A 72,089-nucleotide genomic window follows, 5' to 3' on the forward strand; every position below is an offset into this window, starting at 1 on the left:
GCACTAGACCAATTAGATTTTTCTATCATAAAATAATGTATTCGGAAATGTGGAATAAATCAGATGTTAAAGGTGGCTAAAAGTTCTAGAAGAATGAGATTTGTCACTGTGTTTTACAATTAATTTGGTGGAGTCAATCTTAGTTATCTATTGTAGCATAATAACTTACCCCCAAACTCAGCTTTAAACAACAATAAATAATACTTGTTCTTACAATTCCAGGCATGGCTTAGCTGGGTCCTTTCGTGAGGCTGCAACCAAGGTGTTGGTTGATGCCACAGAGATCTCAAGGTTTGTCTGGGGCAGGATCCAATTAGCTCACTGATTGTTGGCAGGATTCTGTCCTTCACAGGCTATTGGACTGAGGGTCTCAGTTCCTTGCTGGCTCTTGGCTGGAGACCTCTCTCAATAACTTGCAGTTGGCCCTCTCCATCAGAACAAGCATGTGAGAAGGGGCAGGGACAGAGGTGAGCAAGATGAAAGTCAAGTCTCCATAAGTTAATCTCTGAAATGGCATCTCTGTCAGTCATTAAGCATCTGCCTTCAGCTCAGGTCATGATTCCAGGGTCCTGGGATCAAGGCCCACATCAGGCTCCCTGCTCAGGGGGAGGACTGCTTCTCCCTTTCCCACTCCCCCTGTTTGTATTCCCTCTCTCTGTCAAATAAATAAATAAAATCTTAAAAAGAAAAAAAAGGGCTTCATCACAAGGAAGTGACAATGTGGTTGTGGGAGAAGCGTAGGGCAAGAAGCGTAGGGCGGGACACCAGGATGGACAGGTTGGACTCTTGGTTGTGGGCTGAGCTGCAATCCACAGCCTGAACTTTTTCTTATTCAGGGTAGCCTCAGCTCTCCTGAAGGCCTTTCAATGGATCTTATCTACCCAGATTATATGGGATAATCTCTTTCACTTAAAGTCAACTGATTATAGATTTTAATCACATTTAATACTCCCACTGCAACAGCTATATTTGCACCTGATTCTATAACTGGGGACTAGAGCTAACCCAACTTCACATAGCAAAAAAATTCCATTATGACAGCTTTTCACTTTTGCCACATTGTGTTCACTAGAAAGCAAATCACTGGGTCTAGACCATAGTTAAAGGAAGGGTATTACACAGGGGAAGCTGAGGTCACTGGGAGCCATTTTACAAGGCTAACTACTAGAGTCGTTTTTTAATTTTCTCAGAAATAACTTTTTGCAAGGGCAAATGCCTTTAAAAAATGTTCCCTACTATAGAGACATTTATATTTTTTGAATTAATTATAGTTAAATGAATGAGGTCTTATTCAGTGGTTAATTACACAGGTTTGGTGAGCAAACATAGTTTGTAACTTCAAGTGAACAAATCCAATTTTGTACAACAAATATTCTAACAAATGTGGTTTTTCCTAAAAAATATTTATAGCCTCAAGGTTACAAGTCAGTGTTCCTCAGAACTACTACAGCAAACCTCTGAATATTATAAGTCCTTTGGTTTTCTCCATTAAAAAATATAGATCAAAACTTCTAAAATAACAAAATACATAAAGCCAGTATGGATTTAGCTTAAATTTAATGAGAAGTAATATATAAATATTGACCAATCTTCTTCCTTGTTTTTTAAACAAAAGATAATGGCTATTGCAATACTTTGCATTTTCAAAATCTCTGGTGTCAACCAGTTCTTCACTTAAAGCACTTTATACCAAAGATCATTAAAAGCAATGGCGAGTGGATTCTACTATAATGTTAACCAAGGTGGAACTAAAGAATTTGGTGCTTATAATGCTCTATTTCTCCAGTCCAGGGGAGAGAAAGGCCAGTGGCCATTCTGGACCATGAAGGGCCAAAATTATTGGTAAACTGAAGCCATGAATGAACAGAAGCTTTGAGATGGAATAAAAACTAACAGAGAAGAGGCAAGCAAACACACCAAGGAGGAGACCAAAGGAGAGAAGGAAGATAACGGTAAGGGACCAGAGGGAAGATCCTTGACCTACCTCTGCTAAGGCTGCCTTTGGTTCGCTTCCTGTCTTCACCAGCTCTATCCTGGACTCCTCTCAGATACTCATTACATCCCCTCATCCCACTGACATTACTTGCCTAGAGGGAGTCTCTGTTCTTGTCTTCAGGAAGATGGATGCTTCCCATTCATAAAATGGTACTTTTTTAGTTTGGTTCTAACTCAAGTTACCTAAAATCAATGGTTTAAAAACACAGGTAAAATATACATATCATAAATTTTATCATCTTAACCCCTTTTGAAGTGTATAGTTCAGTGGCATTAAGCTCACTGACACTGCTGTGCAATCGTCACCACCATCTATCTCCAGAATGTTCTCATCTTAGTCCAACTAAGACGCTATACCTATTGTAGCAACAACTCCTCTGGCCTCTAACAACCACCAATGAGCTTTTCATTTCTATAAATCTGACTGCTCTAGGTACCTTGCAGAGGTGGAATCCCATCCTTTTGTGACTGGCCTATTTCACTTGGCAAAATATCTTCAAGGTTGTAGCCTCTGTCACAGTTTCCTTCCTTTTTTAACTGAGCAAGTTTCTATGGATGTATAAAACACATTTTGTGGAGCCATTCGTCGCAGAATGGACACTTGCATTGTTTCCAGCTTTGGCTATTAAGAATAATAGTGCCAGGGGTGCCTGGGTGGCTCAGCGGGTTAAAGCCCCTGCCTTCGGCTCAGGTCATGATCTCAGGGTCCTGGGATGGAGCCCCCCATCAGGCTCTCTGCTCGGCAGGGAACCTGCTTCCTCATCTCTCTCTGCTTGCCTCTGCCTGCTTGTGATCTCTGTCTGTCAAATAAATAAATAAAATCTTTTAAAAAAAAAAAAAAGAATAATGGTGCTATGAACATGGGTGTATGAGTATCTTTTCTCTGCTTTCACCTCTTTTGCTTATAAACTCAGAAGTAGAAATGATGGAACATACAGTAATTTTAGGTTCAATTTTTGGAGGAACTGACATACTGTTTTCCCTAGTGGTTGTATCATTTTGTATTTTCTTTTTGTTGTTGTTGTTTTTGTTTCGTTTAGTAGGCTCCATGCCCAGTGTGTGGCTTAAACTCATGACCCTGAGATTAAGAGTTGTATGTTCTATGGACTGAGCCAGCTAGGTGCCCCAAGGTTATAACATTTTATTTTTTTAAAGATTTTATTTATTTATTTGACAGAGAGAGAGAGAGAGATCACAAGTAGGCAGAGAGGCAGGCGGAAACAGGCTCCCTGCTGAGCAGAGAGCCCAATGCGGGGCTGGATCCCAGGACCCTGAGATCATGACCTGAGCCAAAGGCAGAGGCTTTCACCCACTGAGCCACTCAGGTGCCCCATGGTTGTAACATTTTAGATTCCCACTCGAGCACCCATTTTCCTGTATGCTCACCAATATTTATTATTTTTTTTCTTTTTAAAAAAAATATAGGAGCCATATTAATGACTTTGAAGTTGCCAAAGGAAGTTGTGGAACTAAACTGGAACTGGAAATAGAAATGACAGCATTGTAAAGGAACCGTTTCTGACTGCCTTGGCATCTGCTTTTTTCAGCAACCTTGCTTAGTTTTTCTTATCATACTGACTTGGTTTTCTCTAACCTCTCATCACTTTGACCTGCATGTGGCCTGTCATGGCTGCTCTAGTCCACTCTACATGCTGTGACTTCATGAACATCTTTTCTGCTTTGATACCCACTGACACCCACTTAGGATTCTCATTTCCCTATGCTGAATGACAGAGAACTGATTATTCTTACTCATCATTTTGATCATGGACTTGCCCAATAATGGACTAACTTAGAATTAGGTGACCAGCTCTGGCCTGGTCAGCCATGACCAGAAAGGTAGAGTCACTCTGAGAAATGACTAACGAAGCATTAGAGACAGAAGGTGGGGCAGATCCCCTAGAAGGAAGGGTGTGTGTACATGCATGTAACAGCCAAGATTTCCTGTTATCAGTCCATTTATCAATCAGTATACAATCAGTGCATATTTATTGTGTAAGAGGTATTGGGCTAGGCACTATTAGCTGACAGTTAACTTTTATTAGATATTTATAATGCTCTGAGCACTGATCTAAGAGAGTTCTATACTGTGGGACACCACAAAATGATAATGGCCTTCTCAAGAATTTCGCAACTAGTTAGATGATACATCTACCCCCACAAAACTTGAAGTTGCAATATAGAACACAAACATAAGTAGTAAAGATGCTCTAAGTAATTTCCTAACCAACCTCCTAAAGAGTGAGCCACACAGTAAGTGCTACGTATTCTGAGGCATTGCTATAGTGTGAAATTATTTAAGAAGTCTTTATGGAGGACTTGATCAATATCTATTGCATGCTTAATCACAATCAGGCACTGTCCTAGGAGCTAAACACACAAATGAGAACAAGAACTTCCTCTGACAGAGTCTATAATCTAGAGACAGACAAAAAAGGACAGCTGGAGGAATCGAGGTGGCACATGATGAGCTGTATTTAAAAAAAAAAAAAAAATCTGGCCTTTGTTATCATCAGCACAAGAAGTCTAGGAGACACAGTGTTTGGAAATTAAAGCCACCCTTGCAGGTTACTCTGGCTTTGGAAAAACATGCCCTCTTCAAGCCTCACAGAAGCACCTGTTGTCCCCTCAGGCCTGCCACTGCCCATCTCTGGGTGGGACAGAGAAGGGGTCCGCTGCTCTTGGGCGACCTCCTATAGTACTTGCCAGAAGTAGCAACACTGCTACTTTCGAGAGGCCGCCAATGGGGGTGGAAGCTCTTGGCTCTGTCTCAAGAGACAATGCCAGTCAAAGGGGAGAGAAAGAGGCCGGAATAGAGCTTCCAGATGGACAAAGGGGGCCAAGTCCACTGTGCTGACATCTTTTATGGAACAAACCTCGCATTCTGATTTTCTTAATATTCTGTAATCTAAAGCAACCCTGCAGAGGAGAGATTATAATAGACACTTACTACACAGATATTATGTTTTCTGTTTGTTTTTAATTTATTTTTTTTCCTTTTTTAAACCATGAACTGTTGGTTTACTATAACACTTAGTGTTAAAAAATGAATGGTTGCTTGCTCTATACTCTAATGCTGAACAAGCATTCTCATTTCTAATAACCCAAGTTTTAATGACCCCAGAGGGCTTAGTAAACAAAAAGCCCGTCCGCTAATGCCACATAATAATAGTATCAACAAGTCCTCTGCTAGGAAGGTCCCGATGTTGTCTTTACATTCGATCACCTTCTTGCTCCTGATCCAGACTTTCTGAGCATGGAGAACATACATTTCTGGCCTGTTAAAATGAGGGTTTCTTACTTCAGAAGCAAAATGGGTCTTTTTTTGGTACAAAGTTACCACTTTTTTCCTGGCAGGCTCCAGGCTGCCTGGAGGTAGTTGCCTGGTACTCCCATGAGAGCAGCTTTAGAAGAAAGGAATCTGAACTTGATCCCATATAAGCTGGGGGACCAGGAAGGGGAACGGGGCAGATGCACTTATTTATTTCAGCGCCTTTACATAGTGATGAGGTCCTTACCTCTACCTTTCCCTCAAGCCCTAGAAATCCTTACAAGGGGGTGGTAGGATCAGATCATACATTTAAATTATTTTCAAAGATGTCAAGCAATTCCAACTTCTTTAATATAGCAACCTTCCGAAGGAGTGATAAATTTATAAACCGAAGAGAGGCTTCTCCCTTAAAAATTTTAGCTGTGAAATTAAAAAAAAATTTTTTTAGCTGTCAAGGACGGATTATGTATTTAAGCTTTGGAGCTGTGTAAAGCTTTGTTAGGCAAATCAGTGACCAAACCATCTCTCCTAGCTCAAAATCTACAGTTCCTATTTATACATGATGAATTTGCTAGGACTCTAAGAACTGATTTCTTAACACGATCATCATCAGTCCTTTGCATATCATCTAAGGAGCCGAGGACTCGGTCGAGCTGATGGCAGACTTTTCACTTCAACAAGCCTCACTACTATAATGGAAATCCAAAGGCCTGGAAACAATGTACATAGCTTCCCTGACTAATTTTATTATGCAGACACACACTTAATGGCTCCTGTTACAATCACATCCAGGCTGGGAAACAGTACTGGATTGTGACGATCTCACTAAATCGACAAGGATTATCAGTCATTAAAAAGGAACCAAATTAGCATCAAGCAGTAATATTTTATACTTATCAAATCTTCTGCTAGTCAAGGTCCATTACTGAGCGACACCATAAAGGCAGGAACCATCAGCTCATTCTCCAGAACATTTAAATCTCTATTGTATTTGTGTAGGATATAATTTCTGGTAGCAATAAAGCCTAATAAAGGTTATACCCCAATGAATAAAGTGTTAATAAATTGACCCATGACATTTAAATGGATAATTATATTTGAGATAAAGGAAGAATCTCTTGTTTCAGTGAAGAAGGGTTTCGACTTGTGCCCAACCCAAATTACCCATCAGCTACAGGATGATTCGACATGGCTTTACAGTGATATAAAATATTAATTTTGCTGGTATCATTGTATTAATTATTCCTCAGGCCCTCCCAACAACTCCTGTCTACCAGAATCATCAAGACTAAATTTAAAAGGTTTCCACATGATAAGCAATTGTATGGAAATTAGTGATTACCTATATTTCCAAGCACAAGTTAGAAATGCTAAGGTTTGTCTTCCCCTCAGCCCCCCTGCCACAGCCTGTCGGCCTGTCACAAGATGTTATCTTCACTTGGCAGAGAAGTGCACAACAGAATCAGGAAGCGATTAGGAGACTGAAGGAGTTGTTACTGAACGTGATGTATTAGATCCAACTGGAAGAGTTCAACATATGTTACCTACAGATGCCTCTCAGTTCTCATTAGGACTGTGCCACAGACAACTAACAAAACCTTATCTGAGAAAAACAAAAGAAAGCGGAAATGCTGCAGGGGTTGTGAGCATGGCTGCCCTGAGGTGTCCTGGGTGAAGCTTCTCCTCTGTACTTCCTGAACTGCATGACGCTCAGGAAAAAAAGAGTTCAGTGTAACACAACTAACGCTGACTTGTTTCATTCATCAATTAATATTTAATTTGTGCATTCATTCAACAAACATTTATGCGTTCATATTACGTAGCTATGAGACTCTCTTTTTGAGAAAATACTGGCTATCTGTTCTCACATAAATTGAATGCAGAAAATATTATTAATTCAGTGAAGAAATCCCAGAGAACCCAGCCCCCAAGACTCTTTCAAAGCAGAGACTGGGTTTTATCCTTTACATGCCAGGTGCTTAGCAATAACTCTCCAGTGGGTAAATGAAAATAATCGTTTTTTTGAGGAAATTTCCTTCCACCAATATGGTGGACTAGAAACCCCAAATATATCTCCCTGGATAATTATAAAAAAACTCCTTTAGAAATGCATTGTTGAGCTGGAAGTAAAGTAGGAATCCTCAGATGACAAAAATATAGTGAGGGTGGGAGTCTGTAGAGCAATGAAGTCAGCTTTCATTCTGGAGAGCTTCTGATGAATCTGGTAACTCTGAGCTTCCATTTTAACTATGGTATAGACAAAGGGAGACAGAAGATAAAACTTATAGCCCACCCAAGGTCAACAGTCTAATAGGTGATCCCTGCATAAATCTGGGATCCTGAAGAGTTGTAGCATGAAAGAAACAGTGAACTAAAAATAAATACCTGTAGATGGGGATTAAAAGAACTGCCTTTCCTGATCTTGGCAATGGGAAGAAGGGAAACAAAACTTTTTATAACCACAGATAAGCCCACATACGGGTTTGAAACACAAATCACACTTTTGGAATATTCTGGAAAAGGTCAGGTCAAACGTTTATTTTAACTTGGTATAAGGAACTGGATAAAGCAAATGTTCAACCCTCTACAGAAGAACATACTTGGAACCAAGGCTTTCAAAATACCCATAAAATTGGAGTTCATAGTAAAATAATGATATCATTAGCATCATCAATAAAGAAACAAGATATCACAGATAACAGCTAACAGAAATAACAATCAGGAGAATATTAGAATTTCAGATGCAAAATAAAAATAATTATGTTTTAATATATTTAATATGGATAAAGAGCATGGAATCTTAAAAATGATAAAGGAGATTTGAAAAAGAACCAAATGGAATATCTAGAAGTAAAACACCAAGTAACTGGAATAAAAACTCAGTGGACAGAAAAGATATAGCTCAAGAGAGAACTAAGAAAGTGACAGAGCTGAAGAAATTATTCACAATGCCACATGGAGCAAAACGGTCAAGAAGAGCTGTTAACAGTACAGAGAAGGTAAGTTTTATTGAATACAGAGTGAAAATGTTTTATTTAAATGTCACAAGGGTTACAAAAAGAGGTGAAAGAAAATGTAAGAGAGATTCAGAAAATAACGGGTGAGAAATTACCAGAACTGTCAAAAGACACTAATTTCAATTCCAAGACCTCAAAGCACCTCAAGCAGGATAAATAAGGAGAAAGACACCTGTGGACAACAAAATAAAACCTCAAAACACTGAGGAAAGGAGATGATACTAAAACCAGCCACAGAAAAAAGTTCATCTCCAAAGGAATGTCACTTGGACGGATAGCTAATTTTTCTACAGCCACAACACAATCCAAAAGACAAGGAAATGACCTACTGTTCTGAGAGGAAAAAGATAATTGTTAAAATATTTTATACCCAATAACATTATCCTCCAGGAGCAGAGCAGAGATACCTTCAGATAAGCAAAACCAGAGTTTTCCATCAAAATATCAGCAAGAAAGGAAATTCTAAGTGATATTCTTTAGGCAGGGGAAAAATGATCACAAATGGAAGTCTGATGCTCAAGGAAAAAAAATGACAGAATTTGATAAATATATAGATAAAACTAAGTGAAACTTTATAAGATAGTAATTGTCTAATTTGTGGGACTGATAAAAACAAGAAGAAAACAGAAGAAAAATAAGAAAACAGCACATAAGTTACGATGAGAATGATCAAATTAAAGTGTTTCTAAGCTCCTTTTATTGTTTTGAGAAGCATAAAATATTAACTTTGTACTTAAGAACATTAATTACTTATATGTTTAAGGAAGTCAGTAAAAGTATAATAACAGAGTATAAAACTTCCAACTTTGGAGAGAGGGAAAAGAGAATGAGGGAAAAATAAATATGATCAAACCTAAAAGAAAATCCAGAAAGGAGAAAAAAGATAAACACAATAGGAAGGACAAATGAAAAACACAAAATGAGGGAGCAATAAATGAACCCAAACATCTCACTAATTTCAATATATTTAAAAGACTAAACTATCCAGCTAAGTGACAAACATTTTAGAGGTGGATTAAAAATATGACAATTATAAATAACTACAATTTTTAATAACTATACTCCTAATAATATGGCTTAAAAACACAGGAAGCAAAAACTGACAGAGCTTCAAAGGGAAACTGAAAAAAAAAAATCAACCTGGGGGCGCCTGGGTGGCTCAGTGGGTTAAAGCCTCTGCCTTTGGCTCAGGTCATGATCCCAGGGTCTTGGGTTCAGGCCCCACATCAGGCTGTCTGCTCTGTAGTGAGCCTGCTTCCTCTTCTCTCTCTCTCTCTGCCTGTCTCTCTGCCTACTTGTGATATCTGCCTGTCAAATAAATAAATAAAGTCTTTAAAAAAATGTACCTTTCTCAATTATTTGTAAGATAATCCATAAGAGTACAGTAGATCTAAACATAATTAAGAAACGTCATCTTTGGGGCACCTCGGTGGCTCAGTGGGTTAAAGGGTCCTGGGATAGAGCCCTCCATCCGGCTCTCTGCTTAGCAGGGAGCCTGCTTCCTCCTCTCTCTCTCTCTCTCTGCCTACTTGTGATCTCTGCCTGCCAAATAAGTAAATAAAATCTTAAAAAAAAAAAAAAAAGAAAGAAACATCATCTTCAAATACTACATCTGAAACTAATGGTAGTTAATGATAGAAAATAATGATATAATGATATGCTGGCTAGTTGAATTTAAATTAAAATTTTAAAAACAAACAAACAAACAGCAACAACAACAACAACAACAAAAACAAACAAACCTGCCCCTACATGAAAGAAGATGTTAGCTGGAAGATGGTTTCTATACACTGTTCTTTCTTAGAGTTTCCTATGCTTTCACACATACATTTGAGAATGCTTCTAACTTCAGTAAAGATGTTAGTTAAAAAACAAAAAGAAACTTCATCTAGTGGATAAATATGAAACATTGCACTCAACTGGAAAGCTCACATTCTTTTGCATTAGTTTCCTATTGCTGCCATAACAAAGTAACACAAATTTAGCAGCTTACACCAAACACAATATATCGTCTCACAGTTTTATAGGTCAGAAGTCCACATGGGTCTTACCAGGCTGAAACCAAGATGGCAGGACTGCTAATCTTATGAAGGCTCTGGAGAAGAATGTGATCCCTGGCTCATGCATGTTGCTGACTGCATTTAGTTCCATGCAGTTGCAGGAATGAGGTCCCCATTTTCTTGCTGGCTGTTGGGCTAGAGTTGTTCTCAGTTTCTAAAGGCCACTCACTCCACATTTTTTGGCTCGTGGGACCCTTCATCCTCAAAACCAGCAATGGTGGGGTTTCTCTTCATACCTCATCTTGCCTGCATTATCTTCCATCAACATCTCCAACAGGAGAAATCTGTCCTACAAATAAGAAAAGGATAACTCAACAGAAAATTAAGAAGTAGGGGCGCCTGGGTGGCTCAGTGGGTTAAGCCGCTGCCTTTGGCTCAGGTCATGATCTCGGGGTCCTGGGATCGAGTCCCACATTGGGCTCTCTGCTCAGCAGGGAGCCTGCTTCCCTTCCTTTCTCCCTGCCTGCCTCTCTGCCTGCCTCTCTGCCTACCTGTGATCTCTCTCTGTCAAATAAATAAATAAAATCTTTAAAAAAAAAAAAGAAGTAGTTTTGGACAGTACTTTATGAAAAGAGGATACAAGAATGGCAAGTGAAACAATATGAACAGATGCCTAATCTTATGAATAATTAGAAATATAAATGAAAACCACAATGAAATCCCACTTCATACCACAGGATTAGCAAACATGAAAACTGCTGAGATACTGGGAAGGATGTGAAACAACGGAAACTCTTACATTTCTTTTGGTGGGAGGCATAACCACTTCAGGAGATAATTTTGAATTTCAATGAGTTACACATACGCATACTTTATGGTGCAGCCATCTACTCCTAGGAATGGACATCAAGCAGTAATTCTCAGAGGAGAAGTTGGTGGAACATGTGTCTCAAAATCAATGGGGAGGGGTGCCTGGGTGGCTCAGTGGGTTAGAGCCTTTAGCAAACTTAGTTATTAACGCTTCTGAGAGTGCTTCTGACAACTCCTTAAAATGTTCTTAGTAGGTGGGGCGTAGGTGTTCTTCTTAGATGGGGCGCCTGGGTGGCTCAGTGGGTTAAGCCTCTACCTTTGGCTCAGGTTATGATCTCAGAGTCCTGGGATCGAGCCCCGCATTGAGCTCTCTCCTCCTCAGGGAGCCTGCTTCCCCCTCTCTCTCTGCCTGCCTCTCTGCCTAATTGTGATCTCTCTAATAAAAATATATTTGAAAAAATCTTTTAAAAAATGTTCTTAGTATTGATGATGGACGAGTTTGCCTCTAGGTTAGAAATTCTGAAAAAGGAGAGCTAGCAGAGGAGTGGGGAGAACAACTCTAATATTCTGACAAACGGCATTTGGGAAAACACCTCTAGACTTTTCGAACAATTGTTATTGACCTGTCAACATTTCAGATAATTGAGGAGAAGTCCTAGAGAGCGTGAGCCATCTGAGATTGTGTGTGCCCAGTCTTATGCTAGATCATGCTGATTGTGAGCATGTCTATTGCCAAGCAATAAATATGACCTTCTCAAAGACCAACTTTCCCATTGTGCAACCTGCCATAGTCCTTGGATAAATATTTTTCCATAGCTACTTCTGACTGCACTGAACTGATCATTTATTTAATGTCATTGCTGTCATGATAAATAATGGAGTGTCTCCAAACTTCTAACTTTCTCAGTAAGAAATTAATATTGTGGTCGATTCAGTTCTCTCATTTCTATACCCATATTTTTAGAAGTCCCAGTATAAACCAAGAGCTGATTTTGAAAAATAAAAACAATGAAGGGCAGTATTATTCTGACCAGACCCTTCCTTCCTGAAATGGCATTTTCCTTTTCCTTCCTCTTCTGCACCAAAGGATGCAGAGCCCATGCCTCATCCTTATGAAACGTAACAAGATCTACATAGAAGTGTTTCCTAAAAGCAGCCTTGAGATGTGATCTCAAGAGTGTGCCAGGATGGCTATGATAACAAAGTTTCCTCTCATTTCTTGGCCTTTGTATTGCATTTTCAGGTTAGAAAAAAAAAAAAAAAAAAGAACTCACTTTCTTCCTATGGACAGAGGAAGTCCAACAGAACTAAGTATCTTTGCTAATTTACAATACAGTTGTAGTTGTAATCTCTTGACATATTTGATATAGACCAAATACGAAGCGTGCATTCACCAGCTACCAAGAATAGTCACCATAAGGAGCTCTAGATGGGTGGGTTTAGAAAAGGAAGGCCTGTTTTTGTTTTGCTAACTTACAACCACCTCTTCACAAGATCTGTCAACTTCTTAGACCAGGAGATAGTCAAGCCTTTACACATAGCACAGGATAGGAGAGGCTTGTGTTCATGATCTGTCTTCATTACTGACAAGATGTGTGGCTTTGGACAGATCACTTAACCGCTTCTGCATTAGTCAGGGTAGATTGTCCTAATAAAAAGCCCTCCCATCTCAGTGGCTTAACATTACAAACAAGGATTTGTCACTTATGTCACAGTTCCAAGTAGGTTGGATGGATTTCCTCCAAAAGATGACTTGGGTACCCAGGCTCTTCCCACTATAGTTCTACCATCCTCACAGGTGGTCTCAAGGTCACTGTAGAAGGGGAAGGAAAGAATGCACGCAGAAGTCTCACCCTCTCTTAATTGTCCTAGCCCGTAAGTGACACATTACTTCCCTCACATTCATTTGATGAGAACTAGTCATGTGGCCCTACCTCTTTCTGAGAGCCTGGGAAATGTAGTTTGGTTCTTTGCCCAAGAAGAGGAAATGGGGCTGGTGACCATCTTGCTAATTGCTGCCGCAATTTCATTATTTTGGGCCTCATTTGCTTTATCTCTAAAGTGGGAATAATTGTTTCTGCCAAGCCTAACTCAGAGAATAATGAGGAACATGAGAGTGTGCCATAAAAATAAAGCACGATCTAAATAAGAAATAATGAATATGCAGGAAAGCACTATAATTTCTAACACTGAGTTGGGTCTGGATTCCAGGTTTCAAAATGACTCTCTATGGAGTCTAAGGAGGTCTATTTATTCCATGCTGGCAGAGTCCTAGAGTTGATCTATAGGCAGGATTTTGACAGATACCCCCTCCATTTTGTTTATGATGAAAAGGATAAAGTCCCAGAGGAAGTATTAACAGCAAAAATTTCACACATGAGGAACTTTTGGAGATACTTCACACCATTAAAAGTGTGAAGGAAAAAATACTAGAAGCTGACCCAAACTCAGAAAGAAGTTTAACAATTCACCAAGGCATAGAAAAGATGCCTGCTCCACATCACAAGTTACATGACGAAAAGAAGGCAAGCACTGTTTGAACTACTTTTGATCAGTTTTTTATAAGTAAACAGTTTAATTTTCAATGTTTCTAATATTTTAAATTACAATACACTAAGTACTTTACTGTTTTTAAATTCTCCTTATACATTTGCAATGAACGATAAGACAGACTTTCATGTTTTGACAAAAATTTGTAAAGGTCACAGAAATAACTGTAGTTTTTTCTCACAGTTATTAAGAATAACTTGCTCAATCATTTTTACACTTCTGTCCTACCATGAAAACTAAGGACTGCCTGTGTAATATGTTGATTTCATGGGCTTTGCTTAAAGAATTATGCCTAAGGAGAAAAGCATTTTTAATATGACTAGTCTTCATTAGAGTTTCTATTCTTTAAAAGACAGTTTTGCCAGTTACAAGATGATTAACACTAAGTAAGCTTATTAAGATCTAAAAAGGACGGTTAACTGTAGCAAAATAGTTCCTTTATTGAAGGGTTGTCAGCAAGTCTAATTTATTAGCTTGTCATGTTCTGTGAGTGTGAACATAAATCTTGTATTAGTGATCAAGATGAAAAAGACTTGGAATACTTGCCATAGCAAAATTCTCCGCGTACTTTCCAAAGGTAAACACATATATCACCTTAGCCTTCTGGGTGGGAAAGTGTGATTACCTACATCCGAAAATATGAAACTCTATTATGGATGTCATGTGAGTGAAAACTGCAAACCAGAACCGTAATTTATAATAACATTGTGATGCCAACAATGGGCTAAAAATTCAAAATGCTAACAGAACCAACCACATAAAACACCACTTTAAACCCTGAAAGTAGTATAAATGAGACCAGCCATAATTTCCTTCGGAAAAAAAGAGCTAGGAGGTGTTTATTCACAGAAGTCAGGGTGGTTAGGTCTCTGGAATGGGTTTTAGGTCTTAATGAATCACTGACTCACGTCCAATTCAAACCAGACGGAGAAAAGTAGGAATTCACTGGCTCAAATCCGGGGGGGTCTAACCTCAGGCATGGCTCAGTTCAGGTTCACAGACACAGCCAGCAAACACACATCTCGCAGTGTCTTGGCTCTGCTTCCTTTTCAGTGCTTCTCTCTCAAGAGGGCAAGATGGCCACTGAAAGTCCCAGGTCTACATTTTCTGGCTCAGCCACCCCAGCCAAAAGAGAACTCTTCTATTCCTAATAGAACACCAAAGTCACAAGACTTCTCTCATCAGACTAACTGGACTCATGCCTTTCCTTGAATTAGTTACAGTGGCCAGAATGAGAACATAGGTCTATGCTGGGGCTGGAGAGGAGCCCACAATGTTGCAAACCGCACAGGCTAACAGTGGGAAGGGGTCCCAGAAAGAAGGATAAATGAAAACAGAGCAGGCAAAAAGAGCAGATGATCACAATGGAATGGCATGGAACCTGGAAGTCTGAAGGACTGAAATTCAAATTCCAGACCAAATTCTACCTCCGATAAGGTATCTAGGCTACAGGACTCTGAAAGGGAATGACCCTGTTTCTCCTTCTCCTCCTTCCGTGGCTAGGAAGCTAGTTCCATGATGAACAGTTCTGGTTGTCTGAGTTCTTAGACTGCTGCCCAAATACACCTTGCTGCAGTTTTTCCCTTGGGCCCAATTTCTGCCTCCAGAACATGAGAGAAACAGCTCCGTGGTTCCCGACCCCGTGAACGCAGCTAAGAGCATCTTTCCTACCAGTCTTTGAAGGCTTCCTCCCCAGCCTGAATACACATTACACCAGCAGAGGGGGATGGACTGTGAAGCTCTCAAAGTTCAGGCATCAGGGCCTCTCACCAGTACAAGCCCCAGGAGAGTTGAGAGTTACAGAATGTCCTAGAGGGAAGGAGAAGCCAGGGTTCCAACATGAAGCATTCATACTGAAACATTTCTGGTAGACTTTCTGGAGCTCTCAGAAAAAAGTGACCTGCATATTTCCTCCCTGACAAAGGGGAGACCAGTGATACAAAAGGCATCTCAGCTTTGGACCATAGATACACTTTTCAGAGCTAATCAGTAGAGTACTGGCAGCTGAGTTGGGGCCTGGAAAGGACAACTCGACTCAGCATATAGAGACCCGGGTTTGAGACTTTGAACTGTTTCCTCTTTGAATCTCAGTTTGCTCATCTGTAAAACGGGGATAATACTTTGTCTCCTCAAAGTTGTAGAGAGGATCGAGTAAAATAAAATAAACGAAAGTACTTGGAAGGTGATGAAATCTCCATAAATACAGGAGACCTTAGTTCTTGTCCTTAATTCTGCACCTAAATTGCTCTACAGCTTTAGGCACACCCCTTCATCCTCACCCTTGATTTCTTCATCTTAAAACTGAGAGGATTGGACTAGCTGCTCTCTAGTGGGCTCTCAGCCTTCATGTTATGTACACACAGCTGGGGCTCTCAGCTCTGGCGAGAGGAAAGAGGAGGGCTGGATTGACTTCTTTCCTGACCAGACTTAGACAGATCATTTAACACTTTTGCCCATTTGCAAGAAGTAGCCAATCTAGGCAATCGAATTTCATTAGAGAGAGGGCAGAGAAAAATGCATTTTGGATATTCAGGAGCCCTGTGCTTGGTTGCCACGGAGCTTCACTTGGGAGTTAGAGAAGTTCAGAAACCAAACGAGGCACTCAAAAAAGGGAGGGGGCGGTGTTGTTTTTAGGCACTTGCTGACTCATGGACTGTGCTAGACACTTTCAGTGTATTACCTCATTTAGGCCTCACCAATTTTTCAAATTAACAATTCACCCATACTCCAGATAAAAGCTCCCTGAGTTTCAGATGTGTTCTCTAACTGGCGACAGGATTTAAAGAAACTCAGGGCTGTTTGGCTCCCAGAGGGTTCCTTAAAAGACTCCACTCCTAGGGGGCCAAACCAAAGTCAGATGGCTCCAAAAAGAACAGCACATGCAAGGAGGCAACAGCTATGGTGCAAACCTTGGCTGGTCCAAAGCCCAGGGAGAAAAGACCCCAAATGGGAAGCACCAGGGGCCTCCCGGAGACACTGAGGACCGATCTTGGGTAGTCTCAACTTCAGAGGGAACACATGCCAGGGAGGCCCGGCTCCCCCAGCTCTGGCTTGCAGACTTGATGTTGCAGCAGGTTCAAGGGGTAGATCTGCTCAGACTGTGGCTTCTCCAGGTTGCAGCCTTCCCAGGCCACAGGGCTGAGTGACCGAGTCCCCAGAGGGAATTTCTACAGTGCTCAATTCCCTTTGCCTGTACTTATATCCTAATGATAGGACATTAAGATGCAAATTAAACAGAAACTTAGTAAGCAAATCATGTCACTTTCTAATGGATACATCAGTAAAGCCCAAGAGGCCCCACTCTGCTGCCAAACCCCAGGAAGGATTTCAAAGGCCCACGTGCAGGCCCCAGGCGCAGTATGTATTAGAAATTCTTTTTTTTTTTAGAAATTCTATCTCACCCAAGTATTTATGGCCAGAGGTTCTCCTCCCCAAGATAGCTGCTAAATTCCCCTCAGCCTCCCTCTTCCCATGCAGACTGGACTGTGCAAATGTGGGGTTCCTCAGGGGTGTGGGTGCTTTCTGTCAGTGTGGTTTATAAGGTTACAGAGAGGAACTCGATCTCCTCTGAGTAAAATACTTCCACCGCCAAAACATGACTCAATTTCTGCTTGACATTTTCTTGCTGCCTCTGTCTCCTCCCTCTTCTCTTTTCCTTTTTGCTATTTTTCCTTCCAAGAACTGTGAATCAAGCAATTGATGGTTTGCACCTTGTTGATATAAAAAGCTAGCCTATTAAAATCATTGGCTTTTACAAGCAAATTTATGTTAGCCACCATATCTTAGAAGGACAAACTTAATTATACATTTCAGGATTTCTGGCCCTTAACTAAGAACTGGTATAGAATATCATAGAAACTTAATAAATGTTTTATTGTAAAATATTATAATCCTCTCAATTTCACCATCAAATTCTTACTCACATGATTGTGCTCTTGGAAAGCTGGAAGCCCTGAGCTTTGGTCCTAATTCAGTTCCCTATTAGCTGTGTGATCCTGGACAGATCATTTCCCTTCTTCTTCTACAGAATGACCAGGGTGGTGGTCTCTGCAATCTTCCAGATTAAGTTCTATAAGACAGGGTTCCAATTTGTCATGCTCACTTTTGCTAAGATCTAGATCTGCAGGATCTAGCACTTTTCTAGAATGTAGTGGGCTCTCTGTGAATATCCATTGAAGGAAAAAATTTAAGGATGCTGTAATTCTAGGTTTTGAACTAATGGAACTGTTAAACTGTTAAACTGTTAAACTACACTTTAAACTTCTATTTGCTGTTACAAAAAAAAGTGTTCCCACTTACTTCAAGTTTTTCTAATTTCTTCTATCCAGGACTCAGATGCTCTTCTACACAACTCTGGAAGCTTCTGAGTCATTTCCCAAACAAAACTCCTCCTCCAAGCTGACTTACTGGCTGGCTGGTGTGTTTCTCACCAAACCAGACGATTGCCACACAGGCAGTAAGGCTTTATAGGGCAACAAAGAAATGGTGCCCATATGGAGAATTCAAGTCAATTTATCTCAAAATAAGTATTTATTGGATGCCTATTGAGACACCAAATGTGTAATGTTTGGGGAGGAAGCAAGTATCAATGGAGCCATTTCTTGGAGCTCTTGAGAGTCAACGAGCTAGAATTTTCTATCTGGATCACACATCTCCTGGGTCCTATTCTTGGATCCTTTTTGCAGTGTCTGCCCTTTCCTAGAAGTCCTTCTCACATTTACATGTTATACAGTCACACACACACCATTAGTTTTATCTCCTGATAATCACATTGCCTTGGGCTGTTTTTCTACTTGTCTTACCCAAATCAGGGGTTTTAAAAATCAGGATCCAGAAACAGGTTTCCACAAGGGGGCAGTGAGTACTGAGGATTATGAGCAAAGTTTTATGTGTATGAGCATTTTTCTGAAAGAGGGTTCATAGCATTCAACGATTTCCAAAGGGATCTCTAACTCCGACACAGGAAGAGTACTCCCTGTCCACTGACTGCTACAAGCCCTATGAAGAATCGCTTTGATTCCAAGAAGACATGGTTATTGAAGAAGATAGGCCCATGAATCTCCACTGACTTCTCCACCAGAGCAATCAAGGTGAAGGTACAAAAATTCAAATTCATCAAGTGAGCTGAAAAGCCAAGAAAACAGGCAAATGCCAATTTCTTACAGTCATTTAAACACTGTTGGAGGGAGGGAAGGACTCTTTATTGGGAATAAAATCGGAATGCCCAGAACTCCTTCTTACAAGTTTTTATGATACATTTGGGTGAAGTACCATGGATTAAAAACCTGGGCCAGCCCCATAGATAGCTGAAGCTGAAGTAGATACTGGATCCAAAATGTTGGATCCAATCTTGGGCAAGTGAAGTGGAGACAAGTACATCTGTGATTGGAGAATGAAGGCTGATGAGATCTGTGTAGGGTGGCTGTATGTACTTGATGTACAAGCACAGGCATGCAGAGACTCTGGACTCCAGGGCTCCTTATCTCATGCTGGGGTGCCCCGCCAGAGTTTCCACAGTCAACAGAATCACACAAGTAGTGGTGCATGTTCCTCTTCTCTTTTTAAATTATGTATCAGGGAAATAAATTCATGGTGAGGAAGATTTTTTGAGGAAAAGTTGCAGACACTGATTACAACCCCCTCCGACCCCCGCCAGTAGGCAGTCGAATTTTCTCTTAAAGGTTAGGAGAGCTCTCCGGAAAGAAATTGGACTCCAAGGTGGGGGTAGAGTTAGTTAGTAGAAAATACGAGCATTGTTCATGGTCAGCTGGCAGGCCCAGGCCCTTCACTCAGGGTCTTTTGCCCACACTGGTTGTAAAAACTGGTAAGGAGATTGCGGTGCTATTGCTTCCTTCTCTGAAAAGCCCTAGTCCTTCTGTCTGCTTCTCTCCTTCACCCCTCACTTGCCTCCTAGGGAGGATGACTAATTTGGCTAGTCCAGTTTTAACCAATTTCTAGTATGCATACTTTCTTCAGGACAGTGGTGCTGCACTTCTCCTCTGGCTGCTCTGTTCTGGCTATTCCAGCTGGTGGAGTTGGGGTTCCCCAGGGGGCACGGTTTGCATAATTTTGAGAAGCCAAAAGTAATTCAGAAGAACCTTAAGAATTTGAAGGTCAACAGACGCTAACTCTGTGATATTGAAAAGCGATTTTATGATTAGATGTATATCAATTTGCAAAAGATTCTGGTTGGATGTATATCTTTGATGGTTCCACCTCATCTCACCCCTCCCCACCACACACACACACACACACACACACACACACAAACCGTGCCATTACATGAATGGCACATATTCGTCACAGTGAAGAGATCTGTCTAGGGAAAACACAGTAAACACAAAATTTCTATTAACCAAAATATTTAGGAAGTAAGGAATTCTATTTTTCTGAAATTTCCAGTAAAATTCTGGTTACAAATTTTCATTCCCTATGTCTTGACACTATAAATAGATTTTAAATAATTTGGTCTAAGAAAAATAATCCAAGGCACACAGAAACAGCAGCACTGTGTATCACTGGGAAGACACATCTATGTAGTAAATAACTTAAATACCTATCAAGCCCCTTGGATGAACCTGGAGCCAGTGGGGTACAGAAAGCAGCTTATGCCACTTCTCGAAAGTTCAGCAAGGCTGAGCAATCTGCCATAGTCACAGGCAGCCAGTTTGCTAATGCGTCTTCACATTGGGTTTCTCTTCCCCCATACTTGAACCACTCTGCCTGTAATTCCTGCTCCCTGGGATTGCACTCACTAATGAAGTATGGTACAAGGGCCCACCTTGGGTCTGCTTTCTGGAAAACCTGGCCCACAAAGAAAGAATTTATAGATTCTCAATGACCTTTGGGTAGGGGTGTGTGTGTGTGTGTGTGTGTGTGTGTGTGTGATAATTTTGCAGGAGAAAGTGGGGCGAACTGTTCTTTCATCCCAAATTATATATAACACCTTTCCTCTTCCCACCCTTCTTCAGTTAGGGGCCATTCAGGAAGGTCAAACAACACCAAGAGCTGGGACAGAAACATTTAATATAAAGATGTCTGAACTGATAAGGGTGATTGATCACTAACAGGGGTAAAAGAAAACTTTAAGGAGTTCAGAAGTAACACCTCCAGAGAGCAGTGAGAGGAAAGAACTAAGAACTTGGCCTCTGTAAGGGTAAGAATCAGTCTGCTTGTGGCAAAGACCCTTGTCAGAGGTGGGAGCTGGAAATGGTTTACAGGAGCAGCCTACTGCTACTGGATGGTGGAGAAACTGGCCAGAGGCTGCAGAGGGGAGCTAGTCCACACTACTGGTCTCTGGGTAGTGGGAGAACTTGCTGGAGGGTGTAGGCTAGTGGAGCTGGTCCATACAGGATGCTGGGATGAACACTACCAGGCCCCTCCACACGGACCTACTGGTGCCAGCACCAGGATTAGCAAGGGCAATTCCTCCCTCCTGTTTGCATTAAAGTGGCAAGCCAGTGCCTTCTATTAACAGAGCCTATGACCCAGACAGCTGGCAAAGGAGAACTGTCTGCAGGTCCAGCTCCAATATCACCAGACAGGGAGAAGAAAGGTAAATTCAAAGCTCAGAGGTAGTAAGTTGGTAACTGGCACTCCCACTTTCTTTGTGTGGGAGACATTCATTTTATCATAATAAGTCTAAAAACGGGAAATAAAAATATATGCTAGATATATAAAATATTACCAATAATTACCCTTTGACCACACAATTAAAATTGATATCTCAGACTTGCCTGCATTATCTGAATATTCTATAAGTAATCATACATCGCCCTCGCCCCGCAAGGACGACAAGACGCCCTGGTTCGGATGCATCTTCTCTCTCTTTATTTCCGCAAGTCTACACACTTATATACGCTTACATGACCAATCAGCGAGCAGGGTACAGGAGCGAGGGAATCAGGCTGTGCACCTAAATGAACAACTTCGCTAGCAACCAATGCTGTTTACTTCCTCTTTGGGCGTTCCACTTAGTCTCATGAGGCAATCCTAACCTGGCAACTAGCCAGGCGCCATCTTTTAATGGCGGAGGCCGCCCTGGCCAGGGGCCTGCCTCCGACAATCATATATCTATTTTTATCTGGAGAAACAATTATCTTAAAATATTCTCATTCATTACAGTTTTACTGATTCTATTAGTAAACATGAAACTTGTGATTAAGCAAATATGCCCATAGGGTTGAAAGAGGCTTAGGGACATTCATGGATCTCTAAAGGATGGAGTTTTTGAGGACAAGTCGAGCAGTCTTCAGGTTTATGAGCCCAGAATCCCTGGCCCTCCAATAATCTGGAATAGGATTCACCCTCTGCTGCTTATGCTAATATCCCACACTATAACTGGAATGTGCAAAGGGCACGAGGCAGCAGCTCCTGGGCCAGAACCAGCATTTACTATGTTGATGCCCTCGTAAACTCTTTGCTGTCTTAGACGCTGGAAGCTGCTTACCTAGAGCTTTACCACCTGCTTGCTGGTCTTTGCTTTGACTAAAAGTCCTTAGATTTTGCATTCCTCCTCCCTTTCCAGGTAGCTTTCCTGGTCTCTCACCAACCTCCCCAGGCTTTGAATTTAAGCTAGCAGAAAGAGCAAACTCTGGAGGTTTCCTCTGGCCTGGCCCTCCCCACTTCCTTCCTAGTGTCTGTGTCCCTGCCAGTCCTCCCCTCAAATGGATCTTCCTTCTACCCCTTTCTACCAGCTTCCCTGCTAGTCCTTTAAGAGTCAGTTTCAGGTGTCACCTTTCCAGGAAGCCCCCTCCCGCAAAGGATCCTGCAAATGTACTGTTGCAGAGTGCCTTCTGTGTTATTCTGAAATTGTCAGTTTAGGGGTTTCTCTCCCCAGGTCTGTCCTCAGGGCTCCTTCTTGGCACCCTTGGTATTTAACACAATGGTTGGGACAGAGTGGGCACTCAATGCCTCTTGGTGGAACTAAAATGTCTTGATGTCCTGAGTCGCTAGTCCTTCCCCGGCACGCATGCCCTGGCATGAAGCGCCTCTGACTGAAGGAGAACCCTGGGCCAGAGGAGCCAGGGGAGGAAGTCTCGTGTTCTGGTTACTACCAGTTCCTTCCTCTCCTCTTTGAGCTGTTCTCAGTAAGGGACGGGCAGATCTGCAGAAAGAGACACACTGACTCCTAAAAACACAGATTTCCATTTGATATATACAAGAGGAATAGAAAGAAATGTCATTCCTTCCAAGAAGTGTAGGTGCTCTGTAGGGGTTCAATCCACCAAGGTTGAGAACCCGGGAGAGGGAGCAAGTGCTGTCTTCCGAGCCTGGTTGAAAGTTCCATTTCTCGCACTTTCACAAACCCTGCCCACACATGCAAATAGTTACCCATCTATCATTTTCACCTAAGATATATAAACAGGTGAAGCTGATATGAGCTTGGATGCCTTGGGCTGTCATTATCATAACCTCAATTTCCCACACTAGAGACACCATCACTCACACAATGGAGCATGCTTCCTGTACTCACAGGCCTCTTCCCAAGTTACAGACCCCTTTCCACATATGTCAGCTCATGCGACTGTCACCCAAAGCAAGCAAGATTCAAGAGGGTAGATCAGGTTGTGAGGAGCAGCTCATGCGACTGTCACCCATATGGGCAAGCAAGATTCAAGAGGGTAGATCAGGTTGTGAGGAGCAAGGGCCGAGGGCTGGTGGATGGCCTCGTGACATCACAGGTAAGCGATGTCATCATATACCCACATTGCAGAGGCAGCATTCGGTGGGATGAGCTAGTGGGATTGTTGTAGCCTCTGTAAACCACCCCTCGTGTTCATCTCTTGGGGGGATCCCTTTAATAGAGTCATGGGCTGCTCCTAACACTGCTGACTCATGACACCCAATAAATACTCGATGAAGAAATGAATGAGCGAATGAAGATTGCTCTCCCTTTAAATACCTCTTCATAAAACTAGTTCTTTTTTTTTTTAAGATTTTATTTATTTATTTGACAGACAGAGATCACAAGTAGGCAGAGAGGCAGGCAGAGAGAGAGAGAGAGGAGGAAGCAGGCTCCCTGCTGAGCAGAGAGTCTGATGTGGGGCTCAATCCCAGGACCCTGGGACCATGACCTGAGCCGAAGGCAGAGGCCCCAACCCACTGAGCCACCCAGGTGCCCCTGACTTGCCAGTTTTAAAGCTGAGCTATGAAATAAGAATAATTTTTGCCTAACTCAAGAGGAGTAATCATCCTTGAGAATCCTAGAAACATTCTGTTCTCAGTCCTGTGCAGTTTCCTCAACAGGCTATACACTTGGCCAACACATTTGGCGCTGCCAGGAGAAACAGTGGGAGCAAAGAGGCTTTTTTTTCAGAGAGCTTCAATTAGTTTGAAAGAAGATAGCTGAACAATGACTTCACTGGGAGTCCTGCTGTCGGAATACTGAACAAATTTCACAGTCATTGTTTCAATACTGGCCATGAAATTCTTGGTCATATTCTACTGGGAAACTATCACCCTCCTGGATCCCCACCCCATGAGGAATAAATATATTTTTCTCTCCTATTCATTGTACCAGAAGCTGTTTTTGAGAGAGCCAAGTTTACTGGTTAGATGGCCTGACTCAAAATGGTAGCACCAGGATTCACTTTGGTCTACCTGTGACACTATGGGCAAGTTCTTCACTGTCCCCAAGGTACATTTTCCTCACCCATAAGCCCACTTCAATATCTTTCACAATTTAAAAAAAGGATGAAGGAAGGAGGACACCATTTAGGGTTGTTCTGAAGACTAAATGAGATCTACATGAAAAGCTCAGAGCACAGTCCCCAGCACACAGAAAACAGTCAATCAATTATAGCTGTTTATTATTATTATTTTTTAAAGATTTTATATTTATTTGACACACAGAGAGAGAAATCACAAGTAGGCAGAGAGGCAAGCAGAGAGAAGAGGGGAAGTAGGCTCTCTTCTGAGCAAAGAGCCCAATGCTGATATCATGATCCCAGGACTCTGAGATCATGACCTGAGCCAAAGGCAGAGGCTTAACCCACTGAGCCACCCAGGTGCCCATAGCTGTTTATTATTAATACCTTCATTATCATCCAACCTCTTCCTTCTACTGGAGGACCTCGTGGCTTGGATAAGAGAGTTTGAAATTGCAAACTCAAAATAGATTTGCTTTTCAGGTAAAGTTCTATCATTACAAATGGAATTATACCTGTAGGATGTATTCCAAAGGATGAACTCTCTAACTATACTGAGTATATAGTACATGTATATATATTTATATATAGTGTGTATATGTGTATTGTGTATATAGTGTGTGTACATATATGTATGTATGTATATATGTGTATATATTTATATATACATACATACGGAGTCACATTCTACAGTTATGGTCCATGTTTCCTGGATTTCCATAAGATGTACAGTTTCAAATATCCCATGACAAGGAGCTCCAACTATTGGTACAGAAAACATGGTTTGTCTCTGTCCATGATCCTGTCTCTATGATCAGTCTTCTCAAAGACAGTGTAGTTCTGGAGGATCGGGAATTGAGGAGATTGACTTGCAATCCTTGACATTCTCAAACTTGGAAATCGGAGACAAGTGGGACAGTTAGGAGTAGTTACAGTTTTGAGGAGGAAGGTGTGGAATCTCTAGAGTGATGCTACAGGTTTCCACAGTATCTGTAGTTGATTATGCAAGATTTCCCTCTCTCCCTCCCTCCCCCCTTGCTTCCCTCCCTCCAGAATGAATGTAAACACAGAAATTCTAAATCCACACCAAGGAGGCACAGCTAGGCAGCCAGAAACATATGGGCAACCACCAGACTACTCAAGTCCTGCAATTTGGGGCAACTGAACTCACCTAGACAAGCCTGACTGCAGGTGATGAGAGACTGGAAACACTCTTACTTGGGGATGTGAAATGTAGAAGGTAAATTCCCTGAGTGCTTGCCTTTTGTTTTGGAGCCACTTGCATCTAACACATGCTGCCCTCTATTAAAATTGCTCTGTTTTTTTTTTTTTTTAAAGATTTATTTATTTGACAGAGAGAAATCACAAGTAGACAGAGAGGGAGCCAGAGAGAGAGAGAGAGAGGGAAGCAGGCTCCCTGCCGAGCAGAGAGCCCGATGCAGGATTCGATCCCAGGACCCTGAGATCATGACCTGAGCCGAAGGCAGCGGCTTAATCCACTGAGCCACCCAGGCGCCCCAAAATTGCTCTGTTTTGAAACTGAAAAGGTCACAAGACAACATGACCACATTGATCAGTGAATAACAAAAAAAAAAAAAAAAAATTGAGGGAAAACTGGCAGATATGGAATGTGCAACTTCATGTCGGGTAACGAGGCAGCAAAACTATCTCATTGCTAGGCTTCATAGTTTTCATCGTAAAGCAAGGAATTCCAAATTGTTCCACCTCAGGGCAACATTCTACACAAAAGACAATGTAGGACTTGGTTCCCAATTTAACTTTAATTCGTATGCTTACTTATTACCAGGATCTTTTCTTTCCTAGCACAAGAAAAATAACTTCCAAATGCAAGATCAGTTGTTAGCAGGAAGGGGGGTCTGGGCTGTTGGAGTCCTGGGTCCTGACCTCAGCTCTGCCACTTCCTCCTGGACTGAGGGCAAGTCACCTGCCTTGTCGTACCCACCCTGAATCTGTCTCTTCAACTGAGTAAAGGTTTGACAAGCCAAGGAGCCTCATAAATGTACGAGGGGACATGTGAAAATCCCCGTGGAAGTGCACTGTCAATGAAAAAACACGCTGGTCACCATAGGTGGTCTTATCCTCAAGCTGGTAAAGGATTAAATTCTGAGTTTTCAGCTATGGGCATGAATCTGTCAAAAGTACAGTGGTGGGGGCACCTGGGTGGCTCAGTGGGTTAAAGCTTCTGCCTTCGGCTCAGGTCATGAACCCGGGGTCCTGGGACTGAGTCCCGCATCGGGCTCTCTGCTTAGCAGGGAGCCTGCTTCCTCCTCTCTCTCTCTCTGCCTGCCTTTCTGCCTACTTGTGATCTCTGTCTGTCAAATAAATAAATAAAACCTTAAAAAAAAAAAAAGTACAGTGGTGGTTGCAGTGGGAGGTGGGAAGGAAGGAGAGGTTTTTTCCTATGGGGGTAATGTTAAGAGCAAATACGGCACGATTCCAAAACACTTCTGTATGTATTTCAGCCCATAGTCCAGATTAAGTTGGATCATACGTTGAGAGGAAAAGAGGACTTGCATAATGGTTAAATCACTCTTCTCTCCAATCAATGCTTTGGTGCTCACTGAGTGGGTATGCTGACTGCACCCTTATTCCATCAGAAGTGAACAGACAGCACTCTCCATGCATAGTAAGTCTAGTTCAGTGCCAACAGCTGGCTTCGCAGATGTCAACAACAGCTGCATTTTGTCATTCCAAGATGCAACTCTCAATTAATCTCCCTCTCTCCTTGTTTTTGGAAACTTTGACATCTATGTATAAAATGATTTTATCTTCCTGGTTAAACTCATTACACCCAGATGTATCCAGTCACCTTTACAAAATGAGGTTCAATTTGCTCAGGAATCAGAAATAAAAATTACCTCTTATATCAAAGTATTAGTGAGAGAAATCTCAGTGAAGATCCAGTTTGCCAATCACTTCTAGCAAAGGATCTAAACACGTCAGCCAACTAAATCACCTGGCACCCACAGAGATATTTCAGCAGGAAATCTGTAAATAAGATGGATATTCAATATTTCACAGAGCAATTTTTATGACAGGTCTGTATAGCAGGGCCATCACTCCACAAATGTTGAAAAAAAGGAAAAGAAAAGCAGCTTAGTTGGAAATGAAAACAGAGGGAAGGAGAGGTCTGTGAGAGCTGAACTATGGTTCTAAGAATGGAGACTATTATTCAGGCCTGGCCAATTGGCCCTGTCCCTCTCTAGATGCTTCTGCCATCCATCACATGCCCTGGTACTTATAGGCACTGTTCAAAATGAAATCCAAACACCAAACAGACGGGAGCAGATACGGTTTCAGACAGACATGTTCCTGGGCAGAATTTGCTAGAGCCAGTGGCCAAGGGGAAAGTCTTGAGTGTGCAGGTGCTGAACCTCACTGTGTGCATTTGTTAAGTGAATGTTCATAAGCTATAGGGTTGTGTCTGTTTTTGCTGGCATGCTCATGGCTAGCAGAAACTATCTAATGAAGTAGGGAATGGGGACAAGAATGAACTAAGGATATTCAGTTATCCTCGAATTCAAGGGGTTTACCACCAACGTAAGACAGGCTTGCCTAAATCTATGAAGAAAGAACTTGATTTATTTCTGCCCATACCTTCTATTCCCTTAACCCAACAGAGAAAGACAGGAAAGAGGCACATGCAAAAAGTACTACTAGAGGGACACCGGGGTGGCTCAGTTGGTTGGACTGCCTTCGGCTCAGGTCATGATCCTGGAGTCCCGGGATCGAGTCCCGCATCGGACTCCCAGCTCCATGGGGAGTCTGCTTCTCTCTCTGACCTTCTCCTCGCTCATGCTCTCTCTCACTGTCTCTCTCTCAAGTAAATAAATAAAATCTTAAAAAAAAAAGTACTACTAGAAATAATCATACTAGGGCCTCTCCACTATGGAAAAAAAGGGGGTGACTTATATAGGATCACCTGTAAACTTATGTTGCCAAGTCTTAACCATCTCCAGGGGAAGATACCTACAGTGACTTTTCCTTGTTCAGGACCAAACTATTTATCTGAGTTATCTGTTAAAAGGATCATGACCTCTGTTCGAAGACATGACATGTTCCCTTGTAGAGGATGATAGGGAAGTATTTAAACCAAAACAATGCATGTGTTGGTTTTAGCAATAGACCTTCTTGAACCTAATTTTTAAGCAGAAGATTAATGCTGTTCTCACCAGAATGCCTCAGATTGTTTTTTTCCCCTCAGATTCTTTTTTATACTGAGTGTGTATGTGTGTGTGTGTGTGTGTGTGTGTGTGTCTGTGTGATAGAGAGAGAGAGACAGACAGACAGACAGAGCCTTTTCCTGGGTGTTAGGTTTTCAATCCCAATAGCCTGCACCTTTAGCTATTGTCTAGGGAGATGGCCCTCAGCCCACTATGCATCCATCTGAAGGCAGCACTGTCTAGTTACTTGGGCCCTTCCAGGCAGCACTTTACCACAACTGATAGAGGCTTAAAAATTTCACTTCCCTCACCTCAGATTGGGACAACTTACATTCTAGACTTCTCCAGAAGAATCAGGCAGAGCTATCCTGTGTGGGGTTCTGCCTGAGATTACACCCTTCTTTGGCTTCCTTTGTTTGTCTGAAAGAGGAGAGAGTTCCTGTAAGTTGGCAGAAGAGATGTGGTCCACCCTGAGCATGGAGTAGGGGAGAAGAAAGAGCTAGACAGGGGAAGAGGGACTCAGGCTCAATGGGCCCTCAGTCAAATTATGACCTCCTCATCCTTCTAGAGTCCTTGCGCTCCTGGGGCAGTAGACCCGCTCTATGTTCAAATGTAAATCAAAATCATATTTTAAAATCATTTCTGTGGCATTCTCCCACAAGAAGAAATAGTAGCAAATGAGGTCTGAGATAAAATATGTGTCATGAAGAGAACTCTTAGCAAGTGTCTTTCTTAGTCCACAATCTAGAAGCAAGTGCTGGATATCAATTTTGCCGGGCCTGCATGACTTTGTTAGCCCACCAGGAATGCCTTCTGCTTGCACCATGGAACTCACGTTTCCCATGCTCCTCCTTCCTGACCTTGGTTCTGACCTGCTCTCAAGACATATTCCTTATACCTGACAGCCCTGCCTCCAGCTCTTCAGCTCCTAACTTGACTCCTCTTTCCCTGGTTTTATTCTCTCTTTCCTCTTTGGACCTGATACATAGCACAGTAACTCCTCCCAAAGATGATTCTAGGTCTCCTCAGCTCTGTAACTAAAGGTCCTTGGAGAAACGCCACTCTTGGTTTGGATACTGGAACTTTCCTAGCTTGGAATGGACCCCATTGGGATTATCTACCTCTTCAAGGGGGATTCAGCTTGATTAGTGGAAAAAAACTACTTTCTCCCTGCTTTTCAGAGACCCTCATTTGACATTTTATATAGTTTACTTTTTGTTTTTTTCTGTTCCTCCTACTGAAATATAACTCTCGTGAAGGTAGGATTTTTTTTTTTTTTGTCTGCTTTGTTCTCTACTGTACAATGTATGAATTTTGGGGAAGTGCAAACATTCAGTGCCCAGCAGGAGGGCATTGCTTTTCTGTCACTTCAGGCTCATGTGGGCCAAATATGCAACTGTGGTTAAACAAAAGTTCCCCGGTAGAGAGAAGCGGGTTTTCAGTAAGCACCTCCCAGTGTGCCAAGGTAACAAAGGTATAAAGTTAATGTTAGTGTCAGCGTCTGCTACAGTCTTTGACCCAGTAACTCTACTGCAGGGTATATATTCATTCAACAGAAATGCATATATTGGTGCCCCCAGTGGCAGGTACATGAATATCCCTAGCAGCAGGTCTTGCAATAACTCCCAGCTGGGATCAACCTAATGGCCATCAGGGAGTCAATGGATAAACACACTGTGGGGAATGGGTGCTAGTTCAGGGTGCCACTACCTCTCACGTGGAACCCTGTTGTGGCTTCCTAACCTGTCTTCCTGCTTCATTTCTGGTCCCTATTTTTCTTCCCCACCTTAAAAACTTCTCCAGTAGGGATCCATTTCACAAAGAATACAGTGCAAACTCTCATGTACCCTGCCTAACTTTGTGCTCCCTTCTCTGTCTGTCCTTCTCCTTATTCACTACACTCAGCCACAGTGGCCTTGTTCTGCCCCTTAACATAATCATGCAAGTTCTCACTCGGTGTCTTAGAGCTTGTAGGCCCTGCCACTTGGATACTCCCCAGACCTGCTCAACATGGCTACTTCCTTCCCATCTTTTTTTATTGAGGTATAACATAAGTATTAGAAAAGCTAATGGGTGCCCTGGGTGGCTCAGTTGGTTAAGCGACTGCCTTTGGCTGAGGTCATGATCCCAGAGTCCTGGGATCGAGTACCGCATCAGGCTCCCTGTTCCGTGGGGAGTCTGCTTCTCCCTCTGACCTTCTCCCTTCTCATGCTCTCTCTCACTGTCTTTCTCTCAAATAAATAAATAAAATCTTTAAAAAAAAAGAAAAAGAAAAAAGAAAAGCTAACAAATCCTAAACAGTGAAAAGGCACAGAAGACTTTAATAGGTCTTTGGGTTTTTGAAAGATAGTCCCTGCAGCTAAGAGAAAAGGGGAGTAGGATGAGGAAGCCAAGATGAAGGCAGACTAGTATTGAGGTATTTATCAGGTGTGAGATGAGAAATAAATAAGACCTGAACAAAGGTATTGGCAATGGGTGGGAGAGGAGAGAACAGAGAGACTCAAGAGTCCACTTGGTATCTTGGGCTACTTGTGGTGCCTTCTGGAGACTCTAACCACCTTCTTGTGATCAGTGTGTAGATTTAACCTGATCTAGAAGTAGGAGCCTCTCCAACTATAACTTGGATTGTAGCTTAGTGTTTTTCACTAATTCGACCTATAACTGCTTTCTCTTGGGAAGTCTAAGTTCGTGGCCATGTTGTTTAACGTCCCTTATTCACTTAAAGACCTTATTATTTTGACTCACATGTTACTAATCATTCCTTCCTCGTCTTGGATCCCAATATTGCTCCTGCTTTTTCCCAGCCAGTATATGAATAAAATATTGAGCTGCTGATTAATGACCCTATATGCTCCACTTTGAGATGTCTGAAAGAATTACCCCAATGCCCAGACAGCTCTATAATGTCACATTTAAATTAGAGGCTGAATCTTTAAAAGGCTGTTCTCTGTTGTAAAGGCTATATTATAAGGATGATAATCAGACCTAATTTCATTTTAGGAGAAAGAATAGAAACATTATCTCTTAATGTCAAGAGAAGAACACCATTTCAAATAGGCAAAAATGTAAGTTAATGCTTTGACTTCAGTTACACTTAGTCTTAGATTGAAAGTACCTTCTCGGGAAGGTCTAAGAACGAATGGGGATTCTTGTCTTTATTTTTGTCTTTAATTGCTTTGGTCTTAGAACTCTGACATGAACTCTGACATGATGCCATTTCCCTTTCTCTGGCTTATTTAATGGGTATTATACTGGCATTGTACGTCCTCCCATAGTGGGCACAGGTAGTTGGTATCAACTCTCTGTTACAGAAAAACTCACCACCTATCAGGGGGATAAAGCAGTCAGCAGAATCTTTGACCTGATTGTAACTGAGATTCCATATGGAAATACAACAGAGAGGAAGGGCCCACAAAGAGCACTCAGTCATCTCCATCCTGAATGATAACCAAAGCCACAATCATAATTAACGGCAGCAGGACTAACCGTATTGGTCACAGGGATAACACAGCTGATGTGATTAAGCATTTACTATGTGCCAGGCACTGCTGAGTACTCTATACACTACAACTCATTTCATCTTCTCAACTCTACAAGGCACGTATACCATTATTATCCAAGGTCACTCTGCTGGGAAGAGGCAGAGTGAAGATCCAAATGAAGGTCTGATGCCAAAGAACATGCTTTTCACCACTGTATTGTACTGTAAGGATCTGTGCTATTACGTAGCTTGGTATTCACAGACTTAACCCATGATGGCGTTCTTCGTGTGAATTAAATTTTGGACAGTTTCACATAAATTAAAAGGAAACACTACATGGGCTGAAACACATAACCTTAAATGAAATGTCTCAATCTAGTGGCTACACAGCCAATGGTCATACAGATCTCACAGTTTCCAGGACAGCTCATATTTGTTACATTATTTCCTTCTATCCCATAACTATCATTCCACTTCTTAGACCACATGTCTCAACTGCTGAATTAGAAACTATGGTTGCGTTAACCACACTGATCTTCTTAAACCGTTGAAAGGGGACATCTGTCTTTACCTCAAGAATCTTTTAAGACCTAAATGCTACAAAGCTCAAGTGACACTGACTATGCTCCAGCTCAGAGGCTCATCACTTTACATTTTCATGTTACTATATATTAACTCATCTCAAAGCAGTTTTTAGTGTTATTGCAAAATCCCAAAGTTCTATCCAGAAAATGAGAAATTGTCTCAAGTGCAATGAACACTTTCCTGAAAATGACAAAACTATTCTAAAGTTCATCTTGGAGGAAAAAAATGTAAAAAAAAGAATTAAGAGGAAAAGAAGGCCCTGTATTTTAAAATGTACTTAAAAGCTTTCATAGTAAAAATAGTATGGTACTGGTGCAAAAACTGACAGATAAATATGAACTGATATATATAGCAATATGTCTATATCTATATTGAACTACACATATGATGAAGGAATAGTCACTTACTAGTTAAAAAATTGATGAATTATCCCTCCTTTGGTATGAGGAAAGTCGGCTTTTGGGAAAAACATTAAGTTAGTTCCTCACCTCAAACTACAGCTAAAAATATATCCTATGTGGTTTGAAAACTAAGTGTAATTATTGAAAACTTAGCCTTATTTAAATTTTTTTAAATTTTTTATTTTTTAGAAACATATATTTTTATCCCCAGGGGTACAGGTCTATGAATCACCAGGTTTACACACTTCACAGCACTCACCAAAGCACATACCCTCCCCAATGTCCATAATCCTACCCCCTTCTCCCAAACCCCCTCCCCCCAGCAACCCTCAGTTTGTTTTGTGAGATTAAGAGTCACTTATGGGGGCGCCTGGGTGGCTCAGTGGGTTAAGCTGCTGCCTTCGGCTCAGGTCATGATCCCAGGGTCCTGGGATGGAGTCACGCATCAGGCTCTCTGCTCAGCAGGGAGCCTGCTTCCTCCTCTCTCTCTGCCTGCCTCTCTGCCTACTTGTGATCTCTCTCTGTCAAATAAATAAATAAATAAATCTTTAAAAAAAAAAAAAAAAGAGTCACTTATGGTTTGTCTCCCTCCCAATCCCATCTTGTTTCATTGATTCTTCTCCTACCCACTTAAGCCCACATGTTGCATCACCACTTCCTCATATCAGGGAGATCATATGATAGTTGTCTTTAAGAAAATATAAATATTTCACTTTTCTAAGATCGGGAAAGACCCCCAAAAATGTATGAAATCACCACGGAAAAGGTAAATACGTTAGACCACTTAAAAATTAAAAATAGACATTTAACAGAGTAAAAAAAAAAAAAAACACCACCAATAGCACCCTAGAAAAGTTGTATGCAACATGTATAGTAGACAGAGGATTAAAATGATTATATCATTTTAGCTTTCAAATACATATCACAATAAAGGTAAAATACATGAGAACTAATAAACTTCTAAACATCCACAAAACTCTTCAGTCTTATTTGAAATAAGGAGAGTTACTTATATAAAGAATTTAATGTCAGTGTGAATTGAGTGAAATAGGTATTCTCAAACAACAGCAAGAATGTGTATTATTGTTAACACCTCTTGGCACAGTAATTTGGCAAGTATATTAAAGGAATTTAAAAGTTCACAATCATCATGAAAATAATTTCAAATCTAGCAGTTCTGGTGAAAATCTTATATATAGACCTATTTATCAACAGATTATTTCTATTGTTCATGACTAAAAAGAACCAAGGCTTGGAGAAAGGCATGGTTCCAGAGCAAAGGCAGCAAAAATTATAAGGAAACCTGGAACACACTGAGCCAAAAAGCAAGGAAACCCAAAGGCTAATGGAGAGATTCCAGAAGACATGGAAGTCAGTGTGGATGGGTGGCCTTTATACAAACTTGAACATCAGAAAGTTATTATAGTTGACTGCAAAACACTAAAATAATCCATGAGTCTACGGCAATACTAAAAAAATTGTAGAATAGAAGAGAGAAAAACAAACACATTTATCTCACTCATTCAGTTAAGGCTTAGAACATGAGAAGTAAGCATTTACCCTGCCTTTGGAGAGAGAAAACTTCTTTCCAGAAGACTAGCAGCTATCAAATGTAGGTGAAATAGAGGAATTAGAAAAATCATCTTTTGAAGCTCCCAATAAAACAACTGGTTTGGGCAAGAATCACCAAGGAAGCAAAAAACTATTAGGTGAAAAATTATTGGGAAATAGGATAGTCATGGTACTGAAGTACCACCCCATAGACTATGTACTGATTGCAAAGGGAAAAACATACCTCTAAGTAAAGAAATCTAGAGGTCACCACCTTAATCAAATAATCAAACTTCACTTCAGTTTTTCTGATTCAGTCACTAGGAAGCATCTTTGCCAAAACTATTTACCTAAATTGGATTAAGACTTCAGACCTAACTTCCAGTTTACTAGAAATCCAGGTGCTGGAAGAACAAATTGAATGACATGACCCAGAAACAATCAGACAAATTCAGAAAGCAGAATGTTCTATAAAACAACTGGTCTGGGATCTTCAAAAAGTCATTAATAAAACTAAAAAAAGGTTGGTGCCCTATTCTAGACAAAAAGAGATGAGAGAATCATAACCAAATGAAATGTAGAATCCTTCATGGAATTCTGGCAGGAAAAAGGACACTTCAGTGACAATTGGGAAAATTTGAATATAGACGAGATATTACATGGTATTAGGGAACAGCTGCTAATTTTCTTAGGTGTGATAAATGTATTGTGATTATGTAGGAGAATGCCTTTCCTTTTAGTAGAGGCATGCTTAAGTCTTCAAGAATAAAATCCTATGATGTTGCAATTTACTTTTAAGTGGTCCCACAAAACAATGAAAACAACTCAATACACATATCTCTATATTATGCAGGCAGAAACACACAGAGAAAATATGGCTCAGTGTTTAAAAACCATTTAAAATATGGGTATACTTTGTACTATTTTACTTTTATATATGCTTGAAATTTTTCATAATAAAATGTTAGAAAAAAATATTTTTAAAAACTGGCATTATATACAAATTAACTAAAAATTATATGATAATTAAATTGGAGTACCTCCATGGAATTGATATTATGCACTTATTAAACACCTTTTCCTTATTTTTTAATTTAAATAAGCTCCATGTGGGTATGGAGACCAATCTGGGGCTTGAACTCACAACCCTGAGAGCAAGACCTGAGCTAAGATCAAGAAACAGAAGTTCTGCCGACTGAGCCACCCAGGTGCCTCAATTAACCACCTTTTTAAGGAATTTCTAAACACACAGGCAAACAGTAACAATGTAGTAGTACGGAAGATAAGATGCAAGACTTTGTATTTGGTTTATATAGCTTGATCTCACTTTTTATAGACATTCAACACATTTGTTGAGCAACTATAATGTGCCATGAATTCTTTCAGCTGTGTAAGAAAATACACTTGAATGTTAATAGGGTTGTTCCTGGCCATTAGGATTATAGGAAATCCTTATTATCTTCTAATACTCTAAAATTTTCAAATTGCAAGCAATTATTTTTTATAATTAAAATAACAAGCAAGCATCTTGCTGAACAGTTGTCCTCAGGGATTGGAGGTCAATAAAAGCTGACCACTGGCTGTACACCTGGCATGTGATGGCCCCTCCTGGCACTCTCCAGGGTCCAGTCTGCTCAGCCACACTGATAACCTCTCCAGGTATTATTTTTATTCCCATTTTACACACACAGAAACTGAGCACTGAGAGATTTGGTAATTCGCTTAGGCAAGGATTCTTCAGCGGGAAAGGCACTGTCCTCAAGAAACATTTGGCAATGTTGTGAGACATTTTTTGGGTGCACCCTGGGGAGAGGGGAAATGTCAGGGATTGTTAAACAATGTTGTTGTTTTTATTGAAAGTTGTGCGGTGTTGTTGCCCTGCACAGCACCCACGGCAAAAAACGATCAGTCCCAAATGTCAAGAGTCTTGAGGCTGAGAAATCCTGAGCTAATATCAAATAGCTGGTAAGTTAGAGCCCATCTCTGAGTCCACACTCTTCATCATTCTGGACTGCTTTTAAGACACGCTGCTATCCCAGTGTTGTGTTGTTCAATGTTGCAGTATTTATTCACTGAGGGTAATTATTCATAACCATGATGACTGCTGTCATATATGATGCTTTGCAATTCACCCCCCAAATTTAAGCAAAATATGAAAACAATAATCTTTTCCTAAAAGTTCAAAAGGTACATGTGATGTGGTGAAAGGGCATTCCACTGGTATGATTCTTTAAAAATTGCAATTTTGCGGGCGCCTGGGTGGTTCAGTGGGTTAAGCCGCTGCTTTCGGCTCGGGTCATGATCTCAGGGTCCTGGGATCGGGTCCCGATCCGGCTCTCTGCTCAGCAGGGGGCCTGCTTCCTTCTCTCTGCCTGCCTCTCTGCCTACTTGTAATCTCTCTCTGTCAAATAAATAAATAAATACAATCTTAAAAAAAAAATTGCAATTTTGCAGTTTGCATCAAAATCTTGATATTTATAACCTTTGATCCAGAAATTCCACTTTGAGAATTCATTCCAAGAATATAAATCAAAATATGACAAAATCCTCATGTGCAAATATATTTTTTAGAGAAGAAACAAGAAAGGAGGTTACCCAAATGTCTAATAATAGAAGAGCTTAATAACCTGGGCCCTTGTCCTTGATAGAATCTCTGTGAGGCTGTGGAAAATCATATGGAGGATAATGTTAGGTGAACAAAAGAAACATGATATAAAATTGTGTGTGTTCCCACAAGCATGTTAAACAGTAGCATCGTTTAAAAGATGAACACGAAACACTTCACCAGAGTTGCCAGATTAGGATAGTAGGGTAAGTAGTGATTTCTTTGTCTTTTTTCCCCCTGTCTTTTATTTTCAAAACTGTTCGAAATGTATCCATGCATTTTAATGGAGTAAAAACAATCAAAATATTTTTACATGTACCTAAATCCTGGGAAAATGACTTTTTTTTTTTTTTTTTAATGGAGGCCCTTTATAAAACCTGAAATATGTGTAAACAAGCTTATGGCCTAGATCTGAGCACTTTAAAAGCAAAAACAAATCTGAGAACAGAGCCAACGGTCCTCCCAACACATTCTCTATGTCGATATTAGATGAGAAAATCTCCTCTCTGGCAATCTTAATGTCTCCTTCTCCCTCTATAATGACTTGATGCATAAAAATTAATCTTTTCTCTACGCTTTGATCCCCGAGCTCCTTAGCAAAGATTCCATCTTGCTCTATAACACATGATGAAGCATTTTCCCTGTTATAATGTGACAATAGCCCTACTGAGCACAACAATTTGAGTTTGAATGTGCCACAGCCAAAGAGGAAATCTTAAGAGGCAATTCCACCTAGAACTATTTGGCAAATGCATAAAAAAGACACATTAACACTGTCTGGAAAATAGTGCCCTCAACAAAAGAACACACAATGGAGCTGGGAGTGGGGGGAGGGGAAGGGAGAGAGAAAAGGAAAAGCAGAGGTGAGATGGGTTCTACCCTCAAGTGCTGGTCATGTAGATCAGTCAGTTTCAGGAGGAAAGAACTGCGTTTGAAAACGTTCAATAAAAAAGATTGTTTGTCAAGGCTCGAAAAAAAATTCTTTAATTAGTTTACTCAAATATTAAGTCTGACATCTAGAATCTCAATATTAGCAAAAATGTGATAATTATAGCTGGAAGGGTTTTTTTATTGAATGTAAATTCATGAATCACACTTTTAGCATATCTCACTCCCTTTTGTTCTTTTTCATACAGTGTTCACACTTAACTGGAAGCCTCTGGGCTCCACTCCCAAATCTGATCTCAAATTCACTGTCTCTATACTTCCTTTTGAAGTAGTTGTAGTTCAGCAGCAACTATGACAAGGGACAGGTCTAGTCCATCCCACAGAAGATACAACCTTGAGATACCCTCCTGACCTGGGGGCACCTGAACCTTGTGAATGCCCTAGCTGCTCCAGAAGGGGCTTTCTGTGCTGAATGGCACCCCTCATCACGCCTCTTCTCCACATGGAGGATTTCATGGTTTCCAGGAACTGTTTTGACCCATTTGGCTGTCCTTTCAGTGAGCGAGCTTGCCAACTCAATCTAGCAATTGGCTCTAAGGGGAAGAACAGAAATAGGGAACATGTGTTTGGTGTTAAAGTGGGTCAGGTCTGTGCAAATAGGCATTTATTCATTTTACACTCAAAGTATATTCATTTTATAGTAGTGGATACTGGGACTGGAACAAGTCAAATGATATATCCAACATCATGCAATTAGTGAATGGCACAACCAGAATCTGAAGGCTGTTCTGTCTCCCATCAGAGCTTATGCTTGGCCCTCTTTGGATCTGCTGGTGTAGGAAGAGGGGTGAGAGTGCATGGCCCCATAGAACACTGTGGATACCCACCACAGAAACAAAGTCATATGCACATGCTCAAGTGTGGGCTAACCATGTAATACCTTCTCCCAAATATTAGTAGATCACTGTTTGCTCTTATAACAAATATTAAAAATTGGTCCTGCTTGGGGGTTGATGTTTTGGGGATAAGGAGGTCGAAGCCAGTGGCCAACTTTCTCAGATTGCAATCTCAGATGCCTATAAGGCCAAGCTTTTTTCAAGACATCAGTAAGAAGTGAGGACCAGGGCATCTAGGAAGGAATATGTCAGTTCTCAGACAAAGCTACACGACCAGCACCTCATTCTACCATAAGAAATTAAAGGCCTAGTGTATAGAGCTCTGAATTTTTCAAAAGATGCCAGAAATAAGGATTTTTATTGTGAGTAATCCTGATTTGTCTTAAAGTTGGCAACTATTAAAAAATATATATTTTTTTCATTTGTGTGAGCCAAATGAAAGCCTTTGCTTCACAACTTCTGGTTTAGATAATGTACTTATACTAGAGGTGATAAGGTATGAGGAGCTCGGGACAGCCCTCCTGCCAGTACCAGACTCAGCTTCATTGCTCCCATTGCAAAGTCAGTGAGGAAACTCCTTGTTGGTTTTAGACAATGTTTGTCATTCCAACATTATTATTTGGAGAAAAGGAAACAAATTAAATAAGAAAAGATATATACAAATATTATGTTTTATATATATATAAGATGTTATATATAAAAAGATATTTTATATATATAAAATGTTATATATATAAAAGATCACAAATTAAAATATGTATCAATTTCAAAACCAGTGATCAAGGAAGTGGGCGAGAGGTGAGAGGGATATTACAGTTTAGCAAGACAGAAAAACTAGTGGAGAAAAAAAGGGCACCGATCAGCAGGAAGCAAATGCTTAACAGGAGTTGCATTTCAACTACCAACAAGACACTCATCACAGGATTTCCTAGCAAATGAGATTTCTCAGAGGGGGCGTCCTCTCCCCTACCTTTTTTTCCTTTCCACCTCATTACCGCCTGGTTTCTCAGGATCCCGATTCAGACATAGGCCAATTTTAGCTGCATTTTATTGCAGAAATCCTCCTCTTGCAAATGAGAAAATTGAAAACAAAATATAATCTGGTGCTCCTAACCGCACTGAAGGTTGACTTCAGACAACCTTACCATCTAGCAAGATGAACACTCTCATGAAAAAATATGCTCAGATGGAAGCATCAGAATTCCTTTTTTTTTTTTTTTTTTTTTTTTTTTTTGCTTACATAGACAGATACGGGCATGTCTCAGTGCTATGTTGAGAAGTGGAGGGGATGAACTGTAATGGGATCACAGCTGAGAACATTTGAGAAAATCCTATGTTACTAGTCCGTTGTTAATATTTTTAAATATCTCTTCATCTGGGCACTACATATAACAAAGTAATTCTGCCAGTAAAATAGCTCAAGTGTATACATTCCTAAGTCAAAATAAAACCACCTCTGCTGCCATCTGTGAAAGAGAAGCTGCGTCCTCTCCCTATTTCACCAGGAAGAGGGGGAAGAGAGGAAGAGCTCTGTGATCTGGGAAATTTGTTATCAAGTCCAGGCCTTCACCTCAGGCCCCTGACTCTGAGGTCTGGGATTTCTCTAGTCACCTTGGGCAAGGCCATGCTACTTACACTGCTATGGACGGTATGTCCCAGAGAAATCGGACATAAAATTTCAATCCCCACCCCACTCTTACTAGCTGTGTGAACCTTGGGCAAGTTTCTTAATATATCTGAGCCTCATTTTCCTTGTCTCTAAAAGGAAGGGTGAAGATTTTTAAAAAACCACAATAGCTAATTTATTCAATGTACTAAGTCAGAAAGCTCAATACCAAATGCATTATTACATATCTTTTCTTGATTATTATCATGAATAACAATTGACCATAATATCTCCTTCACAGAATCATCATAATTAAGTGATAGAAAATAGGTTAAAGCTCTTTGCCAACCAAAAAGATATACACAGATGTTAATTATAACATATTGTTAATAACAAGATGGAGTCACTTTTGCTAGGCCCAGCCCCATGTCACTAGACTGAGACTTCATCATGGTTTTAGCTCTCTGACGAATGAAATCTTAGTCAGTTGAGAATCTCCTGATCACACTAGTGGGGTAAATCTGCCCAATAGACCCCTGCATTCCCTAAAGGAAAATAATTTTGCAACAACCAACCTGCTTTTTGCTTAGTATAACTCCTTTCCTCTCATTCCCGTTTCTCTCTAAAACTCTTCTATGCTGTATAGTTCCCATGGGGCTCCATTCTACCTGTTAGATTAGATGCTGCCTAATTTGACTCAATTTTTGCTCAAATAAACTTAAAATTTTTAATCTGAGTTAGTTTATTTTTCAACAGTTCTAGTATCAGAAGAGGGAACCAAAGGAAACCCTCAGGGTTCCCAAGGCACAGCAAGCAACCAGACATAAGCACCTGCTGAGTCACTTGAGCCCACTGCTTTCCTGCTGTCTCTGGAGGTCATGGGCAAGTCCCTCTAGGATCCTAGCTCCACAGCTTTTGCAGTATGAACTTTCAGGCTTTATCTGAGCATTTGTTTCCACACTGGGTCCAGAAATTGGCTGGAGTAGGACTAGATCCAGAGTTAAGACTGGTTCTGCCTTAGAAACCAAACAGGTCTAGGGTCAGAATGGGTCTGACTTATGCTGGAGGCCAGTGTGAGGCCTCAGGTGAATAAAATGTTGTTTTAAGGCTGAACAAGGTTAACCTTAACCAAAGATAATCTTGAAAAACAGAGGCCACTGTGGAGAATTTTTAACCAAAATAAGCTTATCCATTTATTAGGTGTCCTGGAGAAGAAGGGGTCTCAGCCAAGCACTTGCCATAAAGGGTAGAGGAAGAATTACTTTCCCTTCTCTACAGTTTCTGGTGACCAGGATGAGACCCACCAGGACACCCCACCTCATCCAGAGTCTACAGATAGGATCCTAGGAAAACTAGCAAGAGCTGGCAAAGGGTAAGAATTCTTATCAAAGTCAGCTCTCCCAGATCTCTCTAGCACCTGTTCGAAAGAGAAAGGTAAAATTTCATGTTGTCTCTTCATTTCCAAGTTCAGATTCACAGGCCAAAAAAAAAAAAAAAAAAGAAAAAGAAAAAAAATCTGTAAGAATTAGATCTTTGAATACTCAACATCACTGATCATCAGGGAAATGCAAATTAAAACTACAATGAGATATCACCTTACACCTGTCAGAATGGCTAAAATTAACAATACAAGACCCAACAGGTGTTGATGGGGTTGTAGAGAAAAGGGAACTCCCCTGCACCGTTGGTGGGAATGCAAACTGGTGCAGCCACTCTGGAAAACAGGATGGAGATTCTTCAAAAAGTTAAAAATAGGGGTGCCTGGGTGGCTCAGTGGGTTAAGCCGCTGCCTTTGGCTCAGGTCATGATCTCAGGGTCCTGGGATTGAGTCCTTCATCGGGCTCTCTGCTCAGCAGGGAGCCTGCTTCCCTCTCTCTCTCTCTGCCTGCCTCTCCATCTACTTGTGATTTCTGTCAAATAAATAAATAAAATCTTAAAAAAAAAAGTTAAAAATAGAATGCTTTATGATCCAGGAATCACACTACTAGGTATTTACCCAGAGGATACACAAGTACTAATTCAAAGGGATACATGCATCCCTGTGTTTATAACAACATTATTTATAATAGCCAAGATATGGAGGCAGCCCAAGTGTCCACAGATTGGCAAACAGGTAAAGAAGATGTAGAATATTATTAAGCTATAAAAAAGAAAGAAATCTTGCCATTTGAGACAACACAGATGAAGCTGGAGAATGTTAGGCTAAGTGAAATAAGTCAGTGAGAGAAAGACAAATATGATTTCACTCATATGTGGAATTTAAGAAACAAAAGAAATGAGCAAAGGAAAAAAAAAAGAAAAGAAACAACCAAGAAAGCGATTCTTCACTATGGAGAACAAACTGATGGTTACCAAAAGGGAGGTCGGTGGTGGGGGAGATGGATGAAACAGGTGATAGGGACTAAGGAGTGCACTTGTGATGAGCACTGATAATGTATGGAAGTGTTGAATCATTATATTGTACACCTGCAACTGATACCACACTGTATGTTAACTGGAATATATATATATATATATATATATATATATATATATATATATATTCTAAGATTTTATTTATTTATTTGACAGAGATCACAAGTAGGCAGAGAGGCAGGCAGAGAGAGCAGGAAGCAGGCTCCCTGCTGAGCAGAGAGCCCGATGTGGGGCTCGATCCCAGGACTCTGGGATCATGACGTGAGCCAAAGGCAGAGGCTTTAACCCACTGAGCCACCCAGGCACCCCTTTATATGTATTTTTTTTTTAAGATTTTATTTATTTATTTGACAGACAGAGATCACAAGTAGGCAGAGAGGCAGGCAGAGAGAGAGAAGGAAGCAGGCTCCCTGCTGAGCAGAGAGCCCGATGCGGGGCTCGATCCCAGGACTCCGGGATCATGACCTGAGCCGAAGGCAGAGGCTTTAACCCACTGAGCCACCCAGGCGCCCCTGTATTTTTAAGATTTTTATTTATTTATTTATTTGACAGAGAGAGATCACAAGCAGGCAGAGAGGCAGGCAGAGAAAGAGGGGGAAGCAGGCTCCCCGTTGAGCAGAGAGCCTGATGTGGGCCTCGATCCCAAGACCCTGGGATCATGACCTGAGCTGAAGGCAGAGGCTCAACCCACTGAGTCACCCAAGCACCCCTGGAATTTAAATTATAAAAAGAATTAGATCTTTGAATTGTGATTCATAAATTTACTTTCAGGTACTCATTGCATTGATCCTTCCTTTCCCAGGGACAACCTTTGATTTCTTGTCTCTTTCTGTGTCCTGAGAACGTGGTTTGGCAACCATCAGTTGGGGGCCCCCAAAATATGGCTGGACAGAAATGAAGGTTGCATTCCATTTCAAGCTGGGGTCCTACTGACTTTTGTCAGCTCTCAGGGAAATCGCCTAGGTCTTTCTTTTGGTTCTCTTTGGAAGTGGCTATGGATCCTGGGAGCATAGTTATCTCTTAGGGCTATTAACTATTTATATTGGCTGTAACATGACAATATATTTGTTTTTGTTTCGTGTTGTGTTTTTTTTAACCTGAGAAGATATTTGAAAGGATTATTATTTTTTAAAAGTATCTTTATGGTCCGAAGTTGGCCAAAACAGAAGCTGATATTGAGAGCCTGATAGGAACTTTTATTTCAGGCTTTCTCCTCTAAGCTAAAATGAAACTATGTACCCAGGAGGGAAGAAAAAACATCTGAAGCCTTTATTGGAACAATTCACTAAAACACCCCAAAGAAACCGCTTTGAATCTAGAACATAGCAAACTTTCGATTAAAGATTTTCTCTCTGATATAAAAAAGGAAGTTGAGGATAATGTAATTGGATGGCTGTGTCAGCGACTTGACAGCATTCAGGTTGCAATCCAATTCTTTGAGGAATTGAAGGCAATTGTACGTGGGGCACCTGGGTGGGTTAAGCCTCTGCCTTTGGGTGGGTTAAGCCTCTGCCTTTGGCTCAGGTCATGATCTCAGGATCCTGGAATTGAGTCCCACATGGGGTTCTCTGCTTGGCGGGGAGCCTGCTTCCTCCTCTCTCTTTCTCTGCCTGCCTCTCTGCCTACTTGTGACCTCGCTCTGTCAAATAAATAAATAAAAATCTTTAAAAATTAAAAAAAAAAAGGCAATTGTACTTGTCTTACAAATTTAGTCTTTTAGCAATTTTACCTTTGACTTTTACCTTTTTACCAATCCCCAAACTTCCCTATTCATCTCAAAAGGCTTGTAGATACCATAAAAGATCTAGATACAAAAGTCCTTCTTGGGGAGGAGGAGTCAAGATGGCAGAGAAGTAGCAGGCTGAGACTACTTCCGGTAGCAGGAGATCAGCTAGATAGCTTATCTAAAGATTGCAAACACCTACAAATCCAACGGGAGATCGAAGAGAAGAAGAACAGCAATTCTAGAAACAGAAAATCAACCACTTTCTGAAAGGTAGCACTGGCGGAGAAGTGAATCCAAAGCAACGGGAAGATAGACCCCGGGGGGAGGGGCCGGCTCCTGGCAAGTGGCGGAGCAACGGAGCACAAAATCGGGACTTTTAAAAGTCTGTTCTGCTGAGGGACGTCACTCCAGAGGCTAAAGCGGGGTGAAGCCCACACGGGGTCAGTGTGGCCGCAGGTCCCGCGGGGTCACAGAAGGATTGGGGGTGTCTGAGTGTCGCAGAGCTCATAGGTATTAGACCAGGGAAGCTGGTTACAGAGACAGACCAAGGAGTGAGCTCTCAGCTTGGGGTTACCTTGAGCCGGTCGCAGGCTTGGTGAGCTCGGAGTGCGGCCAGAGACCAGGAGACGAGAGTAATTGGGCGCTATCCTCTGAGGGCTCACTGAGGAGTGGGACCCCGGGTTCTCGGCTCCTCTGGGCCAGAGACCAGGAGGCCGCCATTTTCATTCCCGTCCTCTGGAACTCTACTGAAAGTGCTCAGGGAACAAAAGCTCCTGAAAGCAAACCCGAGCTGATTATCAGCCCGGCCCCTGGTAGGGGTGGTACAATTCTGCCTGGGGCAAAGACACTTGAGAAGCACTACACCAGGCCCCTCCCCCAGAAGATCAACAAGAAATCCAGCCAGGACCAAGTTCACTTACCAAGGAGTGCAGTTTCAATTCCAAGGAGAGCAGTGGAATTCCAGAGGAGGAGAAAGCAAAGCACGGAACTCAGGGCTTTCTCCCCATGATTCTTTAGTTTTGCAGTTAATTTTTTTTTTCTTTTCAATTTTTTTTCTCTTCTGCTAATTTTTAAAAAATTTTTACCCTTTTCTTTTTTAACGTTTTTTAACTAGTTTATCTAATATATATATTTTTCTTTTTTATATTTTTTCTTTATTTGTTTTCTTTTTTTAATTGTTTCTTTTTCTTTCTTTCTTTCTTTCTGAACCTCTTTATTCCCCCTTTCTCCCCCCTCACAATTTGGGATCTCTTCTGATTTGGTTAAAGCATATTTTCCTGGGGTCTTTGCCACCCTTTTAATATTTTACTTGCTCCTTCATATACTTTTATCTGGACAAAATGACAAGGCGGAAAAATTCACCACAAAATAAAAGAACAAAAGGCAGCACCGAAGGCTAGGGACCTAATCAATACAGACATTGGTAATATGTCAGATCTAGAGTTCAGAATGACGATTCTCAAGGTTCTAGCCGGGCTCAAAAAAGGCATGGAAGATATTAGAGAACCATCTCGGGAGATATAAAAGCCCTTTCTCGAGAAATAAAAGAATTAAAATCTAACCAAGTTGAAATTTAAAAAGCTACTAATGCGGTGCAATAAAAAATGGAGGCTCTCACTGCTAGGATAAATGAGGCAGAAGAAAGAATTAGTGATATAGAAGACCAAATGACAGAGAATAAAGAAGCTGAGCAAAAGAAGGACAAACAGCTCCTGGACCACAAGGGGAGAATTCGAGAGATAAGTGACATCATAAGATGAAACAACATTAGAATAATTGGGATTCCAGAAGAAGAAGAAAGAGAGAGGGGAGCAGAAGGTATATTGGAGAGAATTATTGGAGAGAATTTCTCCAATATGGCAAAGGGAACAAGCATCAAAATCCAGGAGGTGCAGAGAACCCACTCAAAATCAATAAGAATAGGTCCACACTCAGTCACCTAATAGTAAAATTTACAAGTCTTAGTGACAAAGAGAAAATCCTGAAAGCAGCCTGGGAAAAGAAGTCTGTAACATACAATGGTAAAAATATTAGATTGGCAGCAGACTTATCCACAGAGACCTGGCAGGCCAGAAAGAGCTGGCATGATATATTCAGAGCACTAAACGAGAAAAACATGCAGCCAAGAATACTATATCCAGTGAGGCTATCATTGAAAATAGAAGGAGACATAAAAAGCTTCCAGTGAAAGGCCTGGACAAACCTTACCCCACCCGAAACTTGTTTACACCCGAGACTTGTTTACGCCTGAAAGTGTTATCAACCAGCTACTTCTGCTTCTGTAAAAGTGCTTGCTCAACGTGCGGGACAACTAGCTACTTTCGCTTCTGTTCAAATGCTCACTTAATGCGCACGGGCTCCCAACACCAATCAACCAACACCAGGTATGATTTTTTTAACTTGTTTGTATCCCACCCAAAAACTGGTTTGTACCTGCTTATAAAAACCCTGCACTTACTCTGCTCGAGACCTCTCAGCGTCACCAGCAACGAGTGCATGGAGGTCCGGGTTCGAACTTGCAATAAACGACCCTTGCTGTTTGGCTTTGACTTGCGACTCTGGTGGTCTTTTAAGGTGGGCGTACAACGCATCCGGCATTACATTTGGGGGCTCTCCCAGGATACCCCCCCTTCAGGACCACCAGGCAACCGGTCAACAGGTCGTTGGGAGCCGAACGGTAAGAGAGCCGGCTTTGTCTCTACGTTTTGTCTTTCGTGAGCTTTGTTCCTGTGTTCTGTTTTTGCATTCTGTCTTCTGTATCTGGGTTCGAGTCCCAGACCGAGGACTGGCAAATACGCCCTGGCAGATGCGCCGACGGAGATGTCCCTCGTTGCCCACCAGGGGTCGCTCAGGGATCGTGGGTTAGAGTCCCACCCCAAAGGGCCCATCAGGGGTCTCTCAGGGATCGTGGGTTAGAGTCCCACCCCAGGGAGACCATCAGAGGTGTGAACTATGATAAATGCTATCGTGTCTGTAGATGTCTGACCCGTTTGATTCTGAAGAGTGCTAGACTGTGTGAATGTGTCTATATGGCTCCACCGCTTCCGCTACGGAGTCTGAGTGGGCTGCACCCTGTGTCTCGCGGAGTGTCATATGGCATATAACGGTCATCTACTCTACGGAGTAGCCTGGTCCGGGGATTATATGGATAGACCTTAGCTAAGATGCTCCTAAGTTCCCGCAAGGGATGCAAGCAGGACAGCACCTGAAAGATCCCCCTCCCCTTGTCCGCAACTATATGTATGACAAAGGAAAAACTATCACAAGAATGTATTTTTAGGTTGCAACATTGGGTCTCCTAACGCTCAAACCTTGCTACTGCCCCACTGAGACATAAGAAACCTCTTCCAAACCTTCTGTGTTTCCCAACCTGTTTCATTTTCAGATTCACCCTGGCAGGTGGAGGAAGAGAATCTCTACTCCCATCACCGGAGGATGAAACGCACCCTAGCTCCGACTTTTAGCTCTCCAAAGGTCACTATTTACCCCTTCGGACTGACCAACCCGGAGTACACATCCTCAGCTAGCCCCTCCCTATTCCTAACTTGTTCCTTCATCTCCCATCCCTTGCACCGGTGCCTCTGTCGCTCCCTGCCTATTCTAGGCGCTTTCCTCTTCGTCCTAACCATATTCTTAATCTGGGAACTGCCTGACCAGATGGGGCAGACCCAGAGCACTCCTCTCTCTCTCCTCCTGGCTAATTTCAAGGATGTTCGGGCGAGAGGCAATAATCTGAGCCTGGATATCCGGAGATCTAAACTCATCACTTTCTGCTGCTCCGAATGGCCGATCTTTGGGGTGGAATGGCCCATAGAAGGCACCTTTTGCCTATCCATTATCCTTAAGATCAAGGCCCAGATTCTCTTGCCTGGAAAGGAGGAGCATCCAGACCAAGCACCCTACATATTGGTCTGGCAAGATTTAGTAGAAGATCCCCCTCCCTGGCTAAGCCCCTTCCTATCCGCAGGAAACTGCAAGGTCCTTGTAGCTCGACCTACAGAACCTGCTAAACCTCGAAACCCATCTGCGCCCCCTCTGCCTGTCCTCCCTGATAGCCAAGATTTACTCAGTTTCGATCCACCCCGTTACCAACCCCCTCCCGCAAGAGCTCAGGCGGTAGTGGAGGATCGGGAGGCAATGGCCGCCCCAGCTCCACCTCAAGCGGGAACGGAGGGTGGAGAGGTGATAACCGCCCCAATCCACCCCGCGGAGGGACCGATGGGCCTGCCGGGCACACTAGAGGGCGCTCTCAAAGAGAAAACCCTCCCCACCCGCCAGACTCAACTGTGGCTTTACCCCTTCGGGAGATTGGCCCCCCATGACACTGGTAACCCTAGACTCCAGTATTGGCCTTTTTCAACCAGTGATCTGTATAACTGGAAAAGTCAGAATGTGCAATTCTCGGATAATACAAAGGATCTCATAGTTCTTTTAGATAGCATCATGTTCACCCACCAGCCCACCTGGGATGACTGCCAACAGCTCTTATGAATCCTGTTTACTACGGAAGAAAGGGAAAGGATCCAGGTGGAAGCAAGAAAGTTGGTCTCTTGGGGATGATGGTCCACCAACAGCTAACCCGGACCTCATTAATGCAAGTTTCCCTCTGACCAGGCCTGACTGGGACCACAACGCGGCAGAAGGTAGGGGACGACTACTCATTTATCGCCAGACTCTAATGGCGGGTCTCAGGGCTGCTGCTCGCAAGCCCACCAATTTGGCTAAGGTATATGCAGTAATGCAAGGTAAGACAGAGAGTCCAGCGGCATTTCTAGAAAGGTTGATGGAAGCCTTTAGACAGTATACCCCCATGGATCCCGAGGCCCCTGAGAATCAGGCAGCAGTAGTTATGTCCTTTGTCAACCAGGCAGCCCCTGACATTAAAAAGAAGCTCCAGAAATTAGAGGATCTGGAAGGAAAAGAGGTCAGGACCTGCTGCGTATAGCACAACGTGTCTACAATAGCCGGGATACCCCAGAGGATAAACAGCTAAAGGTGATCAAGGAAATGACCAAGGTCCTGGCCATCTTCGTCCAGAGGGAATCAGCCCCTCCAAGGGGAGCTCAGATGGCCCAACAATCTAGACATCCTCTAGATAAAGACCAATGCGCCTATTGCCGGGAAAAAGGGCATTGGGCATGTGACTGCCCTAGGAAAGACCCCTTGCGAGCTAGACCACAGCCATGGGAGCCAAGACCCACTCCCATCCTATCCACACAGGATTTGGACTGGGGGGACCGGGTTCGGTTCCACTCCCCGAGCCCAGGGTAACCCTACAAGTGGAGGGGAACCCCATACAGTTCTTGGTTGACACGGGAGCTCAACACTCAGTGTTAACCAAACCGTATGGAAAGATTTCGGAGAGATCCTCCTGTCCAGAGAGCCACCGGAACTAGAAGATACCCCTGGACCACCCAACGGACAGTTAACTTGAGTACAGGGGAGGTAACCCATTCCTTCTTGGTCATCCCTGACAGCCCCTGCCCCTTACTAGGACGAGACTTACTCACTAAAATGGGAGCACACATTTACTTCCAACCCGAGTCGCTTGGCGGTCCCACGGTGACCGACTCACGGAACCTGCCATTAACAATACTCACAGTGCGTTTGGAAGATGAGCATCTGCTCCACCAAACTGCGCTCCCTCAAGAGCAGGATATCGAGTCCTGGCTACGCCGGTTACTGGAAGCCTGGGCCGAAACAGGGGGCATAGGACTGGCAAAACACCGACCGGCCCTCTTTATAGAGCTCAAACCTGGGGCTGACCCCATCCGGGTGAAACAATACCCCCTATCTGCGGAGGCTAAGTCGGGTATCACCCCCCACATCCATCGCCTCCTGGACTCTGGTGTATTAACGCCCCTGCCACTCGGCTTGGAACACTCCCCTGCTGCCGGTGCATAAGTCCAACAGCAGGGATTACCGGCCAGTGCAAGACTTGAGGGAAGTTAACAAATGGGTTATGGACATACATCCCACTGTCCCTAACCCTTACACTCTCCTCAGTGTCCTGAGGCCAAACAAGAAGTGGTATACCGTTCTCGACCTAAAGGATGCTTTTTTCAGTATACCCTTAGCATCCACAAGCCAGGAACTCTTCTCATTCGAAAGGACAGACCCTGAGAGAGGCATAAATGGGCAGTTGACATGGACGTGTCTCCCGCAGGGATTCAAGAACTCGCCCACCCTGTTTGATGAGGCCCTCCACGAGGATCTAAGTGAGTACAGAAATCAGAATCCTGACATAACGCTCTTGCAATATGTAGATGATCTTTTAATAGCTGCAGAGACTCAACAAGCCTGCCTCCGAGGAACCGAAAAACCTCCTTCAAACCCTCGGTGACTTAGGATACCGAGCCTCAGCAAAGAAGACCCAGATCTGTAAGCCTGAAGTAGTGTACCTAGGGTACTTGCTCAAAGGAGGACAAAGATGGCCCACTGATGCCCGCAAGGATGCTGTGCTCCGCATCCCCCGACCTGCCTCACCACGCCAGGTAAGAGAATTCCTGAGGACGGCAGGATACTGCTGACTATGGATACCAGGCTTCGCCGAGATGGCCAAGCCTCTGTACGCAGCTTCCAGAAACCAGCAGGATTTTAAATGGACGGAGGAGGCACAACGAGCCTTCCAGCAGATAAAAAAGGCCCTCCTCTCTGCCCCGGCTCTGGGTCGACCAGACATTTCTAAACCGTTCCACCTGTTTGTGGATGAGCATAATGGGGTGGCTAAAGCAGTACTGACTCAAAGTCTAGGCCCCTGGCCTAGACCCGTAGCATACCTTTCAAAGAAATTAGACCCCGTGGCAGCCGGGTGGCCCCCTTGCCTGCGGATGATAGCGGCCACCGCCCTAATGGTAAAGGACGCCGATAAGCTGTCTATGGGTCAGGAATTACATGTGACCACCCCGCATGCTATTGAAGGCGTCCTTAAACAACCTCTGGACCGATGGATGAGTAATGCTCGCTTGGTCCATTACCAAGGACTACTACTAAACCCCTTAAGAATAACTTATACTTCCCCTCGGGCCCTAAACCCTGCCTCCCTGTTACCTGACCCGGACTTGGATGCACCCCTCCATGACTGCGCCGACATATTGGCCCAGACTTATGGGCTACGAGAAGACCTGCAGGACTACCCCCTGATGGATGCCGAAGTTGTCTGGTTCACCGATGGCAGCAGCTTCGTTCACCAAGGACAAAGGTACGCAGGGGCCATGGAGACATCTGAAACAGAGGTTATTTGGGCAGAGGCATTGCCTCCGGGCACCTCAGCACAAAGAGCTGAGTTAATCGCCCTGACCCAGGCCCTAAAGTTGGGGCAGGGCCTCCGGATGACTGTGTACACAGACAGTCGATATGCCTTTGCCACAGCCCACATCCATGGAGCAATTTACAGAGAGAGAGGTTTAGTCACTGCCAAGGGGAAAGACATTAAAAACAGGGATGAAATTTTGGCCCTACTAACGGCCATCTGGGCCCCCAAGAAACTGGCCATAGTATACTGCTCTGGTCACCAGAAACCAAATGATCTGGTTTCCCGGGGAAACAACCTTGCTGACCAGACTGCTCGCCAGATAGCCCACAGGACCATTCCGGTGTTGCCTGTACAGCTGCCTGACCCAGGGCGCCGAGAACTGCCACCTCACCCCAAGTACTCTGGAGAGGACATCGCCTGGATGAGCAAACTCCCAATGACTCAGATCAAGGATGATCGGTGGAGGGATGCCAAGGATAACATCATCCTCCCCGAGACCTTGGGGCAGACAGTCTTGGAGCGAATTCATCGCACGACCCACTTGGGTTCTAAAAGACTTCAGGATCTTATAAGGCAATCCAAGCTACTCATCAAAGATATCACCAGGAAGACAGAGAAGATTACCTCAAGCTGTACAGCCTGCCATTTCCAGAACACTCACCCACATCCCGCTGTGGCCGGATCCTGAGAAAGAGGGACCCTGCCGGGAGCCTACTGGGAAATAGACTTTACAGAAGTAAAGCCTGGAAAATATGGATATAAGTATTTACTGGTGTTCATAGATACCTTTTCAGGTTGGACTGAGGCTTTCCCAACCAAGCATGAAACCGCGCAGGTTGTAGCAAAGAAACTACTTGAGGATATCCTGCCCAGGTATGGCTTTCCTGTTATGATGGGATCAGATAATGGGCCAGCCTTCGTTTCTAAGGTAAGTCACGGCCTGGCTTACTTAACTTGGGGTTAATTGGAAATTACATTGTGCATATAGACCCCAGAGCTCAGGACAGGTAGAGAGGATGAATAGAACTTTAAAAGAGACCCTTGCTAAATTGACCATGGAGACTGGTGCTAACTGGGTGGCTCTACTCCCCTACGCTCTGTATCGGGTACGCAACACCCCATACGAGCTGGGGCTCACACCCTATGAGATCATGTATTGCAGGCCTCCTCCTGTCATTCCCAAACTCAAAACTGATCTCATAGAGTCGGACCAGGATAACTCCCTTGTGTTTTCCCTCCAAGCCCTGCAGCAGGTCCACAAAAGGATTTGGCCTAAACTGAAGGACTTGTATAAGACAGAGCCACCGCCTGCACCCCACCAACTTCGTCTGGGGGACTGGGTCCTCGTCAAGCGACATCGGCCTGAGATCCTCGAACCCAGGTGGAAAGGACCTTACCAGATCATCCTGGCCACCCCCACAGCCGTCAAAGTAGACAACATAGCCGCCTGGGTCCACCACACTCACATCAAACCAGTTGACCCCCTCTCGGATCTCGTCAGGGAGCCTGACCAGGACGTCAGTTGGACAGTGGACCGCAGTAAGGACAATCCTCTAAAACTAACTCTGCACCAAAAACCCGACCCCCGCTTCCCCAATAATTATTATGAAACTCTCTCTCTCTGTCCTGCTGCTTACATTCCTGCCATGGTGTGGGACCTCCAGTCCTCATATGCCACTTAACCTAACATGGATAGTCTATAATGTGGATAACGGAGAAATTCTAAACTCTACCAGTAAAATTGCTCCCCAGAGGACATGGTTTCTTCTCTAACCTTTGACTTAGCTAAACCCCTCCACCTAACCTGGGACGAAACCTTCATAAGCAAACATCACTTTTACATCTGTCCCAGCCATCCACCAGAGAGAGCATGGCAATGTGGGGGAGCCTCTAATTTTTATTGCTCATCATGGAGCTGTGTCTCCACAGGGCACACTTGGTGGACCCCACCATACAAACAAGACCTCATAACAGTCAAAAGGCTACCCACTACCAAGCAGTGCTCCAAAAATTTTGGTAGAGGTATCAAAGGAATCTGTAATCCAGTAATCATTTCCTTCACTCCCCCAGGACAGAAAGACACCAGATGGAGCTCTGGAATGTTATTCTGGGGGCTAAGACTTTTTGAAAAGACTAGATTGGGCCCCAAAGATCCCGGAGCTCTATTCGGAATTAGACTCTTCATTGCCCCCCTTGAGCCTCTGGTAGCCATAGGACCCAATCCAGTTCTCGCCTTACCTCCCCAGAGATCAAGGCCAAGGCCAACACCACTTACCCACACATACGGCCCAACCAATCCTCCCAAGACAGCGCCAACCTTCCACACTTCAAGCCCCGAAAAGCTGCCTGTAGTAGTAATGGGCCCTAAGCCAAAAGACACCCCCACCCACCTAACCCAACTAGTTCAGTATGCCTTTCAAGTCCTAAACTATACTAATCCTAGCGCCACAGAGTCCTGTCCTGCTGGTTGTGTTATGAAACATCACCCCCCTTTTATGAGGGCTTGGCCACTTCTGGAAGTTATAATAGCTCCAGTTCACCTTCTGGGTGTCGTTGGTCTAACTCCAACCATCGCCTAACTATAACGGCCATAAGCAGACAAGGGACTTGTATAGGACAGGTCCCACCGGAACATTCCCACATCTGCAACCAGACTATAGCCATAAATAACACAGAAAAATATCTAATACCACCCCAAAATACCTGGTGGGCCTGTGCCTCTGGACTTACCCCATGCATCCATCTGTCAGCACTGAACGGAACTAAAGACTATTGTGTTCTGGTGTATCTTGTACCTCGCCTAATCTACCACCCCTATGAGGATGTGATTTCATACTGGGAGGGAGGACCACACAGGGTTAATAGAGAACCCGTAAGCTGGATTCTTGCACTCATCCTGGGGCTAGGACTAGGAACTGCCGGGGTAGCCACCAGAACTTCAGCCTTAATCTCACAACAACACCACTATCAGGGCCTGCAAGAAGCCATAGATGCAGATATACAGGAGCTAGAATTATCCATCTCAAAGTTACAAGAGTTAATCAGCTCGTTAGCTGAAGTAGTCCTACAAAACAGACGGGGGTTAGATCTCCTACTCCTCCAACAGGGGGGCCTCTGTGCTGCTCTTAAGGAGGAATGTTGTTTCTATGTTGATCACTCAGGAGTAGTCAAAGATTCTATGGCTAAGGTGAGAGAAGGGTTGGCAAAGTGGAAAAAGGAGCGAGAGGCAACACAGGGTATATTCCAATCCTGGTTTGCCTCATCCCCTTGGCTAACGACCTTTATCTCTTCCTTGCTGAGACCCATCTGTATCTTACTCCTCCTGTTAACTTTTGGAACATGCATTTTAAACAGTCTGGTAACTTTTGTCAATCAACGCCTCCAGACAGTGCAAACTCTGGTCTTAAGACAACAATACCAGCCCCTAGACTTACACGACAACGACTGCAGTCATGACCACAGAGGATCCAAGATTGGCTCCTCAGGTACTAGAGAGAGGGGGAAATGAAAGGCCTGGACAAACCTCACCCCACCCGAAACTTGTTTACACCGAGACTTGTTTACGCTTGAAAGTGTTATCAACCAGCTACTTCTGCTTCTGTAAAAGTGCTTGCTCAACGCGCGGGCTAACTAGCTACTTTCGCTTCTGTTCAAATGCTCACTTAATGCGCACGGGCTCCCAACACCAATCACCCAACACCAGGTATGATTTTTTTAACTTGTTTGTACCCCACCCAAAAACTTGTTTGTACCTGCTTATAAAAACCCTGCACTTACTCTGCTCGAGACCTCTCAGCGTCACTGGCAATGAGTGCACGGAGGTCTGGGTTCGAACTCGCGATAAACGACCCTTGCTGTTTGGCTTTGCTTGCGTCTCTGGTGGTCTTTTAAGGTGGGCGTACAACACATCTGGCATTACACCAGGACAAACAAAAACTGAAAGAATTTGCAAACACCAAACCAGCTCTACAGGAAATATTGAAAGCGGCCCTCTGAGCCAAGAGAGAGCCTAAAAGTAGTAGATCAGAATGGAACAGAGACAATATACAGTAACAGTCACCTTACAGGCAATACAATGGCACTAAATTCATATCTCTTAATAGTTACCCTGAATGTTAATGGGCTAAATGCCCCAATCAAAAAACAGAGGGTATCAGAATGGATAAGAAAACAAAACTCATCTATATGTTGCCTACAAGAAACTCATTTTAGACGTGAAAACACCTCCAGATTTAAAGTGAGGGGATGGAAAACAATTTACCATGCTAATGGACATCAGAAGAAAGCAGGAGTGGAAATCCTTATATCAGATCAATAAGATTTAAGCCAAAGACTATAATAAGAGATGAGGAAGGACATTATATCATACTCAAAGGATATGGCCAACAAGAAAAGCTAACAATTTTAAATATTTATGCCCCTAACATGGGAGCAGCCAACTATATAAACCAATTAATAACAAAATCAAAGAAACACATCAACAAAAATACAATAATAGTAGGGGACTTTAACACTCCCCTCACAGATATGGACAGATCATCCAAGCAAAAGATCAACAAGGAAATAAAGACCTTAAATGACACACTGGACCAGATGGACATCACAGATGTATTCAGAATATTTCATCCCAAAGCAACAGAATACACATTCTTCTCTAGTGCACATGGAACATCCTCCAGAATAGATCACATCCTCGGTCCTAAATCAGGTCTCAACTGGTATCAAAAGATTGGGATCATTCCCTGCATATTTTCAGACCACAATGCTCTGAGGCTAGAACTCAATCACAAGAGGAAATTTGGAAAGAACCCAAATACATGGAGACTAAACAGCACCCTTCTAAAGAATGAATGGGTCAACCAGGAAATTAAAGAAGAATTGAAAAAATTCATGGAAACAAATGATAATGAAAATACAACGGTTCAAAATCTGTGGGACACAACAAAGGCAGTCCAGAGAGGAAAATATATAGCGGTACAAGCCTTTCTCAAGAAACAAGAAAGGTCTCAGGTACACAACCTAACCCTACACCTAAAGGAGCTGGAGAAAGAACAAGAAAGAAACCCTAAACCCAGCAGAAGAGAAATCATAAAGATCAGAGCAGAAATCAATGAAATAGAAACAACAACAACAAAAAAATAGAACAAATCAACGAAACTAGGAGCTGGTTCTTTGAAAGAATTAATAAGATTGATAAACCCCTGGCCAGACTTATCAAAAAGAAAAGAGAAAGGATCCAAATAAATAAAATCATGAATGAAAGAGGAGAGATCACAACTAACACCAAAGAAATACAGACAATTATAAGAACATACTATGAGCAACTCTATGCCAACAAATTTGACAATCTGGAAGAAATGGATGCATTCCTAGAGATATATAAACTACCACAACTGAACCATGAAGAAATAGAAAACCTGAACAGACCCATAACCAGTAAGGAGATTGAAACAGTCACCAAAAATCTCCAAACAAACAAAAGCCCAGGGCCAGACAGCTTCCCGGGGGGATTCTACCAAACATTTAAAGAAGAACTAATTCCTATTCTCCGGAAACTGTTCCAAAAATAGAAATGGAAGGAAAACTTCCAAACTCATTTTATGAGGCCAGCATCACTTTGATCCCAAAGCCAGACAAGGATCCCATCAAAAAAGAGAACTACAGACCAATATCCTTGATGAACACAAATGTGAAAATTCTCACCAAAATACTAGCCAATAGGATTCAACAGTACATTAAAATGATTCACCACGACCAAGTAGGATTTATTCCAGGGCTGCAAGGTTGGTTCAACATCCGCAAATCAATCAATGTGATACAACACATAAATAAAAGAAAGAACAAGAACCATATGATACTCTCAATAGATGCTGAAAAAGCATTTGACAAAGTACAGCATCCCTTCCTGATCAAAACTCTTTAAAGTGTAGGGATAGAGGGCACATACCTCAATATTATCAAAGCCATTTATGAAAAACCCACCACAAATATCATTCTCAATGGAGAAAAACTGAAAATTTTTCCGCTACGGTCAGGAACACGGCAGGGATGTCCATTATCACCACTGCTAGTCATCATAGTACTAGAAGTCCTAGCCTCAGCAATCAGACAACAAAAGGAAATTAAAGGCATCCAAATCAGCAAAGAAGAAGTCAAACTATCACTCTTCACAGATGATATGATACTGTATGTGGAAAACCAAAAGACTCCACTCCAAAACTGCTAGAACTTGTACAGGAATTCAGTAAAGTGTCAGGGTATAAAATCAATGAACAGAAATCAGTTGCATTTCTCTACACCAACAAGAAGACAGAAAAAAGAGAAATTAAGGAGTCAATCCCATTTACAATTGCACCCCAAACCATAAGATACATAGGAATAAACCTAACCAAAGAGGCTAAGAATCTATACTCAGAAAACTATAAAGTACTCATGAAAGAAATTGAGGAAGACAAAGAAATGGAAAAATGTTCCATGCTCCTGGATTGGAAGAATAAATATTGTGAAAATGTCTATGTTACCTAAAGCAATCTACACATTTACTGTAATTCCTATCAAAATACCATCCATTTTTTTCAAAGAAATGGAACAAATCATCCTAAAATTTATATGGAATCAGAAAAGACCTCGAATAGTCAAAGGAATATTGAAAAAGAAAGCCAAAGTTGGTGGCATCACAATTCCGGACTTCAAGCTCTATTACAAAGCTGTCATCATCAAGACAGCATGGTACTAGCACAAAAACAGACACATAGATCAATGGAACAGAATAGAGAGCCCAGAAATAGACCCTCAACTCTCTGGTCAACTAATCTTTGACAAAGCAGGAAAGAATGTCCAATGGAAAAAAGACAGCCTCTTCAATAAATGGTATTGGGAAAATTGGACAGCCACATGCAGAAAAATGAAATTGGACCATTTCCTTACACCACACACGAAAATAGACTCAAAATGGATGAAGGACCTCAATGTGAGAAAGGAATCCATCAAAATCCTTGAGGAGAACACAGGCAGCAACCTCTTTGACCTCAGCCACAGCAACATCTTCCTAGGAACATTGCCAAAGGCAAGGGAAGCAAGGGCAAAAATGAACTATTGGGATTTCATCAAGATCAAAAGCTTTTGCACAGCAAAGGAAACAGTTAACAAAACCAAAAGACAACTGACAGAATGGGAGAAGATATTTGCAAACGACATATCAGATAAAGGGCTAGTGTCTACAATCTATAAAGAACTTCTCAAACTCAACACCCAAAGAACAAATAATCCAATCAAGAAATGGGCAGAAGACATGAACAAACACTTCTGCAAAGAAGACATCCATGTTGCCAACAGACACATGAAAAAGTGCTCCATATCACTCGGCATCAGGGAAATACAAATCAAAATCACAATGAGATATCACCTCACACCAGTCAGAATGGCTAAAATTAACAAGTCCGGGAATGACAGATGCTGGCGTGGATGCGGAGAAAGGGGAACCCTCCTACACTGTTGGTGGGAATGCAAGCTGGTGCAACCACTCTGGAAAACAGCATAGAGGTTCCTCAAAATGTTGAAAATAGAACTATCCTAAGACCCAGCAATTGCACTACTAGGTATTTACCCTAAAGATACAAACGTACTGATCTGAAGGGGCACGTGCACCCTAATGTTTATAGCAGCAATGTCCACAATAGCCAAACTATGGGAAGAACCTAGATGTCCATCAACAGTTGAATGGATAAAGAAGATGTGGTATATATACACAATGGAATACTATGCAGCCATCAAAAGAAATGAAATCTTGCCATTTGCGACGACGTGGATGGAACTAGAGGGTATTATGCTGAGTGAAATAAGTCAAGCAGAGAAAGACAACTATCATATGATCTCCCTGATATGAGGAAGTGGAGATGCAACATGGGGGCTTAAGTGGGTAGGAGAAGAATAAATGAAACAAGATGGGACTGGGCGGGAGACAAACCATAAGTGACTCTTAATCTCACAAAACAAACTGAAGGTTGCTGGGGGGAGGGGGGTTGGGAGAAGGGGGTGGGGTTATGGCCATTGGGGAGGGTATGTGCTATGGTGAGTGCTGTGAAGTGTGTAAACCTGGCGATTCACAGACCTGTACCCTTGGGGATAAAAATACATGTTTATAAAAAATAAAAAAAAAAAATTTTTTTAAAGTCCTTCTTGGGAACTTGCATTCTTTCTCTGTGCCTTTTGAGATTTAGGTATTCTATTCAGTCTTCTACAGGAAACAAGATAATTCTTATTAGAAGGCAGGGTGGGGGGAGGGGGTAAACACGACTATTTAGAAAACTCAGCCTAATAAAAATCTAAAGTTTCACAAATACAGGTAAAAAAATCTAAGCAGGAGGGCGCCTGGGTGGCTCAGTGGGTTGGGCTGCTGCCTTCGGCTCGGGTTGTGATCTCAGCGTCCTGGGATCGAGTCCCGCGTCGGGCTCTCTGCTCGGCAGGGATCCTGCTTCCCTCTCTCTCTCTCTCTGCCTGCCTCTCCATCTACTTGTGATTTCTCTCTGTCAAATAAATAAATAAAATCTTTAAAAAAAAAAAAAAAAAAATCTAAGCAGGAACCTTAATTTATGCCATCTGCTAGAAGCACAATTTGGATCCAAGTGTTCCTTATAAACTAGTGAGTTTTGAATTACATAATGTATTATATATATAATGCCTGTCTTGTGGCTACAATTGTTTTTTTTTTTTTTTTTAAAGAAGGAGAAGAGAGAAAGCATGTAAATGGTTCAGGGGTGGGGGAGGGTAGGGAGGGATAGAGAAGGGTTGGCGTGCAGGAGGATGTGGAGAGGGTCAAAGAGACTCTCAAGCAGATTCCATTCCCAGTGCAGTACCCCACAGGGGCTTAATCTCACCATTCTCAGGTCATGATCTGAGCTGAAATCAAGAGGCAGACGCTTAACCCAGTGCGGCTATAATTCTTAAATGAAAGCTAGAAGATCTCTCTTTGTGTCTGTATCTGTCTGTGTACTTACACCTGTCCATATATGTATATTATAAATATGTGATTTTTTGACTTCTGGTAATACTGTCAAAATTAATTTGTAATGAGCTCCATTTAATTGATTTAAAGACTAATGTTTATATAAAGTATACTCTCAGAAATATAGAAACTAACCCAAATATTTTTCAAGTTCACATGATTTAGGATAATCTTTGATAAGTAAGAACAAGTTTAAGTTTGTGAGGCCCCTGGGTGGCTCAGTGGGTTAATCCTCTGCCTTTGGCTCAGGTCATGATCTCAGGGTCCTGGGATCAAGCCCCTAACTGGGTTCTCTGCTCAGCGGGGAGCCTGCTTACCTCTCTCTCTGCCTGCCTCTCTGCCTACTTGTGATCTGTCAAATAAATAAAATCTATTTTTTTAAAAATAGTAGAAGTTTAAGTTTGTTAGTTGAATTAAAACACACATCTAGTGAGTTATCAGCATTACATATAAATTATTTTATTCTACCTATGTTCACTAGAAGTCAAATAAGCTCAGGTTATCTCTGTTACAGAATCTGTCATCAGAAAAGACAATGGTTAGCAGTTTAATGTCTTGTGAAATTTTCATGAAACTTTCATGTAGTCTAAACATAATTGTTAAGAACAAATTAATTAAATAGATATAATATAAAAGTTTATAAGCGAACATTTCAACAATAATTGTGTTTTATGTCTATTAGTTTCCAAAGTCTTTTTGGTAACTTGAAACCTTAAAGTTATACTGATATAAGTTAAATGATATATATTGAGTATCTAGGACATTCCTAAATAATATAAAATACTGAAACATTAATTACTGAACATAGGTTTATACACTATTGGCTTCCTTTTACAGAGGAACTAAAGACATTTGGGTCTATTAATGAACATTTATACCACACTGTAAAACTTACTATGAGGAAAAATATGCTCTTTGAAGTTAAAAAAAATGTTGTTATAAATTCACCAATCCACAGAATGCTAGTGTAACAAACAGTCCACTGTTGCTTACTTCTTAGTTTTCACTAGAAATTAAAGAATCTAAGGGCTAGAGCACCTGGGTGGCTCAGTGGGTTAAAGCCTCTGCCTTTGGTTCAGGTCATGATCCCAGGGTCCTGGGATCCAGCCCCGCATCAGGCTCTCTGCTCAGCGGGGAGCCTGCTCTCCGCTCCCCACCCCCGCCCCCCTCACCTCTCTGCCTGCTTGTGATCTCTCTGTCAAATAAATAAACAAAATCTTAAAAAAAAAAAAAAAAAGAATCCAAGGGCTAAAAATTCTAATCAATGTATGTAATTAAACTACTTAGAAATAATATTAGTGAAAGGAAACAATTATGTATGAAAAGTAGATAAGGAAAATAAAATGACTGCTTGTTCCAGAATGAGAAAGAAGAAAACTTAGGACAAAATCTGAAAGAATATGAAAAAGTTATAGAATATTTGTGGAAAAGAAACATTGGAAAAGGAATTTTTTAAAGTGGTCAGGCTAAGACTGGAATAAATTTATTTGAATTTTAAAGGAATGAGTTTAATGTATCAGAACCACACTGATGCAAAATTAGAATTTATTTTTCTATTAAAAGGACAAAGTTTTCTTAGATTATTGGTCTGCTCTTAATAAGAAATTATAACTAAGGGCTTTTCTTTAGCTCTTAAGTGATCTGGATAGCAAATATTTCATGTCTTACTAAAATAACTTACTGTTTTTCACATTATCTTTATCAGATCTTTCATTACTTATGAAAACTCAGTCTTCTCACTCTTAAAAGAGCTAAGTTTTGTTCACAACTCTGTAACTTTCTGTATTTGCCTTTAACATCTTTGATTGTGATCTTGGTTAAATAGAGAACTAGGTATTATTTCATAATTATCTGTGACCTTATTTGTCAAATGTTCAAATTTTTTGAAAAATTTTTTTAAAGACTTTATTTATTTGACAGAGAGAGATCACAAGTAGGCAGAGAGGCAGGCAGAGAGAGGGAAGCAGGCTCCCTGCCGAGCAGAGAGCCTGATGTGGGGTTCAATCCCAGGACCTTGAGATCATGACCTGAGCTAAAGGCTGAGTCCTAACCCACTGAGCCACACAGGTACCCCTGAAGCTTTTTTTTTTTTTTTTTTTTTTTTTTAAGATTTACTTATGAGAGAGAGAGAGAGTGCATGCACTGATGTGGCAGGGAGGGGGAAGAGGGAGAGGCAGAGAGAAATTTAAGCAGACTCCACACGGAGTACAGAGCCTGACACAGGGCTTGATCTCACAACCCTGAGATCACCACCTGAGCCAAAACCAAGAGTTGGATGCTCAACCAACTACACTACCCAGGTGCCCTCAAACCTTTTGACATATTCTCCACAAATTCTAAATGAAGTCTTTCTGAATTCAAACTAATTTTGAGAGCTCCCAGAGGGTCCCTGGAAAATCTCAAAGGATTTGTCTCTCACCTTGTAAAAGATGAATGTTAAACTTATTAGGTTTATTTGGCATGTTTAATTACATGAGAAACATTGCCAAATAAGTAATGATAAACAACTTCATCGGTTATTTTTTGCATGTTAATGATATTAGTATCCTAAAAATTGCATGAAATTCCTAAGACTTGGTATAATGTTAGCAGTCATAATTCCAGTTATTATCTTAAAATGTTATATGGGGCGCCTGGGTGGCTCAGTGGGTTAAGCCTCTGCCTTCCGCTCAGGTCATGGTCCCAGGGTGCTGGGATTGAGCCCCGCATCGGGCTCTCTGCTCCGCAGGGAGCCTGCTTCCTCCTCTCTCTCTGCCTGTCTCTCTACCTACTTGTGATCTGTCAAATAAATAAATAAAAATCTTAAAATAAAAATGTTATATGTCACAGAAAAAAAAATTTCGTCAATTCCATTAATCTAATTCTCATCAGATCTTTAACCATAGGCATTTTTAAGCCCTTTGTCATTTACAGTTAATGTTTTATTCTGATACTTTTGCAAAACTGAGGTTCATGGATAGGATCCTACTAATTACTCCTGACTATAGACACTGCTCCCAAATTACAAGGCACTGGAACATGGAGACATATTTCATTACCAAAGAAGCTTCCCCCTGACATCTGGTCCTATGCAAATGCTTGAAAGACCTTAAAATCAAATTGGTTAGGAGCAAAAGTAGCTGACACAAAGTAGACAGCTTCCTCCCAAGATGTCAGAATATGAACATTTCTTTCCATTCCTCTTTCCCTCTCTGATAATCATTTTCCTAATTCTTACAACATGAAGGTCTTTATGATTCTTTTGTTCACCTTTTGTCTTGCTCTGGCCTAGAGAGATAATGCCAGTGTTCATATATCTCAGCCCATGGCAAGGAGGTTAGTAACCCAATCTACAAACAACTGTTGGATTTGATCATCAACAGCATTATATGATCTTATAGTTATTCCTTTCACAAACTTCTCCCTGATTTCTAATACCCCAGTGACTCCGGAAAGAACTCAGGCCTCTACTGGGGCAGGATCCAGAACCCTTGGGGTCAACTTCCCTGTCTCTGGTTAGCAACCTTGTATGCAACTCTGCACAAAGAAAGGAACACAAGGTAAGGGTAACCAGAAAAAAAACCACCTGTGCAGTCTACAGACCCATGAATTTTACTGGTCTCCATGGCTATCACCTTTCCATTCCTGAGCCACAGACTCAAATGGGAGTTATACCAGGAGTCATTCATGATTCAAAATATGCTTCCTCTGGCAGATCCCTACTGCCCTGGATAGGAATATGTACAAATGAGACTATGGTCAGGAATCTCTTCTTAACTCTTAAAGATAATGCAGAATTTGCTGCTAAATCCATAGCTGCCCAATAAAAATCCTGACTCTCTGGGCAAAGTTGTTTTTCATAACAGAATATCCCTTGATTATCTTTTACCTGAGCAGAGTGGTGTTTGTGCTATGGCCAACACCATTTGCTGCACTTGGATTGAAACTTCTGGGGAAGTTGAGACTCCATTTACATTAGAACACTGAATAATCCAGTTGGCTTAAGAAAGTGCCTCCTTGGGGCACCTGGGTGGCTCAGGGGATTGAGCCTCTGCCTACGGCTCAGGTCTTGATCTCAGGGTCCTGGGATCAAGCCCCGCTTCAGGCTCTGCTCAGCGGGGAGCCTGCTTCCCTCTCTCTCTCTGCCTGCCTATCTGCCTACTTGTGATCTCTCTTTCTGTCAAATAAATACATAAATCTTAAAAAAGAAAAAAAAAAAAAAAGCAAAGTGCCTCCTTCAATGAGGTCTTCCTTTGACTTATTTGATTCTGATTGGATTGGGTCTTGGGGTCCATGGCTCTGAAGTACTCTCCAGACATTAGGAATTATCTTGTTTATAGTAATCATAGCAGCCTCCGTGGCACACTGTATTCTCGCAAAAGTTTTAAATGCCTGTTTGTGGCCACTAACCACCAAGCAAATGATCTCCCTAACACTAGAACATTAGAAAAGGATACAAGGACAATGATCAACTTAAAGCATGGGAACTTGTGATTTGCGAACGCCACAAAGAGATTCAGCAAAAAGACATCATGCCTTGTGAATATCACACAGAGATAGAGCAAAAAACTGCAAGAACTCCAGAGTGGTAGCTGGGAGTAGTGCTAATGCCTTCAATTTTGACCACATCTCTTAGGCTAAATGTCTAATCAAAGCAGGGAGTTGTTAAAAATAAGACAGGCCCCAAATGGAGTTGCTTATGCTAAGTCCCATGTCACCAAACCAAGACTTACCCTAATTATAGTTTCAGCTCTCCCAGAAATGAAATCTTAAACCAGTCAGTCAAGAAACACCAGATCAGCACTAGTGAGGTAATCTGCCTGATAGACCACTGCCATCCCCTAAAGGAAAGTAACTCTGCAATAACCTCCCTGCTTTTTTGTCCATTATTACTTCCTTATTCCCACTCCCTCCTGCCTATAAGAGTTTCATTCTGTATAGCTCCTTAGAGTTTCTTTCTATCTGCTGGATTGGATGCTGGCCAATTCAAATTGATTTTTTTGCTCAAATAAAACCTTAACAATTTTAATGTGCCTCAAGTTTATCTTTTAACAATGTGCAATACAATTTTAGAAGCACCCAGAAAAGTCAATGGATTACAAGTATCTCTACCAGGCCTCAAATGATCTTTTACTCCAAAATAGCCACAGGGTTTAAAATGCATGGGCCCTAGAACCTCTATTTGGGGATTTTAGTGATCCAAATATGATACCAAGGCATAAGGAACAGGTCGTAAGCCTTTTCCTAGACCTAGGCTTTGCTCAGGCAGAAGGTACAGAAAGAACACATAGTCTCTGAAATCTGGGGGAGATGGGAGGAGCAGGAACAGTGGATCAGAGCAGGTGTGAGGCAGAAAGAAGGGTTGAGAGGGCCAGAGGCTGTCTGGCTTTGAGAATGGACTTCTTTTAGTGCACAGAGAGGAACTTAACTCTCAATAATAATAATAATAACAACAGCAACGACATAATAGATGCTTCCTCAATTAAGTACCAAGTATTTTATCTATCAACTAGTCTTACAAGGCTCCAACACCAGCATACCAGTGAGATTTAGCACCACCTTTAAATTGTAAAAGCCGAGAAAAGAAATCTATCAAAAGTTTTCATTAATTTGGACATCAGTATGTTGGAATGTGTGGTGACTTGAATCATGTGAGGCTGATGCTCCCCTATGCTTGGCAAACTGCTTCTTCATTGATAATGCAAATTGTGACTGCAAACAGCATCTCTGGGGGGCGTTTAAAGTGCTTAAGGGAACACACTGTGCACTTCAGAAGCGTTCCTTTTATATGCAATTAGTCTGTTCATGACACATCATTCTTATCTATTCATTAAAATAAGTCCCTGGCTTAGTTGGAGACATTTTATGGATTTATAGAATCACAGAAGCTCAGAACTGGCTGGAGCCCAAAGGTCACCCAGTTCACCCCCCTGCTGGTGGTCACTCCTCTCTCCAACATCCACGCCTGGGCCACCATTGTTTCTGATCCTGGCCAGCGAGCAGTCACTCTTGACCTCTTCTCGAAGCCCCTGGAAAGATCGTGGACTCTAGAGCCAGGAGGATCTGCATCAAATGCTAACTTCATCCTTTACTAGTTACTCGAGCCTCAGTTGCCTCAAAAAGATAGTTTGCACTGTGGCTGGCATAGAGCATGGTGTCAAAATATAGACAGAAAGTAGGTTAGTGTTTTCCTGGGGGTGGGAATGGAGGGACAGCAAATGGGTGGGAGGTTTCTTTTTGGGGTGATGGGAATGTTCTATAATTAAATCGCGATGATCCCACAACTCTGCAAATTGACTAAAAGTCATTGAACTATAGGCTCAAAACAAGAAAAAAAGTGAATTTTAGAATATGTAAATTATGCCTCAATAAAGCTGTTTTTAAAAAAAGACAAGATAAAAAAATACATAGGGACTTTTTTTTTTTTTTTTTAGTTACAGAAAATGCCCAAGGTGCTAAGCATAGTACACATGAAATAAAACCTAATCTGGGGTGTTGTGGGAGAAAGCATATGCGGTTAAGGAGCAAAAAGAGTTTCAGAAAAGATTTTGCTTTGTACTCTCAAGAAAATTAAAGAAAAAAATTGTCTCTATGAGAGATAAAAATTAGATCATAAGGCAGACTAAGGAAAATATATAGCTCCACAACCCCTTAAAAGAAATCCATGAGACCAATGTGTTTAAGAATTCAGAATCTTTTGAATTTTAGAAAGGTAATATGGGGCATTTTCCATAAATTACATAACACCCCCAACAGGGTATGTGGCAGCATCTCATAATTAAACACATGAATATTTCTTTAATGAAATGTATGAATATTCATACTAAGCAAGATAAATACGAGACTATAAATAGACTCATGTCAGTTCAGGCTCAGTTTTGCCACCCAGGGAGTTGCTACAAACTTCAGAAAACTCTTGGTTTGTCAGACTTCCGGAGTTTTAGGAATAGAGATTTGGGGTTGTGGGTATTTTGTCATCACAGTCATCAAGACCTTGCCTTTGACATTATAGCAGCTTTAGTGCTTGTTACTTCTGCTTCCCTTCTCCTCCCTATGTCTCATCCCTAGGGACTCTAACAGTCTCTTGTGAGGGAGACTAAAGTTGTGGACCAAGCTTAGGGTTAGATGGGACTTTTCTGCTCTGTCATTAATGAGCTTAGGGGAGAATGAGATAAAAATGGAAAATTTAAATGAGAAATACTGCTCAGGATAGAGTGGGGAGAGAAGGGAGGATCAAAATGTTTTAACTCAGGATAACGGGGACATCCTTAAAAAGCACGGAAATCAGAAAAATGAACATTTCAGGTCATTAGTAAGTTCAGGATCATTTATTTTGCAGAAGATTATAAAGCCTTGCAAAAGATTTACCACCTGCTCTTCTCTCATCTTTGATGCCCTGTGTGAGACCCTATCTTTGTACCTCCTCAACGGGACCCAGCAGGGGTCCAGGGTGACATGGCACCATGCCCAAGACAGCCAGACTTTCACCTCAGTCTGGTGACAATGATGTGAGAGCCCACCATGGCTGAGCAGTCTATGACCCCAGTCTATGACCTTGAACTGCAGAGCAACCCTGTCACTAGACTCTAAACTTCTTAAGGGCAGGAACCTTGTGAATTAGTGTTATATTAGGACCTAGGCAAGCTGCTCAATAAATACACATTGATTAACTGAATGGATGAAAGAACAAATAAGCTGAATGCCAAATAAAAGTGGACTGATAATTTACCATTTTGCAAAGACTACCAACCTCTTGCTCTAGGATCAAAAATTATTTTATGGGAGAGATGCTTTTCCTTGGGTTCTCTTCACGCTACCCCAAATGACATGTGTTCTTCTGAGTACCTGTTTCTCCTTGTGGATATCCAACATTAGGAAATACGAGAGGTGAGCCATTCTAGGAATGAGTGGAATGATACACTGGTGTCCTAAAAAACGAATATGGCCTCTTACTATGTGACTCTCATGCAAGGAACCATTAGCCACTGGTAAGACCTGAACAGAGCATGCATTTTTTTCTTACCATATTAAAAAAAGTTCACCTCGTTGGAGGGCAAAGCAGCTCCTACTTTTCGACCAGAGAGCAGCTTAGGGACTGGGGTGAGGAGCAGGGAAGTGATTTGTGTTGATGCTGAATTTGCGCCACAAGCAAGCAATTCGTGCTTAGACTGTGTATTTCTTTGGGTTGTCTTGAGAGACACGGAAGGGACTCTGAAGGGGCTGGTAAGGCCTCACTAGCCAATGTGTGGCCACTGCTTAAGAGAAACACAGCCTACCCCTCTCACATGCCAAAGAGATTTAGAGAAATCATTATTCAAAGTATCAGCTTTTTCCTTGGAGCTTTGTTTACTTTATTACCATGTCTCCCCACCCGCACAGGCAAACAGTGTCATCATAGACAAAATAATCACAAAATCACAGACTCTCAGTTTCAGGTGACCAAACACCCCGTGCGGTTTTCTCATACCCTCCGATGTAACCTTCGGGTGCAGGGAACACAGAAGCCAACATTTACAAATCTCCTCATGTATGACCTGTACTCTATGAATCTACATACACTCGTTTATATTATTTTATACCCTTAGAACCACTTACCTCGATGTCCCCCTCCTTACTACCGTCGAGGAGACTGAAGTCAGCAACAGCGTCTGACTTTCTCATGGCTCGCGGCTAAGAGGAGCGTGAGCTACAAACTCAGAAATAAACTGTGAAGTCAGCTCACTTTTCACTGTCTGTGGCCCCTGCAGTTTGCCAAGGGGCTGATCCCAATTCCTCCTGAGCACGGGGAGAAACCGCTATCCCTGAACCTTTCACCTGTGGTCCCGTGTCTGCTCTCCAAGGTCTTAGAGCTCAGGTCTAATGGTTCTTGCTCGGGCTCACCCCTCTGATGTGTGAAGACAAATATCTCCACTCTCCTCCTCAGGACAAGGGCCTTCAGCTGTCAACCCAGGGCCAGGTGTCTCCCCATAGTGGGCGCTTCCCCGCCCTGCAGGGTGAGGATAGTTGAGGAAGGCAAGAGGAGAGAGACATGAACAAAAGTGGTTGATGATCTGGTGACTGGAAATGGCTTTGTCTTTTGAGACTTCAGAGTCTAAAGCCCATGCCAAGAAAGCTGCTTGGTGGGAGAAAAGCAGACGGAGGCATGCAGGGCGAAATGGGGATGCCCTCGCTGTCCGCTCCCAGAATACTAGGGCCTATCTTTTTAGCCTTTTTTTTTTTTTTTTTTTCTCCCAGGCTTTCTGTTTTGTTCTTCTCTTCTTTCCTCCCTCTCTCCCTTCCTTCCTTTTTCTCCTCGCATCTATCACAGTACAATAGAAATCCCAGTGAAGTGAGAATCTCCAAATCAGGGTTCAGGATCTGGCTGTGAACCTTCCTGCTGAGGCTCCCTGTGACGAGTTGTCACAGCTTCTTGGGCCTCTCCTTCCTTAAGGAGAATAAGAATGACCCAAATCCAGGGGGGACAGTTACACGATGGGAAGAAGCAGTGCAGAACCCTAAATGCTCTACACCACGAGGCGTGGGTGCTGCATGACTGAGGGAGGCGGAGGTGGGGGAGGGGGTGGGTTTCCCATGGTCCTGATACTGACCATGGCCCCAGGGCTTGCGACGGAGGTTTCACATGCCTTCTCCTAGATCATCTTGGATGGTGTTAGGACCTGAAGGGATGTAGCCTGCAGCTTTCATTTACCATTTAGTAGTACCTGGAGGGAGGACAGGGCCCAAGGACGTTGTTTCGGGCAGCAGTATTTAAACACCTCCATTTATCTGGCTGCAGTTTCAACAGAGGCACATTAGGTAAGTGACTAAATTAAATAAACATAGCCAATGAGATGTCCATTCAATAAGTTACCATGCAGCTAAAGAAAATGATGTTGTAGAATATTTAATGATATGACCACAACATTTTTTAAGCGAAATAAGCTGATTACAAAACAATATATACATGATGATCCTTTCATAAGCAATACAGGTTTATATAAGGGAGAATATACTCTATCATGCTTGCTTTGTTATCTCTAGATGGTGAACCGTGGGTGAATTTTATCATTTCGTTTTGCTTAATGGTACTTCAATATGCTGCAATAAAGATGAATTGCCTTTGCAATAAAAGATTTTTAAAAATAAATAAACAAGTCCAAATCTACCCATTCATTAATGTCTCATGTCCTGAGGATAGTGTTTGGCCCAATTACTTCTCCAGCAGCTGTGGGGCTGTATTTCTTGTAAATAAACTGAATCCTTATCCATGAATTCTAGGAGACAGCCCTATGTCAGCATTGGCTGAAAAAGTAAATCATTACTCTGGCTATCCTAGAAATCAATGTCTGCAGAGAGTTTGCATATAGGGCAATCGATGACTCTACACCAGGTTGGTTTTGAAGCTGGGTAGGAATGCTCAGCTGTATTCTGTAATGCACAGAGGAATATTTTTCCATGAGAGCAAAGGCAATTAGTAATTATTCTTTGTAATGCACATATTGTACATGCATGTGTATTTACTCCAGGCAAATTACAAATTCACGGGGGCTACTAACACATACGTAACTCACACAAAAGTATGGTTTAGTGGAAGGCCGGTGCACTGAGAATGAAGTATTTCTTCTGTCACTTGTTTGAGACCATTTCGCTGTATGTGAGTCAGTTTACTCCTTTGTGTAGGAGCCAGAATAAATCTTTAAATAGACAAAGCTGAGTTTGAATCCCGGGGATGTGCTTTGGTGGCTGTGTTATCTCAGGCAAGTTATTTAACTTTGCAAGCCTCAGTTTTTCTCTCCGCCCAATGGGCAATAATGCCTTCCTCCTGGGGTGTTACACCTCGCACACAAGAACTCTTCTATCAATGAGAGAGGGAATGACCTGGCAACTGCACCTTTCATTTGAATGGAAGAGAAGAGTGTTGGGTTCCTTTTTATTCTGCCATTGAAGTCTGCAGAGTGACACACACACACACACAAACACACACACGTTGAGCATCAGCAAAAACGCACATTGTTCAATGGCTATGCACCTGCTGTAAAAGGGTCTCATGTCTTCAGCAGCCTCAAGCAACAGCCTATTCCAAAGACGTGCTTTATCTTAAAAATGAAGTTTCTTCTTTCCAGCAATGGAACTTTCAAATGTTGACAATGTTAAATAAAAATTTTTCTAAAACATATTTTATGATAATTATCCATTATCCTGACTTCTTAAACTGAATTTACTGACCTGCATGTAAACTTTC

The 72,089-nt window shown here is 42.0% G+C and overlaps 1 protein-coding gene across 1 annotated transcript; it reads left to right on the top strand.

Moving 5' to 3' along the window:
* The first annotated feature begins 23,101 nt into the window (after window positions 1-23,101).
* Window positions 23,102-53,567, top strand: LOC131999281 (uncharacterized). The gene is given in 11 exon segments (XM_059372071.1): window positions 23,102-23,326; window positions 47,205-47,307; window positions 48,016-49,181; window positions 49,183-49,552; window positions 49,555-49,857; window positions 49,860-50,001; window positions 50,003-50,489; window positions 50,491-50,946; window positions 50,948-52,458; window positions 52,579-52,831; window positions 52,833-53,567. Coding segments are annotated over 11 exon segments (5,751 nt in total).
* Window positions 53,568-72,089: the final 18,522 nt, after the last annotated feature.

Source organism: Mustela nigripes, chromosome 13, assembly GCF_022355385.1.
Source record: "Mustela nigripes isolate SB6536 chromosome 13, MUSNIG.SB6536, whole genome shotgun sequence".
NCBI lineage: Eukaryota > Metazoa > Chordata > Mammalia > Carnivora > Mustelidae > Mustela > Mustela nigripes.